A 72,089-nucleotide genomic window follows, 5' to 3' on the forward strand; every position below is an offset into this window, starting at 1 on the left:
TACACCCATGCCCTTCTTTCTTGGCAGAAACCCAAATTGGTCATGCCTGTATTTGAATGTTACAGCCGAGCAATTCATTTTATTTAGATACACAGAATTTCATATCTATAAGAGGCTTTAGAAATGATCTAATGTGTTTAACCTGTTCATTTTCCTCCTGAGAAAACTAAGGCTCAACAAGCAAAGGGTGGGGACGGGGAAAGCAGACTGAAGCCTACTAAGCCACCGCCCCGAGCAGGCCTGGGGCAGGCAGGGCTCCATACGTGACCCCCTTTGTTCCTCCCAGGGGCAAAACATCTGTGGCATAGATATATTAGCCAGGGTTTTGCAGAGAAACAGAACGTATAGGATAGATATACAAGATTTACTTTAAGAAATTGACTCACTCAATTATGGAGGCCTGGCCAGTCCACCATCTACAGGGTGGCCATTAGGCTGGAGACCCAGGAAAGCACTGATACTGAAGACCAAGCCCATCTGCTATCAGAATTCCTTCCTGCCTGGGGAGAGCTATTCAGGCCATCAACTGATTGAATGAGGCTCACCCACATTATAGAGAGCAATCTGCTCTACTCAACATCCACCAAGTTAAATGTTAATCTCATCCAAAAACAACCTCATAGAAACATCCAGAATAATGTTTGACCAAATCTGAGTTCCACTGACCATGTCAAGACATAAAATTAATCATCACAGTAGATAATATAATCTTAAAACTGAACCTCAGAAAGTATGAACGATCGAGGCAAGGCTGAGACTAGAACTCAGGAGTTTTAAGTCCCAGAAGATCCTCTTTCTACTAAATTATGTTTTGTTCTCAAAAGAAAATAACCTTTTTTGAGTACCTAATAGCCCGATATTTGCCAGGTTCTGTGTTATGTAACTTGTAAGTTCCCACCGCTGTATAGAAAAAGAAATGGAATCCTAGAAACGTTGAATAACAAGCCCAAAGCAGCGAACAAGTGCTGGAATTTGAATCTACATCTGTCTAATACTTCCTGCCATCCAGCATTTTTGTTGGTTTGTTTAGACAGAGTTTCGCTCTTGTTGCCCAGGCTGGAGTGCAATGGCACGATCTCTGCTCACCGCAACCTCCGCCTCCTGGGTTCAAGCGATTCTCCTGCCTCAGCCTCCTGAGTAGCTGGGATTAGAGGCACGTGCCACCATGCCTGGCTAATTTTTTGTATTTTTAGTAGAGACGGGGTTTCTCCATGTTGGTCAGGCTGGTCTCAAACTTTTGACCTCAGGTGATCCTGCTCACCTCAGCTTCCCAAAGTGCTGGGATTATAGGCGTGAGCTACCGTGTTGGGCTCCCGTCTGTCATTTTTTAATGATATATTTCCTGCTACTCTTTTTTTTTTTTTTTTTTTTGAGACAGAGTCTCACTCTGTTACCCAGGCTAGCATGCTGTGGCACAATCATGGCTCACCACACCACAGCTTCAACCTCCCAGGTTCAAAGGATCCTCCCATCTCAGCCTCCCAGGTATCGGGGACCGCAGGCATGAACCACCATGCCTGGCCTACCACTCGTCTTTCTCTAAGTTTGGCAGGATGTAACTTCTTTCCAGTTTTTTGTTTTTTTTTCCAATGTCCTAGAGTCTTCCTCAGCTAAGAACATTCCTTCAGTTCAAAGTGAGTTTCAAATAGCGGATGTCCATACAAGATGAGGAAACTGATTGTAAAGAAATATATACACTCTTCCACATCAATATGAGTATTGTCTCAAATAAAAAGCTACCCCAGGCAACAAAACACTCATTCCATTACTCAAAACTTTTCTGTGGCTCCTTTTTTGAAATTGCCTTCAGGGTCTGTATTCTTTGCTTTTCGGAAGTAGTTTTAATGTTAGCAAATGTTCGTTCTTTGATTTCATTTTTGGGAAACAGCCCAAAATCGTCCGGTGCCAAATGTGGTGAAGGAGACACATGATAGGCTAATACAGATTAGATTGAGTTTTAAAATGAGGTGTGACGATGAAAGAAGAAGTTATTTTCTTTATATGGCTTCAAAGATAAACCAGTCTCATTCTGAGCAATAATAACGAAGTTGGAATAATTGTTAAGTTGGAGAGGTTGCTTCTCAAGTGACTACACAGAACAGACATCTGTCTGGTTTATCCTATTACTTTATGTTCACTCCACATGTTAAAGTTGTTTTAAAAATAACATTTCTGGAAATGTTTTGGAAGGAGATCATCGTACTTACTCTCACTGGTTGGTTTTGGCCGGATGAAGACCTCCACAATGATGTCAGTGTTTATAATATCTTAGCAGTTGTAATTCAGAGAAAATGATTGAGGATTTTCCATTAGGTTTTTGAATCCCAATAATGCAAAGAGCTAATCAGACAAAGGGTTTTTCTTGGAAGTTAAGTATTCTCTACTTTTTCACTAAGCACAAACAAAGGGTGTGGGAGAACAGAGCTCTCCCCCAAAAAGAAATGAGAGAACTGCTTGTCTTTGAAAGTTTATAAAGGAGTGTCTTCCTGCTCCACAGCTGTCTTTCTTAATGTCCCCTCATAGAACCCCTTATAATCCATACATGGAAATCCCCTTGGATTCCACACATAATTAACACTTGGCAGAAACAGTGTGAGCCTGAGGCTCTCTTCAATTCCATTTAAGAAATTCAGATTTCCATGGGAGTGGTGAGGGGAGGGGAATTTAGGCCCCCCCACTCTCCCAATATTCCTGGTTGCATAAATTTATAAAAATGTCTTCAGCCAGTCCAAAGGTCTTTATTGAGCATCTGCTACATACAGGGCATTGTGTATGCATTGAGGGAGCCACAAAGTGATGTCAGACCAAGTTTCAACTCTTGTTCATTTCACTGAGGTCATTCCAGGTCCCAAATTTGTGAAAAGGGCAAGAAATGAGTGACACTTTACAAAAGAAGACATACATGAGGCCAACAAACATATGAAAAAATGCTCATCAGCACTGGTCATTAGAGAAATGCAAATCAAAACTACATTGAGATACCATCTCACGCCAGTTAGAATGGCGATCATTAAAAAATCTGGAGACAACAGATGCTGGAGAGGATGTGGAGAAATAGGAACACTTTTGCACTGTTGGTGGGAGTGTAAATTAGTTCAACCATTGTGGAAGACAGTGTGGTGATTCCTCAAGGACCTAGAAATAGAAATTGCATTTGATTCAGCAATCCCGTTACCGGGTATATATCTAAAGAATTATAAATCGTTCTACTATAAGGACACATGCACACAAATGTTCATTGCAGCACTGTTTACAATAGCAAAGACCTGGAACCAACCCAAATGCCCATCGATGATAGACTGGACAGGGAAAATGTGGCACATATACACCATGGAATACTATGCAGCCATCAAAAACGATGAGTTTGTGTCCTTTGTAGGGACATGGATGAACCTGGAAACCATCATTCTCAGCAAACTGACACAAGAGCAGAAAATCAAACACCGCATGTTCTCACTCATAGGCGAGTGTTGAACAATGAGAACACATGGACACAGGGAGGGGAGCATCACACACTGGGGTCTGTTGGAGGGAAATAGGGGAGGGACAGTGGGCAGTGGGGAGTTGGTGGGGGGATGGCATGGGGAGAAATGCCAGATATAGGTGATGGGGAGGAAGGCAGCAAATCACACTGCCATGTATGTACCTATGCAACAATCTTGCATGTTCTTCACATGTACCCCAAAACCTAAAATGCAATAAAAAAAAAAAAAAAAAAGAAATGAGTGACAAGTTGGAAGGGTCACAGAAGGCTTCACAGAGTGGTGACAGATTGAGAGATGAGCTGTCCTGAAGCATGGTTAAGATACAGAGGGGCTAAAGTTGGGGGAGAGTATCTTAGGCCAGAAGAATAACAAGACACCAGGGGTGGAAATGGGAAATATGTAGTCAAGATAAAGCCCGTGGAGCCTGAACCGGGAAGTCTTACAAGACAGGCTAAGGACAGAGCTTCGGGAAGCTGCAGAAGTCTGTCTGATATTCAGCATACGTTTAGGGAGTTGAATTCTTAGTTTTAAGCACTGTTTTGGCTGATGATTGAAATTTAAGAAGTCTGGTTTTTTAAATTGTATCTATTTAAGGTACATAGCACGATGGTTTGATATACTTACATAGTGAAATGGGCACTATAGTTAAGAAAATTAACAAATCGGCCAGGCTCTGTGGCTCACGCCTGTAATCCCAGCTCTTAGGGAGGCAGAGGCGGGAGGATAGCTTGAGCCCAGGAGTTCGAGACCTGCCTGGACAATATAGCAAGACCCCATTCTCCACAGAAAGGAAAAAAACAAAAAGACCAAAAAAAAAAAAAAAAGAAAAAAAAAAAGAAAATTAACAAATCCATTCTCTTGTGTCATTTCCCTTTTGTTGTTTTTGTTATTATAAAGGCACCAAAAATCTATGCCCTAGCAAATTTCCAGTACAGGATGAAATGTTATGACTATAGTCCTGTTGAGCCTTAGCCGTCTAGACTCACTCATATGTATCTGCAGCTTTGTACCCTTTGACCCTGCATCTCCCCATTTCCTGCCTCTAGTTTTGTTCCCTTTCCCTCCAGCCCACCCTGGTGACCACTATTTTAAGATTCCACATACAAGTGAGATGCAGTATTTTTCCTTCAGTTTCTGGCTTATTTCACTTAGCGTAATGTTCTCTAGGCTCATTCGTGTTGCCTTTTGATTGTTCAGTTTTCTCACTGAAGTAAAGACAAGGTCATCAGTTGAGAATATGGCTTGGGGAGTAAGTGCTGTGGCTGTTTAATCTGATTCAGAGTAGACAATACTTGTGTATGGTATAAAATCCAAATGGCGTGGAAGGACAAAGAGAGAAATCTCTTTTCTGCCCCTGGCAACCAGCTAGCTACACCCCCTTCCTAAGAAAACCAACACTCTGCTGTCAAGGAGGTCTCTTCAAGCAAAGTGCGTAGGATGCACAATTTAAGGAGGCAGGTCTCAGGTGCTAATTCTGCAGGCAGGTGCAGGCCTCCATAAATTCTGCACCACCTCCCACCTCCTTCAACTCTGTAGTCGTAGCACAGTAAAGGCGGTAGAGGCTCAAAAAAGGTTTTTCTGCTGTTGGTCCTGTCTGCCTCATAGGTATCTTTTGAAATGTACATGAGAGCTGGGCGCGTTGGCTCAAGCCTGTAACCCCAGCACTTTGGGAGGCCAAGGCAGGTGGATCATGAGGTCAAGAGATTGAGACCATCCTGGTCAACATGGTAAAACCCCATCTCTACTAAAAATACAAAACATTAGCTGGGCATGGTGACAAAACATTAGCTGGGCATGGTGGCTCGTGTTTGTAATCCCAGCTACTCAGGAGGCTGAGGCAGGAGAATTGCCTGAACCCAGGAGGCAGAGGTTGCAGTGAGCCGAGATCGCACCATTGCACTCCAGCCTGGGTGACAAGAGCGAAAACTCCGTCTCAAAAAAAAAAAAAAAAAAAGTACATGAGAAAAAAATAGATAAATGTGTTGGTGCAGTGCTATATAAATCACTATTGTAATTTTTAATTGTATTACTGTAACTAGCAAAGACAACGTGTATGTAGGCAAAAGATTTTACAGTTGTTTGAAGAATTTAACTGAATAATGTATATTGCCATGTTGAAAGTAACTCTTCAGGGTTACTTTTGAGTAAGTAAGAAGAATCTGAAGAATCATTGACGGATGTGGGCTTTCATCCTAGTTTGTCAGCTGAATTTCTACCCAGAATAGCAATTGAGACACTATTTAAACCTGCTCTTGTCTTAATCGTCACAGGATTTTACTTTTTCATGCATACCTGTCGTATCTTTATTCTGCTTCTTTGTAATATTAAAAAATATTTTGCAATATTTTTTAATATTACAAATTTTAAAATTGTACCCATCACTTGTTTCTGCCTTACGTCAACACCTGAACTTACCTTAGGTCAGTTCCTCTAGGGGAACCTGGAGTCTGGCCATTTCTGGCCATGTCGCCTTGTGAGCTGTGTGCAAGGAGCCCCAGAGTCCTGGAATCATATGGGCGTAGACTGCTCTCCTTAGGCCTAGCCCCATAGGAGAGAGCACAAAGCTAGCGAAATAGGCAGGTAGATCCGAGACCACGCCTACTCTGCTAAATAAATAGCCAAAAAAAAAAAAAAAAAAAAAAAAAAAAAAAACCCTCCAATAATAATAGCGATGATTTATTTGAACATTGTAGATTTACTACCTCTTTTTTGCCAGTGTTTCATGAAGTTTCCAGGGTAGAATACATGACTTAAATAATATATTTCCTCCTCATGTATCAAACTTCTTGCACTCAGCATTGTTAATTACATTGTGGAGGGGGAGGAGCATGAAGTGTGGTGATATATGATGATCCAAATATCACACTAAATAAACATCTGGAAATGAATTACTGATAACACAACTGTTATAGGTTAGTGAGTGTGTTTTAGGGTAAACCAGGGAATACATATCTGCATATAGCTTACCAAAAACTACCCTTAAAATCATAAACAAATGACCTCCTTGTACTTTTGTCCTGGTTATCAGTAACAGGCCCTTTTCATGTGAATCCAGCGTTGTCACTTACGAAGAACTGCTCTAAAGCTGAGCTTTTTTATATTGGCATTGTAATTTTAGACTGACTCCCGAGCTCCAAACCACTTAGAAACTTTTTACCAGCTGTGAAATAGATACCAGGGCAATACTCATTTAATTCCTCTGCACAGTAATCTGATGGCTGAATGTGCTTCCGGGATCCTTTCAGGACTAGCTGGGGAATGAAATCAATCATAGTGCATAAATTACAAGAAAAGTGCAGTTGGTGTCCATTACCTAAGCTCTGTGAATGTCAGTCTTCTAATTTCCTGTGAAATCAGTCATGTTACCAATCGTACTCTATTATTTTGAATAGGACTGTAACTGCAGTTGCTGGGCGTTGAATGAGGGCAGACAAATGTGAATAGTGAACGAGCCTCAGCCACTGACAGCGAGTTGCAGGTGTCAGTAACAGGGACATTACAACAGGGCTCTCAAAGCGCCGCCCCGGTGTCCACCAAAGCAGGTTTAATTCTTTGTTTTTCTGATGTGCGCCCCTGTGCCCTCCCTACGTTAATGAAGGACACAGCCAAGGCCAGGCGAGCGCCGGTGTTCCCGCCGCGTGCTCAGTTCCCACCTCGCCCCGAAGGCCGCGGCCCGAGTCGGCACCGGAGGCCCCGTCCGCGCTCTCCCGGCGCAGCGCGCTCCCCGCCCCCGCGGCCGCGGCCGCCTCCCCCTGACTCATAATTTCCAAGTATGATCAGCTGCCGGGAAAGCCGCAGCCACCGGGCGAAGCAGCAGGCCCGAGGCGCCGGCCGGAGCCCGTCCAGTAACCGCCACCGGGGAGGGCATCAAGGAATTCAGGACCGCAGCGACAACAATGACCCAAAAACCCGGAGTCCAGGGACACGTCCGGAATCAAAGCCCGGCCGCGCGTCGCTCCCCCGGCACACCTGCCGCTTCCCAGCGCCCGACACACCGGATGGGGCCGTGGGGTTTGATCGGTCGTCTGGCTCCCCGTTCACTTCCTAGTCTCTGAAAGTAATAAGATCGGCGCACGGCGTTTCACACCGAATCATATGACGGGCATCGAACTGGCTGGGAGCCAGAGGACGGCCAAGGTCGGGATCAACGTGGACTTGAGTCGCGGGGCATCAAATCCGGCGTGATTCGGCTCGGCCGCGCGTTGCAGGCTTCCTCCTGTTACGACACAGTCTCACCAACGGCACACACACTGCCCTATTCAGCCAGTCCTGAAACGGGAAACAATCCCGCCCTTCTACTCCCTGCGGTAAAGCCTTATCTCTGAGTCAAAGAAATGTTAACTCTCCGGATCCCCCTCTGCTCTTGTTTACTTTGCGTTCTTTTGTTTGTCAGTATCTTGCAAATTTGCAGGTAACTGCCGCTGCCTACGGCCATTCTCAAGTGCCCTATTTTCCCCAATTTCACTCTCAGAATACTTGGTGAATGAGGAAGACTCCCATGACAAAGGATACCTATTTTTAAGTCAATTGTCCACCTTCCAGACGAACCAAATAGCTAAATTCTAAATAGACTTAAATCTATTTTTAGATTTGAAGAGCTCAAGGAAAGTCAGGCCTTAAAAATTATATTTAGTCACTCGGTCAGCGCTCCAATTGCCTTCCAGGCGTTCTCAGAAGAGAAGTTTGCTAATTTAGCAGGATGAGATTTAAATGTAAAACACAGTAAATAAATAGATACTTGAAATGGAATGGAACAGACTCGAACGGGAAGAAAGCTGCCCACGTCAACTCTAATACAACTTGTCACTATGGGAACATTTGTTAGAACCAGAGATGAAGGCCAAGGAAACTGGCAGATCTCCCAGTACAGATTCCCCAGCCTAGGAGAAGGCCACAGCCATCCTACATGGGGCCCCGGTCTGTGTTCAATCACGAGTAAAGGCGCTGCTGTAAATTAGGCTGAAACATTGAGAATTATGACACTCATTTGACTGAGAATTAGAGGGAAACTCAGAGGAACGAACTCAACTCGCACATGTGGAATCTGGACCACCGTAAGATCCCGGGGGTGTGGAAGTCGCAGAACTCGTTAACAATGGACTGAAGTCAGGCCCGCCTAGTCCAGCACCCTGCCGTGTTCTACTACCAGTCCATCCGCATCTGCTTTACCTTACAGATGATAAGGTACTTCAGTGCTGACTAGTAATCTGTCGTCAACCTCTGTGACTGCAAGGGAGATTAGAAAGTTTGTATGATGGGAAATTCAATTGGGCATCATGTGATACTGAGAAAAGAAATGCGCTTATGATAGAATCCTTCCCGACACAAAGACTTCTGCAAAGGTATTGAAGAACGCCAGGTGTGTACACATGGTGATGTCATTCGCCAAGACCGTAGCTATGTTTATATATCCAGTCAGGTGCAAGGAAAAAACAAAACAAAACACTAAATTCCTCAAGAAAGATTTACGTACTGCATAGTCTTTCACTCAGAAATGGAATTATTTCTGGTTTCAATACAAAACTGACTATTTTTGTGAAATTATCGTTTCAGAAACATGCCTTATCAGGGAATGTTTTAAGATTTTCCAACATCAAAAAATGCTCTGGTGGAATCATCATGGGCATTTTGATGGAAAAAAAAAAAACTTTCATAAATTCAAAAGCGCTGTACTTACCATCAGGATCTATTATTGTTGTTGCCACTGGTATTACCTTCTTTTTCCAGAAGTATCCTATGACAGTTATTCAGAAATTTTGGGTGGAGTGAACTTGCCCAGGTCACAGCGATCATCACAGATTTAAAGGTAGCGCCCAGGTGGTCCGATCTATCTACAAAACAGTCTCCTAGAGACTAGTGGAAGTCAAACGCTATGGCCTTGAAGAAGTCGTTGTTTGGATTGTTGTTTTCTCAATGTAAGGAAGGGTGATTAGATTATGTAACCTTCTGCTTCATCCATGGGACTTGAAGTTTGAAAGTTTAATTCTATTATTTAGCATAAAGCTAGCTGTTGAGGCAAATCTCCAAACCTCAATGAATACAATAAAAGTTTATTTCTTGGCTAAGCGTGGTGGCGCACGCCTGTGATCCCAGCACTCTGGGAGGTCAAGACAGGCAGATCACGTGAGGTTGGAAGTTCGAGACCAACCTGGCCAACATAGTGAAACCCCATCTCTACTAAAAATACAAAATTAGTCAGGCAAAGTGGCACAAGCCTGCAGTCTTAGCTACTCGGGAGGCTGAGGCAGTGGAACCCAGAAGGCAGAGCTTGTGGTGAGCCGAGATCGTGCCACTACACTCCAGCCTGGGCAACAGAGCGAGACTCTGTCTCAAAAAAAAAAGTTTATTTCTCATTTCTATCACACCCCAGTGTAGATCAGCAACTCTGCTCCTACAGCCATTCAGTAACCCAGGGTCCTTCCATCTCACAGCTCTGCTCTCTTCTAGATCCGTGGGGTCCTCTGAGTTCAGAGGTTAGACCGGAAAAGAGAGTGAGAAAGGCACATGGGTTTTTTTTTTTCTTTTTTTTTTTTTAAGACGGGGTTTCACCATATTGGTCAGCCTGGTCTCGAACTCCTGACCTCAGGTGATCCGCCCACCTCAGCCTCCCAAAGTGCTGGGATTACAGGCACGAGCCACCGTGCCCGGATCCACATGAGGGTTTTACAGGCAAGACCTGTTCATATTCCAGTGGCCCAATTTCAGTCACGTGATCACAGCCAGCTGCAAAGGTCACTGGGAAATGCAATCTACCTGTGGCCTTAAAAGCAGCAGAGAGCAACATGGGCACTGGGAAGAATTCGAGCCTTTGCCTCAGGAAGCACGATCTTCATTGAACTCTTATCTAATTCTGTATTTCTCTGCTGCCCAGCAATCATTTTGTTTAATGGTTTTAAGGAATAGCATCCACAGATTTCTTGAAGTCGTCCGCAGTTCACTGATTTCCAAATAGTCCAATGGATACGTGGGCTCATCGTTTTTCTCCCACACTCAATATCCTGGAAATGTCTTTTCTGATTTGCATGAGATGTTGTGCCTTTGACTTGCACTGAAGAATATGAGACACAGCTGCGTGAAATTCACTGTGATCTCTGCTAAGAAGATGTTATCAAGGAAGAAACTTCTCTCACGTTTTAGTATGAGTATAAACTATGTTTCTCTTGAATTGGTTTGATTTAAATCTGATAAACATTCTGAATCTTATAATAGATCATATTTCTCCCTTTGCTGAGGCCAATAAGAAACTCTCAGCCAAATTTTTCATTTTCCAAACACGAAACAAGGGTTTTATAGTATTTATTTCTGTGTATCAGTTTTACCTATCTGCATTATTTTTCTATCAAAAACAAAACAATATTGCCTTCATCCTAATTGTATTGTTATTTTATATTTTTATATTTTGTATACAGAGAGAGAACCTCAAAAACCACTGAGGTATAAGATGGATAGAAGTAAATAATTGCATACTGGTTACTACAGGTGGGAGAGGGCAGGGAAGGGGTAGCAGGAAGTTGGTTAAGGAATACAGAAGTATAGTTAAATAGGAGGAGTAAGTTCTCGTGTTCTACATACAGCACTGGAGAGTCACTATAGTTAACATAAATTGATGGTATATTTTCAGACCAGCTGCAGCGGCTCCCGCCTATAATCCCAGCACCTTGGGAGGCCAAGGTGGGCAGATCACTTGAGGTCAGGAGTTCGAGACCAGTCTGTCCAACATGGCAAAAGCTTGTCTCTACTAAAAATATAAAATTTAACCTGGCATGATGGCACGCACCTGTAGTTCCAGCTACTTGGGAGACTGAGGCAGGAGAATAGCTTGAACCCGGGAAGCAGAGGTTGTCGTGAGCCAAAACTGCACCACTGCAACTCCAGCAGGAGTGAGACTCTGTCTCAAAAAAATATTAAAAATTAAAAATTTTTAAAAAGCCAGGCACGGTGGCTCACACCTGTAATCCCAGCACTTTGGGAGGCCGAGGCGGGTGGATCACGAGGTCAAGAGATCAAGACCATCCTGGTCAACATGGTGAAACCCCGTCTCTACTAAAAATACAAAAAATTAGCTGGGCATGGTGGCACGTGCCTGTAATCCCAGCTACTCGGGAGGCTGAGGCAGGAGAATTGCCTGAACCCAGGAGGCGGAGGTTGCGGTGAGCCGAGATCGCGCCATTGCACTCCAGCCTGGGTAACAAGAGCGAAACTCCGTCTCAAAATAATAATAATAATAATAATAATAAATAAATAAAAATAAAATAAAAATTTATGGCATATATTCAAATAGCTAGAAGATCGGATTTTTGATGTTCCCAACACAAAGAAATGATAAACGTTTGAGGTAATGGTTATGCTGACTACCCTGATTTGATCAGTACACATTGTATCAGTGTATCCAAATATCATGCGGTACCCCCCAAATATGTACAATCATTATGTGCCAGTTAAAAATAATGAAAGCAAAGCATAAAAATTAATTAACACAAAACAAATAAATAATCTCATGCACTGTGGAGTAGCACACATGAATTTGATCATATTTGGAGTTTGGAATCTGGGCCAAATGCCATCTCAGTTATGAGGGTTATTCAGAAAGACAAATGGGATAGATACTCCCCAGCTGTTGTGCCGCCTTACTGCACAGGAAACCCTGTGAGCAGCTGACCCTCCAAGCTGACCTCAGGCCAATGGTATTCGTGGTGGTATCGTCCCAGTATCTTAGAGGTGAAAAGTGCTGGGTACAGCATGTGAGACCAAACAGCTCTCTGAGTTAGGACCTTTGTGTGATGAGGAACTGCGAATACATAGGACCTGTGGAAATACTTTAAGAAGTAACCATGTGCTCACGTTGCAGATGTACTGTAGCTAACTAGCTGAGTGACCTTGAGCAAGATACTTAACCTCTCTGGGTCTCTCATGTCCTTATATGTAAAATAAAGACATTAGCCATTGAGCTAGATAATCTCTAAAACCTCTTCCGGCACAATAAATCTGTGATCAATTCTTTAAACAAATGAAAATATAATTTTGAAAGTTCCCCCAAGTCGTTTATTTGTTTGTTTGGTTTTGGTTTTTTTTGAGATGGAGTTTTGCTCTTGTTGCCCAGGCTGGAGTTCAATGGCATGATCTCAGCCCACTGCAACCTCTGCCTTCTGGGTTCAAGTGATTCTCCCGCCTCAGCCTCCTGAATAGCTGGGATTACAGGCACGAGCCATGACACCAGGCTAATTTTGTATTTTTAGTAGAGACGGGGTTTCTCCGTGTTGGTCAGGCTGGTCTCGAACTCCTGACCTCAGGTGATCCACTGGCCTTGACCTCCCAAAGTGCTGGGATTACAGGTGTGAGCCACCACTCCTGTTGCCCTGGCTGGAGTGCAATGGAGGAATCTTGGCTCACAAAACCTCCGCCTCCTGGGTTCAAGCAATTCTCTTGCGTCAGGAGTAGCTGGGATTACAGGCATGAGCCACCATGCCCAGCTAATTTTGTATTTTCAGTAGAGATGGGGTTTCTCCATGTTGGTCAGGCTGGTCTCGAACTCCCAACCTCAGGTGATCCACCCACCTCAGCCTCCCAAAGTGCTGGGATTACAGGTGTGAGCCACCGTGCCAAGCCTCCCCCAAGTCTTTTAGAAATAAATGACTATGTCTAGAGAAAAAGATCTAAATGGGCAAACTACAAATGAGTAAATCAGGCTAGGAGCAAACATATTCAGGAACCACTGTGATAAAACGTGGTTGCTTATCTTTCCTGTTTGAACAGGAGGTCACAGTTTTGCTATACAGAGTTGAAAGGTTGTAAAAACAGGATGTGTTCATTTGAGTTAGAATTCAGCTGGGGCACCTGGACACTTAATCCATCTCTGGGCTTCAGGAATCCCATACTACCCTAAGAACACTGTTGTAGAATTCACAGGCCATGCTGGACATGAAATTGGCTTGCTCCATTGGTGGTGGGGCATGGAGAGTTTCATGTCACCCCGGGCACATCCCCAGGAACGATACCAGTTTTCTTATTGCCCAAGCCAATATCTACCATGCAAAGCATGTTTCAACTGTAATTCAGGAGGACTATGAGCCTGCCACCCGAGTTTTCGCATGCAGTTCAGGAACTAGTGCTAAAAACGCATTTTATGGCGAAACAAGGGATTAGCTAATCTTTCAGGCTAACAGAGAGCCGGCTACAAATGTTTCCTGCGTGTATTGTGAAGCTGAGATAACCGAGAAGTTCCTTACTGCTCTCTGAATTTCCCTTCCCCCAGGACCTCCACGGGTCACACAAGCCATTATCTGAAGCAAGCTGACCAGAGCATGATGCTGTGACTTTTTTTGGTTCATACTTCCAAATTAAATCTGGTTAGAAAAAGAAATGACTAGAAAGTATTAAAATCTTGTAATGAATTCTGGAGGAGTTTATTTTTATCTGTTGGCCAGTCTTTAAAAAAAAAAAATTATTATTATTTTGAAATGGAGTCTCACTCTTGCCCAGGCTGGAGTGCAATGGTGCAATCTCTGCTCATGGCAACCTCCACCTCCCAGGTTCAAGTGATTCTCTTGCCTCAGCCTCCCGAGCAGCTGGGACCACAGGCGTGCATCACCACACCAGGCTAATTTTTGTATTTTTAGTAGAGACGGGGTTTTATCATGTTGGCCAGGCTGGTCTCGAACTCCTGACCTCAGGTGATCTGCCCGCCTCAGCCACCCAAAGTGCTGGGATTACAGGCATGAGCCACCGTGCCCGGCCAGTCTTATTTTTTATTAACAAATTCATTTTCTGGATATTCTGGAGACAAAAGCAAAACACCCAAGAGAGCGGGCTCTTAGGCAGGAAGAACTCAGACCCCTGTGGTTTGATACCAATGTACTAAGAGCACACAGGCTGCCACCCTTAAGTTTCACACATGCTGTCAAGACCAGGGGTCACTTTGATGACTAATACTTTGAATCTTAGTATGTGCATTTAATATCCTCTGGGGCCTTACTTAAAAGAGTAACTTTTTTCTTTTTTTTTTTTTAGGGTAAAGGCATGGGAATTTCCCAACCACACTGTTCCACTTCATAATTCATATCTTCTTCTTTCTCTTCTCATTTTATTTTCACTGCAGACCAGAGCAAAGGCAAATGTGTATTATTTGGTAGCTTCTGAGCAGCAAGGAAAAACTGACTAGCAACCCCCAAAGCAAGAAGTGAAGCCGTAACCACTAGAACTCTCACATTTACATGTTACTGAGTAGCGAATGTCTAGGCATAAAACATCTGCCCTCTTATAGCTGTGTTTTATTATTACGTGAACATGGCTACAAGATTTCTGATATCAAATAGTAGATGACTCAGTGTCTTCAAATGATTAACTGCTGGTTTTTTGCCTGACCTCTTTTTTCATTTCTTCAATAATAAATCTATTGTCATGCATTTAATTAGGGAAGACTGAAGCGCCCAAACGCCAGGCCTGAAAATCATTCACTCTCTTCAACAGCGTGAGGGGGTTTCTCATTAGTTTCCTAAGTGCCATGTCAATTTCAAAATGATACCAAACAAGAATATTTTAAATTTTATCACACTACCAGCTAAGAAATCTGTAAGCGCATTGTTAATTCACTTATATTCATCACACAGCAAAGCAAATGCAGCATTTCAAAACTGCCTCATTTGAGAATTCTTGAGCTTACATATCGCATTTGTTAACTCAGATTCCTCCCGGAGCGCATCTCTCACCAAGGTTCCTGTTAGATTCCATTCTGGTTCTTGTCTTTATGGAGGCCTGTCTGTCTGTAGCCAAGACATAGAGGGCTAGGCTGGTTGTAACACAAATCAGAAATTTCTGCCTTGCAGCTGGCTGGGGAAGTAGCACTCAACTGAGCATGGGAGCTCTGTGTAGACCCTCAAGGCTAACAGTTAAGAGGCAGGGTTTCAGGAAAAATGTTTAGAAGCTGCATACCACACAGCTGGAAATGAAGGGCAGAGCTGTTTTCGGGGGGAATTTGGATTATGTGTACATCCAATCAAAAACAATCAATGAATTTGTGTCCAGCAATAATAATCCCTCGGTTATAGATACATTTACAGTTTATGCAGCACTTCCCATGAATTCTCTCTCACTGAGCCTCACAACAGTTCTGAGCAAACAAGGCTGTTAATTGCAAGCCATTTTATTTTATTTATTTATTTTTTGAGAAGGAATCTAGCTCTGTCGCCCAGGCTGGAGTGCAGTGGCGTGATCTTGGCTCACTGAAACCTCTGCCTCCCAGGTTCAAGTGAGTCTCTTGCCTCAACCTCCCGCGTAGCTAGAATTGTAAGCACGTGCCCCCACGCCTGGCTAATTTTTGTATTTTTAGTAGGGATGGGGTTTCACCATGTTGTCCAGGCTGGTCTTGAACTCCTGACCGTAGGTGATCTGCCCGCCTTGGCCTCCCAAATTACTGGGATTACAGGCATGAGCCACCGCGCCCAGCTGCAATGTCATTTTCGAGATAAGAACACCAAGGCTGCAGGAGATGAAATAGTTGGCCCCCTTTTGAACTAGATGTGAGTGGCAAGCTGGGGCTCACATCCAGGTTTTCTGAGGGTCCTTTTTACTAAGCAGGCTGCCTCTGTCCTCACATCTGGGCACTTGCTTAAGGAATCCACCCCCTTAATCAGCTTTCCATTTGACAAAGTGAGAGTCCTATTAATCTAATATTGAACTTCTGTTGGTCCATCTCCATTGTACTGAAACGCAAACGACAATGCCCATCATTAAGAAACTTGTAACAAGGGGGACATTTATGTCTCTTTCCCCCTTCCGCTTTGTACTCTCTTTTCATTTTTTTTCCATTGCTTTTGTAATTCAGATCGTATTAGAAATTAGAGGAAGGTTGAAACCAGGTGTATGGTGACCCAAGGCGTGGAAGATGGAATTCATCCCTTTTTCTCTAGGTTTTCTGAGTGGAAGTTCTGACCGTAGGAACAGCTGTGTCACTGTATTCTATGCAGTGTCATTTTATTTTCCTGAAAACATTTGTCCTTGCTACAAGTAGATTAGAGGTTAGAATGCAGGATTGGCAGGCAGGATTTGCGGTTTCTATTATTAGACCTGCCACAATTTTATCGCACAAGGGTGAGTCCTAAGCTGTTTGGTTTATTGGAGAGAGAACTTGATTGGACTGGCCCTCCTGTGAATGAGTGATAGATACTGAGCACGACAGCTGAGCATCAGCCAAGAGGCTGAGTCCAGACTAACGTGAGCCCCCCATCACTGAATGCAAGCACAGCTACATTTAACGTATGCGAGTCACTCCTCTGCAGGAGGAACTGCAGAAGAGTCCCACTGGGCCTCTTTTCACAACTTTCTGCAGTGGGAACAGAAGCCGCTCTTTTAAAAGGGTTCAGCCAAAGGAAGGAGAAGGACCTTGTGCTGTTGGGTTTTTTTTTTTGTTTTTGAGGCAGAGTCTCACTCTGTCATCCAGGCTGGAGTGCAGTGGCGCGATCTCGGCTCACTGCAACCTCCACCTCCCGAGCTCAATTGAGTCTCCTGCATCAGCCTCCCAAGTAGTTGGGATTACAGACGTGTGCGACCATGCCCGGCCAATTTTTGTATTTTTAGTAGCGACGGGGTTTCACCATGTTGGCCAGGCTGGCTTCAGACTCCTGACCTCAAGTGATCTGCCCACCTCAGCCTCCCAAAGTGTTGGGATTACAGGCGTAATCCACCACGCTCGGCCAACTTTGGGTATTGTATTCTGAATATGCTTCAGGGTCTGTGCACAGACCTGCGGGTCTCCAATTAATGAGAATGAGAGAGAGAAATAGGGAGAGAAGCAGGTCAAAAGAACAGTACAGGCCGGGTGTGGTGGCTCACACCTGTAATCCAAGCACTTTGGAGGCCAAGGCGGGCAGATCACCTGAGGTCGGGAGTTCAAGACCTGCCTGACCAACATGGTGAAACCCCATCTTTAAAAAAAAAAAAGAACAGTACATTAGTTGAAGAAGTAAGAATGGAGTGCGGTAGGATGTTTTCAGATGATCGCTGGTACTTCCTTGACTTCAGATAACATGATTTAGACTGGGCCAAAGAATTTAGAAAGCAAAGGGGTGAAAAAAAATTATTGCTCACACTCTAACTCCAAAAAAGACTTATCCTAGGCTTCTGAGCTTAAAGGAATGAATTGAACCAAATATGCTCAAAAAACATTGGGTCAGCCCCGCACTGTTCCCAGATAACACAAATCCAAGACCTCTCCGTACTGTGCAGCATATCTGAGGACACCCATGCTCAGGTCTAATTCAATCTAGGACCTAACAGTACCTCAGCCAGGAGAGACAAATAACTTTGGCCTGGATTCTGAGTCTCAGCATCTACGGGTTTACTTTCCTGACCCCGAGCCATCTTTATTAGATAATTGTACACCTGCCTTCTTCTCCGTCAATGAAGCCCAATGTAACCCCATCTAGTCCGTCTCAGAATACACGCAATGAACTTGAGTTAATTCATTTCTTCCACCATTTATTCACTCAAGATATATGCAGGTATGCTTATTATGTGCCAAACACTGGTCTGTGCCTGTGGATACGGTGGCAACAGCAAAAGCCAATCATGATCTTTGCCTGATGGGAGACAGGGCCAAAAAAAATTTACACATATAGGGTATATAATTACCACCAAGAGAAGTGCTGGGAAGGAAGAGGCAGGCAGGCTGCCATGTGAGCATTGAAGCCCCAGGCAGGTGGTGGAGGATGTGACATCTGAAGATAAATACCCTGAATGCTAACCACCTGCTATCCCGGACTTCCGGGCGTGGCCCTGTTCCCTCCACTCCCGAGAAATTCCTCCAGGAACATCGTCTGGGCCACCTCCCTGGAAAATGCTGGCCCCTGTCTTCGTTACAGCATGCCTTAGCTCCTCAAACCGCAGTGACCTCACCTGGACTCGATGACGAAATTCTGACACTTAGACTTTAGAAACTGGCCCTACCACGAGAAAAACCTTTCATTCTGTTTTCAAGATAAATTTTAGAGCAAAACTCATCCGAAATCGACGGGAGCAGCCCAGATCTGTCTGAGAACAAGAGGAGCACCCAGAGGCAGCACAGGCTATGTCGTCTCTGCCCTTGGAGACGGGGCGTGGGGCGGGTAGAAAGCACTGCTCTTGGGGTCCGGATACCTGCGTCCTGGCTTGTCCGCTAAATTCGTCAGCTGTGTCCATCTCTAGGGGTCCCTGAGAAGGTTTGATTTGCTTAAGTTTGAGGCGAGTGTGTCCGTTGCACACATCTACTGGCCCTATTTAAAAGCCGAAAAGTTAACAATTTGTTTTTTAGGCTGAATCAAGGTGTCACTTCTCTGTCAAAATGACTCAGTGCCATGTCCACTTTGTGTAGGATCGGTGACAGCCCAGTACCCTGTCACTCTAAGCCAGGCATCTCCAAACTGCGGCCCCCTGAGGCCATTTCTCCGGCCCCCCACCGCACTTCAGGAAGGGGCACCTCTTTCACTGGTGGTCAGTGAGAGGAGCACAGCATGTGGCGGCCCTCCAGCGGTCTGAGGGACAGTGAACTGGCCCCCTGTGTAAAAAGTTTGGGGACGCCTGCTCTAAGCCGTCACTCTGGTTCTTGGGTAACAAGCTGGGGAACCCAGTAGGAAAGGATCAGTGCTAAATATAGAAGGACGTCGTTGTAGAAGGGAGAGTCTGAGATTTCGTGTTTAGCTGCGATTCCATTTTTTTCTGGATTTTTCTTGTTGGTATTAATGACATTCTATTCCACTGAAATGAATATTTAATGAACAATAGTAATGAGCCAGGCACTTGGCTAGGATCTGGGAATAAAACGATAAATAAGATTGTCCAAGCCTCAAAGAGCTTAGAACTGCCCAGAGAAAATACAATTAAGTATATAATTACAATAGGGTATATTCAATCTCAAAGGCAGAGTCCCTAAGGGGCCTCCATCCCAGATACGGGAAATAGAGAAGGGCTTATCTCAGAAGAAGGGATCTCAGTTAAGGCTGCTGTTACCTACTTACTTTTTCTTTTTAATGGCAGTTGAATGGCATGAGGTTGATGGTTCATAATTTATTTAAACATTCTTCAGTTGTGAAAAATTTAGACTTTTGTGCTCAGACTTTCTCGCTTTTTTTCTCACTGTTCCATTGTAAATAATACTGTCATTAGACAGCCCCAGCAGGTCATTTGTCACTGCAGTGGGCCTCATTGTTACCTGTCAAATGAGTTGGGCCGATATAGTTTAGGAGAACTCATTCATCTCTAAACCTCTGTGAAACGCAACCTTATGTAGATGGCTTCACTTTGCACGTTGTAAACAGGCAAAAATACGCATCTGTGGACCACTTCTCTCTGACACACAGCCTGGAATTTTTATATATTTCTTCCTTCCAGTAATCAGTATATATGGAGATGAATTAATTGTAGTTTTCATTTAAATAAAGCATAATTGTAATAGTAAACATTCACATGGTTTCATGAAAGAAAATCACATAATGCATTCTAAGATCAAATATAAATTATTTGGAATTAGCTGCCTTTTTAAAAGTAGCTGTGCCATCGTTCCTTGGGTAGAAATGGTTTGGTTATTACGTGTGGTTTGTATTATCTATGTTTTCTTCTCCACTGGGACATAGAGTAATTGAAAGTTGAGTGCAGACTTTACAATTATGTTTTTGAATTGATCAAATCATCTTAGAGTTGCTTTGTAAAGCTTAATTAATGCTTTTTAAATGCTTTAAGATCTTATTAAAGGTGTCGAAAGAAAGTTTTATTCTGAATTCTGAAATATTAGGCTTCCACATTATATCTACAAAGAATATGAAATCTCTTTTATGTCAAAATCTGCTAAAGCAGAGAAGGAAAGAATTGAGGAAGTGATATTCTCCAAAATAAAACATAAATGATGACATTTCCACTCTGCTCTTTTGTGCAATGCATTGCCTAGGAGAATCACTTCAAACTTCAAAGCTCTTGTAATTTACATCTTAGAATTTATAATGCCTAGATTCATTGTGAGCTACACTTACCAAAAGATGACCTTCAATATTCAATCAGAGAAGTTTCCTGTGCAATTTACTCTATGCCTGTAAGCACAAAGAAAAAAAAAAAGCATAAAATGCACTATTCCTAGCTTGGCACAGTGGCTCAGGCATATAATCTCAGCACTTTGGGAGGCCGAGGTGGGTGGATCACCTGAGGTCAGGAGTTCAAGACCAGCCTGGCCAGCATGGTGAAACCCCATCTTTACTAAAAAATACCAAAAAAAAAAAAAAAAAAAAATTAGCTGGGCGTGGTGGTGTGCACCTGTAGTCCCAGGGAGGCTGAGGAAAGAGAATTACCTGAACCCAGGAGGTGGAGGTTGCAGTGAGCCAAGATCACACCAATGCACTCTAGCCTGGGCAACAGAGTGAGGTTCAGTGGCTCAGGACTGTAATCTTCTCAGCACTTCGGGAGGCCAAGGTCGATGGATCACCTGAGGTCAGGGGTTCGAGACCAGCCTGGCCAATATGGTGAAACCTCATCTCTACTGAAAATACAAAAATTAGCTGGGTATGGTGGTGGGTGCCTGTAATCCCAGTTACTTGGGAGGCTGAGGCAGGAGAAATGCTTGAACCTGGGAGGAGAAAGTTACAGTGAGCTGAGATTGTGCCACTACACTCCAGCCTAGGTGACAGAGAAAGACTCCATCTCAAAAGAATGTAAAAAAATCATTTAGCTACCTCTTTGTGCTAGCCATTGTGCTAGGCACAGCCAGCATTTTCTGGAGTTCTCTACAAATGCAATCCATGCTCTTATATACACAGAGCCCAGCACAAGCCCAACAAACATATAATAGGAGTCTAATAAATTTTTGCTGTATAAACAAACAAAGAATTATCTAAAAAATCACATCAACAAACAGGTGAGGCTTTTGGAACATAGAATTAAAAACATACATGTTTGGGTTTAATTGGCATGGCTCAGAAGGTTGCACTCGATGCATGAAAACTGGGTGGGGAGAAGCTGCTGTTTAATTCTGTCCTTCTCAGTACCAGGCCCAGAGCTTATCAGTCACTTGGGAAAGTTAGCTTTTTTCAACTCCTGAATCTTTTTTTTTTTTTTTTTTTTGAGACGGAGTTTCGCTCTTGTTGCCCAGGCTGGAGTGCAATGGCGCGATCTCGGCTCACTGCAACCTCCACCTCCTGGGCTCAGGCAATTCTCCTGCCGCAGCCTCCTGAGTAGCTGGGATTACAGGCACGCGCCATCATGCCCAGCTAATTTTTTGTATTTTTAGTAGAGACGGGGTTTCACCATGTTGACCAGGATGGTCTCGATCTCTCAACCTCGTGATCCACCCGCCTCGGCCTCCCAGAGTGCTGGGATTACAGGCTTGAGCCACCGCGCCCGGCCTAATATGCTTCTTAAAATTTCCATGTTTTTGTAAATGACACCACAGTATGTATTCCATTATGGGTGAAATGATATCAGCTTCTCTTCAAAAATCAGAGCCATTTGGCTTGCTGTATTTCTGTTTTGTGAATTAGGTTACATGGCAGCAGTGTGCTGCCTCCTTCCTAAGCATAAGAACTGCAGGGACGTCAACAGGACGTCTGTTTTGTTTTTGTGTGCTGGCGGTGGTAAGGCTTTGTGCGGACCCGTTCACACACTCTCACCTGGCCTCCAGCAACCCAGCACACACATGTGTGAACCAGTTGGTGAGAGTTAGGGATTGCACCTGTGCTGAGGAGGTGACGTTCTCTCACTCAGTGTATCTGACTGTATGGAAATCAGGACCGTACCTTGGCTTCGTTCGCACTCTCTTCTAAACAGCCAAGCGCATCCGCCACTGGTGCGATAATAAACTGAAAACACGTTGAGTTGAGAGTGATACGAAGGTGCACAAATGCTCATTCTTTTCCCTTTCAGTCCTTGGTGATAGGATGCAAATTCTCAAGCTTTCTAATACCCAGAATCGAACTCCCATCACCGCTGCTGTCCTGCTTTTTTCTTCTGCACCCACAAATATACAAGAGGTATGACTTTCACTCCACAAACAAGAGTGTATGAAAAATGTTGCAATACTTCATTTTGGTTGAAGATCGACATACAGCCAGGCACGGTGGCTCACGCCTGTAATCCCAGCACTTTGGGACGCCAACGCCAGTGGATCACCTGAGGTCGGGAGTTCGAAACCAGCCTGACCAACGTGGTAAAACTCCATCTGTACTGAAAATACAAAAATAGGCCAGGCAGAGTGTCGGGTGCCTATAATCCCAGTTATTTGGGAGGCTGAAGTGGGAGAATACCTTGAACCAGGGAGGTGGAGGTTGCAGTGAGCCAACATCATGCCACTGAACTCAAGCTTGGGTGACAGAGTAAGGCCCTGTCTCAAATAAACAAATAAATAAAAATACATTTAATGATAAGTCCTCATCTTACTGGGCCTTCCAATGGTGTGCAAAAGCCTCCGGGAACTTACCCAGAGCACCCCATTGGACCAAGCCTCTTGTCCTCAGTTCATGGCAATCACCGCATGTGAACTCATGTCCAAGCTCCTGTGATCCCTTAAGGTCAGACAGCTCTGTCGGTTCCTGCCAAGCCCGGCACAGAAATCTTTGCCAGGGCTGAAGGATTCCAAGTCTAATATTCAGCCTCGCTAAGTACACCACACAGTCGTTCCTCTCCAAGCTCCTTCCAACACGCTTCAAGAGTGCTGGGCACGTGTCTTCACTTGAAGAACAAGCTGAAGACCGGCATTCTTTCTTAAAGAGTCTCTCCGGCCGGGCGTGGTGGCTCACGCCTGTAATCCAAGCACTTTGGAGGCCAAGGCGGGTGGATCACCTGAGGTTGGGAGTTCAAAGACCAGCCTGACCAACATGGTGAAACCCCGTCTTTATAGACAAACAAACAAACAAACGAAAAAGAGTCTCTCCATTCTCTGTCGTTGCTGCTTCTATCCCTCTTCCAAAGCATTCTTGGGTTAGGATTTGGAGTTTTCTTTCTTCCAAAGCAAATCTTGGGTTACGATTTGGAGAGGGAAAAGGAAGGGAGAAAAATAAAACAAGAAAATATAAATTAATATCTCAGTTATGTAAACATATACACACATTGTCACAATGTCGCCAACATCAATATATCCGTCAAGACAGCTGGTTTGGGTTTGAAACTCTATTGCTGATCAGCTGTGAGAACTTAGATGAGTTACTGAAACCCAGAAAGCCTCACTTTCCTCCTCTGCACAATGAGGCTGAGCATTAGCCCAACTATTTTATAAGCCTAGTTTGAGGTCTAAAGTAAACAGCAATAACCCTGTTTTCTCGCTCTGTCGCCAGGCTGGAGTGCAGTGGCACGATCTCGGCTCACTGCAACCTCTGCCTCCTGGGTTCAAGCGAATCTCCTGCCTCGGCCTCCCGAGTAGCTGGGACTACAGCTATGAACCACCACACTCAGCTATATTTTTGTATTTTATTAGAGACAGGGTTTCACCAAGTTGGCCAGGATGGTCTCAATCTCCTGACCTTGTGATCTGCCTGCCTCAGCCTCCCAAAGTGCTGGGATTACAGGCGTGAGCCACCGCGCCCTACCCTCGAAGAACATTATTTTAATTATTTTCTCATTGTTTCTCAGGCCAAAGCCCAGGCTTCTATATAATGGCCCTATATTCCAGCAACTAGTAATTTAAGCTTTTTTCTCTATACCAACTTTTTAAAAACTACCAGAAGACACCTTTATCATCTTGTCTCAAGGCTACGTCGAGTCTCATGTCATAATCTAGCATGCAGGCACGTTGATTTGACAAGAGATCAAACTGGTCCACGGCCTGGGGTATACCATGATGGCTGGATAGTAGTGTGTACATCAGGTGCCTCGTTAAGATACAAGCTTGTCAGAAGGGAGAAGTTATAACCCATGAAATCCAGAAGCCAGCTACCTGAGTGACGTTTCTACAGATCTAACATTCTGGATCCTATTAAGATATTCCCACAGGCTGGGCACGGTGGCTCAAGCCTGTAATCCCAGCACTTTGGGAGGCCAAGGCAGGTGGATCACGAGGTCAAGAGATTGAGACCATCCTGGTCAATATGGTGAAACCCCGTCTCTACTAAAAATACAAAAATTATCTGGGCATGGTGGTGCGTGCCTATAATCCCAGCTACTCAGGAGGCTGAGGCAGGAGAATTGCCTGAACCCAGGAGGCGGAGGTTGTGGTGAGCCGAGATCGCGCCATTGCACTCCAGCCTGGGTAACGAGAGCGAAACTCCGTCTCAAAAAAAAAAAAAAAAAAGATATTCCCACAAAGTGAAAGGGAAGTTGGTACTGTGCATCAACTATAAACAAGAAAGATTGGCAGTGTTTGATAAGCCTCTATATTGGAGGCAAGATACGGCACATTTGAGTGTACTGCTCTGACCGGTATGGAGTAGGATTAATACAACCAGAGAGCTGGTCCAGAATGTGGACTGTAGACGAACCCAGCGCCAGCGCGTGCAAGGCATGGGCCCTGTGGCCGGCGGATGGAGCGGCCCCTGACGTTTCTGTAGTGAACGGGGGTGCTGTGTGGAGCCCACGGCAAGCCTCAAGGTGATAACCACGTGTGTGTTCCCAGGGTTTGAAGTAAAGGCGTGCCCTCTTTTCCAGATAACCCTTTTCCTTTTAAGAAACTTCTGTCTTGTTATTGAACTTTCTTTTTTTGTTTTTGTTTTTGTTTGTTTTTTTTTTGAGACAGAGTCTTGCTCTGTCACTGGAGTGCCGTGGCATGACCTTGGCTCACTGCAACCTCCACCTCCCAGGTGCAAGCAATTGTCCTGCTTCAGCCTCCTGAGTAGCTGGGACTACAGGCGCATGTCACCACACCTGGCTAACTTTTGTATTTTTGCTAGAGACGGGGTTTCACTGCATTGGCCAGGCGGGTCTTGAACTCCTGGTCTCAAGAGGTCCGTCCCGCTAGGCCTTCCAAAGTGCTGGGACTACAGGCTTGAGCTACCACACCCGACCGCTATTGAGCTTTAAAAAGACTGAACACCTGGCCGTATCAGCCGAGCCGCCCACAATGGACTAGATGTTATTTGATTCATTAGGCCACACAATTAAGCATGCATGGCAATACTTCATCAGCAAGTGGAAACGGTACACATGAAACCAGACTCCAGCAGATCCGGGGGCAGCAACGCAGTCACGTGTACTGACGGCTGGCGCTCCCGTGGCACGTTCCTCTGCTGCATTACCATCTTTCTTTCACCCAATGGTAAGTTTTTATGGCAATCTCCCTTTGAACAGATGGATGAAGAAGAACCTGGTTTATAGATTTCTTTTTTTCCAATACACTGGCAAGCTAGAAATAGAGCATTATAGCCACGATCAGAAGTGTGCTAAAACAAACAAACACACTAACAAAGAGAAATCCTGGCCAGGCACAGTGGCCCACGCCTGTAATCTCAGCACTTCAGGAGGTGGAGGCAGGTGAATCACCAGAGGTCGGGAGTTCAAGACCAGGACCAACATGGCGAGATCCTGTCTCTATTAAAAATGCAAAAAAAAATACTAGCTGGCGTGGTGGTGCATGCCTGTAATCCCAGCTACATGGGAGGCTGAGGCAGGAGAATCGCTTGAACCCAAGAGGCAGAGGTTGCAGTGAGCCAAGATTGCTGCCACCGCGCCCCAACCTGGGCGACAGAGTGAGACTCCGTCTCAAAAAGAAAGACCGCAAGATCTGTCCTCACAGAAGAGATAGAATGGTCTCCCAGCAGCTTGGCTGAGAGAACATCTGTGGGGTGAGATCACTACCCTATGAGACGCAGCATATGCTCTTAAACCAGCGACCAATACGTGGTGCTCCTTTTCCCATAGCCAGAATCTATGATTCTGAAAATAAAGAGGAAAAAATGATAATAGTTGCTCTCACTGTTCCTCCTAATAACCCACTTACAGAATTTTTGCTTCCTATTCCCATAGCCTTGAGAGCTTAGTTCCTAAAGGAACTGATTCTAGCAGGGGAACAACAATTGTTCTATTGAATTGGAAGCTGAGATTCCCATCTGGCAATTTCGGTTCCTCGTTATCGCTGGACGAACAGACAAAGGAAGAGGTTACTCCACCGGCTGCGGGGATTGCTACTGTTTAGCTATGTTAGCTGCTGCACAGCGTGGCCGGGCCATACTAGATCTGGAGCTGAAGGGACTCTCCAAGGAGCCGCTGCAATTTTTAGGTCCAAGAAAGACAGGGCTTTAGGCCGGGCGTGGTGGCTCACGCCTGCAATCCCAGCACTTTGGGAGGCCGAGGTGTGTGGAACATTTAAGGTCAGGAGTTTGAGACCAGCCTGGCCAATATGGTGAAACCCCACCTCTACTAAAACTACCAAAGTTAGCTGGGCGTGGCAGCGCCTGTAATCCCAGCTACTCAGGAGGCTGAGGCAAAAGAATCTCTTGAACCCAGGTGGTGGAGGTTGCAGTGAGCCAATATCTCGCCACTGAACTTCATCCTGGATAACAAAGAGAGACTCCATCTCAAAAAAAAAAAAAAAAAAAAAAAACAAAAAAAAAACAGCGGGGAGCTAAAAAGAAACTCAGACCCTTCTTGGTGACCTCAGCAGATAAGGAATAGTAACCAACTCTGGAAGCAAGGGAAATGTGGAATAGGTACTAGAAAAAGGAATTTATAAATAGCCACGGTGGCTTTGTGACCAGTGCTAGAAATAAAGTAGCAGGTGTTAATCCTTTTGTCTTCATTTGTTTCTCTGCTTTTTTTCCTCCTTTCAATTATTTTATATAAACAGTGTTGGTGATAATTAACTTTACCATATATAAAGAGTATATACATACACTATATATATATATATATATATTTTTTTTTTTTTTTTTTTTTTGAGGCGGAGTTTTGCTCTTGTTCCCCAGGCTGGAGTGCAATGGCTCGATCTCAGCTCACCGCAACCTCCACCTCCTGGGTTCAGGCAATTCTCCTGCCTCAGCCTCCTCAGTAGCTGGGATTACAGGCACGCACCACCACGCCCAGCTAATTTTTGTATTTTTAGTAGAGACGGGGTTTCACCATGTTGACCAGGATGGTCTCGATCTCTTGACCTCATGATCCACCCGCCTCGGCCTCCCAAAGTGCTGGGATTACAGGCTTGAGGCACCGTGCCTGGCCTATATATTCTTTTATGAATAAAAACAAATAATTAGCATCACCCAGAGTTAAGTGTGAAGAGTGTTAAGAGATTTATAACTCCATTTTGGGGGGAGAAGTTGAAAGCCTGTTTTCAAAGGGAAGTTACAGCTTGTTACCAGAAGCACAAAGTTACTATTGCGCAGTCAAGAGGTTTTCACGTGGGAGCGGACGATGCTTGGTAGCTGAGGGGGGATCTGTGATGCTTACTCACCTCCTGTCTCAGCCCCAGACGCAGCTTCTGCACTGTGCTCTGTGATGTTGGGGTTAGAGCTATGAGATCCACATTTCTTTTCTTTTTTTTTTTCTTTCTTGAGATGGAATCTTGCTCTGTCGCCCAGGCTGGAGAGCAGTGGTGTGATCTCAGCTCACCACAACCTCTGCCTCCCAGGTTCAAGTGATACTCCTGCCTCAACCTCCCGAGTAGCTGGGACTATAGGCGCACACCGCCATGCCCGGCTAATTTTTGTATTTTTTGTAGAGATGGGGTTTCTCCATGTCGGCCGGACTAAGTCTCGAACTCCTGACCTCAGGTGGTCCGTTCGCCTTGACCTTCCAAAGTGCCAGGATTACAGGCGTGAGTCACCGCTCCCGACCGCAAGCCACCATTTCTGAGACTCTTTACCAACTTTCTCTAGTTAAATTCTGCCAGTGAGAGGCATTGAGGGAACTCCGGAAAGGAGAAGAAGGGAGAAGACGCACTTTCTTTCCCCTGGCCATCGTCAGCATCTCTCCAGCACAGAGACAGAAAGCCCCTCACATCTTTTGGCACCCCGAGGATGGCCAGGCCACATCCCCTCTGGGTCTGGACACCAGCGGCATCGTGGCCTCCTAGAAGCCCCCGCCGCTCCTGGCTTAGCCACGGGGCACCTCTACGGAGGAGCGACGGCGGGGCGGGTGCGGCCAGTGAGTGACCACAGCTGTGTCCCGGTCGCGGCGAAGCCGCAGCCTCCCCCCAGACCCCACTCGGAGGCAGCGGCTCCTCACAGCGGTAAGGATGGCGGCTGCTTATGATTTCAATAATCTCCGAGTTAGGGCACTGTCCCTTTTCTTCCTTCAGGTGAGTAATTCCTTGTATTAACCTGCCTCTGCTTAAAACACCTGGTACGGTTTCTTTTTTTCCTAACTGGATTCAACAGACACCCACATGCATTTTTTATGTTGATAATAAAAATTTTAAAACACACACAGCATCCAAATAAAAATATTTAATATGTATGAACATCTTTTTCTCTCTCTCTCTCTCTCTTTTTTTTTTTTTTTCCGCCAGGCACCAGGCCGCAGTGCAGGGGCACGATCTCAGCTGACTGCAGCCTCCACCTCCCAGGTTCAGGCAGTTCTCCTGCCTCAGCCTCCTGAGTAGCTGGGACTACAGGCGCGTGCCACTACGTTCAGCTAATTTTTGTATTTTTCGTAGAGATGGGGTTTCACTGTGTTGGCCAGGATGGTCTCGATCTCTTGACCTCATGATCCGTCTACCTCAGCCTCCCAAAGTGTTGGGATTACAGGCATGAGCCACTGCGCCCTGCTGGATTCATGCCTGTAATCCTGGCACTTTGGGAGGCCAAGGCGTGTGGATTACCTGAGGTCAGTGGTTCGAGACCAGTCTGACCAACACGGTAAAACCCTGTCTCAAAAAATAAATAAATAAAATAAATGAATCAATAAATAAATGTATGAACATCTTTTATTGGTTTGAGTTTAACAAAAGCAGACAAACCTCCTCTAGAATTCAGCCTCCTTCTGTTGCTGGACAATGTGAGACCTCAGTTTCCCTTGGGGTCACATCACCATACATTAGTCTTCCTAGTGGCATTTTGCCCAGTTTCTAGCCTTCCCACAAACACAGAAACAGGATATACAGCCCCTCCTAGGGTGCTGAGACCAAAGACTAAAAGCATAATTAGACGTTAATAGAGGGAAGTCAAAATGATGACTTTCAAAAACTGCAGCCTCAGCATGTACCCATTACACAGAATGCTGTCTGCTTCTCAGTTCGCGTGGCAGTGAACCTGCCTGTCTTTGGAGATGGGGTCACGTGGGCCAGTCTTGCGACTGACATGTGAACTTCCTAGTCCTGTCAAATGTCATGAGGAGAGAGGTGATTTAAGCAGACATGCATGCTAGTGCAACGTGGAAGAAAATTTTTAAAGCGTTGGCACCACAGCCGGGCGCTGTGGCTCACGCGTGTAATCCCAGCACTTTGGGAGGCCGAGGCGGGTGGATCACGAGGTCAAGAGATCGAGACCATCCTGGTCAACATGGTGAAACCCCGTATCTATTAAAAATACAAAAAAAAAAAAAAAAAAAATTAGCTGTGCATGGTGGTGCGTGCCTGTAATCCCAGCTACTCAGGAGGCTGAGGCAGGAGAATTGCCTGAACCCAGGAGGCGGAGGATGCGGTGAGCCGAGATCGCGCCATTGCACTCCAGCCTGGGTAACAAGAGCGAAACTCCGTCTCAAAACCAAAACAAAACAAAAATAAATAAATAAATAAATGAAGGAATAAAGTATTGGCTCCTAAGAGAAGCATTCTTCCCCAGGAATGTGAAAACCTGTACAGGCTTCTGAGAAGTCTATACAGCTGGGGCAGTTTCAAAATGAGACAATGAGCAGAAAAATCAGAGTGTCCCTCCTTTGCCTTCCATGTTATTTCTGTGGCCCCCACCCCCGAACTGAGGGAATCTTTGTAAGCTGAAATGAAAAAAGGCATCTACAATAAAATGAGAGCTCCCACTGCCACTAGTATTGAAATTCCTGCTGTGGCTAAAGAAGCAACAGCAAATAGTTAGAAATATGCTTCCCTGTGTCCTCTTCAGTTCATCGACAGGAGTGGAGATGCTTCCACTGCACTTGGGAGAATAGGGATTTCATGTATGCAGATGGGCTACAGGCATGTATAAGATAACGTGCTCTGTCCGACGTTAAGAGATGGAGCCCATCCTGGCCAACATGGTGAAACCCCATCTCTACTAAAAATACAAAAATTAGCTGGGCGTGGTGGCGCGTGCCTGTAGTCCCGGCTACTCGGGAGGCTGAGGCAGGAGAATTGCTTGAACCCGGGAGGCGGATGCAGTGAGCCAAGATTGTGCCACTGCACTCCAGCCTGGCGCCAGAGCGAGACTCTGTCTCGGGGAAGAAAAAAAGGTAACGTGCTCTTTCACACTGTTGCAAAGGGACCTCCCCACAACATATTCCCAAAGGCTTATAATTTCAAAAGAGGCTCTTGAATTTTAAAAAGGCCTCCTCTAGATGGTAATCAGCCAAGATCGCACCACTGTACTCTAGCCTGGGAGAGAGAGCGAGACTCCATCTCAAAAAAAAAAAAAAAAAAAAATAGAGACTTCCTGTAACTTGAGTCGTGTTACCAATCATACCAGCTTTAGTAATTGTCAGAAGGTACAGAAGGAAGAATGGAAAGAAGAAAGATAATCCAGCAATTTAAAAATATTTTGAAGTGCAAAAAAATAAAATATTTAGAAGTGCAGAAAAGGGAGACCATGACATCATTTTACGTGGGACATGCTATTTGCTATAAGAAAAGATATTTTGTCCATTGCCCCGCAGATGAGGTAGAAGATGGAAAATATGTTTTGCGTGTGAAAATAGCACAGGAATATTAAGAGAGTTGTGTTGTTTCCTTCTCCTAAGAAAAATCTTTCACAGTCTCTTCTGCCAGTCTTTCTAGATGTACTTTGTCAAGATTCTCTTCTTTCTGCCCCAAACCATCGAGGCAGAATAAATTGCTCCACTGAGAATGGAAATTTAAGACTTGAGAGGAGTAGAGGAAGCCCTGAAACCCAGAAGAAATGTCACCTCTCCCAGGAAGAGTTAGCTTCTCCTTCTTCTGTGCTTCCGCATTCACATCTGTTGTAATTATTTGGTTGGACTCTATCTCTTTACTGGCAGGCAGGACACACGTCTTCTTCAGCTTAGTATTTCCCCAGCATTAGCCAGGACCTAGCACAAGAGGGTTTAATAAATGTTTAGCAAGTAATGATTGAACACAGGAAGGCGTGCTTTGAAACCAGATCTTAAACTAACCTCAGTAATGAACCTGCCTGGATAGTCAGGATAATAAAACATTCTTAAAGCACATTACCCAAAGCATCAGGATTTTAGCAAAAGGATGAGGAATGATCTCGAATCTGGAGGCCCCAGGTCAAGAACAGAATGAAGGAAAGGGAAGATCGTGGGAAGGGTGTCCTATAGAGACCACGCTTCTGAAGGCCATCTCGCAGCTCCCTTTGAGCGTTAGGATGTCACCTGCCGAGATAACCCCACGTGCATGATTAAGCACACACTCTTAGATTTGCATAAAATTTAATGTCTTTCCTGTCAAGGAGTCAGCCTTCTGGCAATGGGAACGATTTCTTCAATTACCTAGTCGCAAAGAAAAAAACAAATCTCCAGACAGGAAGCAGTGAGGAAAAATGGTGAACGGTTGAGGTCCTGAAACAATCAATTCAAAATGATGAACTCTTCGTGATCGAGAAAGAAATGCACGTCTGTGTTTCCGGATAGGACGAGCGCTGGCGTAGACTGCAGATGAGGTGCTTGCAGTGATGCCCTCAGTCTTTGATACTAACCGGCTCTGGAAACCAAGAAACCAAGACCCCGGTGCCTAGCCGGAGAATGGGGTGCAGCCTGCGAACTCAGCGCTGCTCCAGATATGCTCCTTGTTCTCAGAATGGGCGTCTGATGGGATTCTGATCGGATTTTTGCCAGTTTCCCCCTAAGGAACCAGCGCTCTGTGCCTATCTCAAAAAGGTGATGAGGGCCTTCTGAGATGGCACCCAGGCTTCCTAACGTCAAAGGACCCCCCTCTTTGGAGTCCCTGCTCGTTAATCCTGTTGCCTTTACCTGTCAAAATAATCCACAGAAAGAAAGCAAGAGAATTAGCTTATTTACAGACTGTATTTTCTTTTTTTTTTTCTTGTATTTATTTTTTATTTTTTGTTGTTTTTTTTTAATATATTTTATTGCATTTTAGGTTTTGGGGTACATGTGAAGAACGTGCAAGATTGTTGCACAGGTACACACATGGCAGTGTGGTTTGCTGCCTTCCTCCCCCTCACCTGTATCTGGCATTTCTCCTCATGTTTTCCCTCCCAACTCCCCACCCCCCGCTGTCCCTCCTCTAGTTCCGCCCAACAAACCCCAGTGTGTGAGGCTCCCCTCCCTGTGTCCATGTGTTCTCATTGGTCAACACCTGCCTATGAGTGAGAACATGCAGTGTTTGATTTTCTGCTCTTGTGTCAGTTTGCTGAGAATGATGGTTTCCAGGTTCATCCATGTCCCTACGAAGGGCACAAACTCATCATTTTTCATGACTGCATAATATTCCATGGTGTATATGTGCCACATTTACCCTGTCTAGTCTATCATTGATGGTCATTTGGGTTGGTTCCAAGTCTTTGCTATTGTAAACAGTGCTGCAATGAACATTCGTGTGCATGTGTCCTTATAATATATGGACTGCATATTTTTTTAAAGCCTATATAAAATTGTGGCCAATCAAATCTAGTCTTACAGATTAAAATAATACACAGTTAGGAAATGTTATAATGGCTGGATCCGACTCTAACACCTGAAATCACTTATCAATACCGAGATCACTCAAAGTAGGACAACCAAATTTTATGTGCCTTGTCATGTGGTACAAAATCAAGGATACAGAACCATGTGTGCAGTAGTCTTGAAGTTTAATGTAATCGAGACTCTAGTTCTAACCGTCAGTTAATAAGAAATGCAGGGGAGAAGGGTGTGTTCACAACCACAGAGATGCAATCAACCAACTCTTGAATATAGAGGTGCATCCAATGACCCCATTTCTTCAACAAAGCATGAAAAAAACGAAAAGAGAGAGCCGTGAGACTACTTCAAACCAATAATTAAAAAAAAAAAAAAAAAAAAAAAAAAAAAACCGGCCGGGTACGGTGGCTCGTGCCTATAATCCCAGCAATTTGGGAGGCCGAGGCAGGTGGATCACAAGGTCAAGAGATCGAGACCATCCTGGTCAACATGGTGAAACCCCGTCTCTACCAAAAATACAAAAAGTAGCTGGGCGTGGTGGCGCGCGCCGGTAGTCCCAGCTACTCGGGAGGCTGAGGCAGGAGAATCGCTTGAACCCAGGAGGCTGAGGTTGCGGTGAGCCAAGATGGCTCCGCTGCACTCCAGCCTGGGCAACAAAAGCAAAACTCCATCTCAAAAAACAAACAAAAAAACTCAATATTTGAGCTAATTGGAGAAAATTGAACTTAAGTCATTAAGTGACCCTAAGAGATGATTATTGATTGGCACTCTTACTGCATGTGATAATGGCATTATGTGCTTGTGTTTAGTTCTGATTTTGGCCTGGGCGCACTGACTCACGCCTATAATCCCAGCACTTTGGGAAGCAGAAGCAGGTGGATCATCTGAGATTGGGGGTTCGAAACCAGCCTGGCCAACATGGCAAAAATCCTTTTCTACTAAAGTAGTGGTGGGTGCCTGTAATCCCAGGTATTCAGGGAGGCTGAGGCACGAGAACCGCTTGAACCTGAGGTTGCAGTGAGCTGAGATCACATCACTGCACTGCAGCCTGGGTGACAGAGGGAGACTCCATCTCAAAAAAAAAAAAAAAAAAGAAGTTCTGATTTTGGTCAGGAGTGGTGGCTCACACTTGTAATCCCAGCACTTTGTGGGGCCCAGGCAGGTGGATCACCTGAGGTCGGGACTTCGATACTAGCCTGGCCAACATGGTGAAACCTCATCTGTACTAAAAATACAAAAATTAGTTGGGCGGTTGAGGCAGGAGAATCTCTTGAACCCAGGAGGAGGAGTTTGCAGTGAGCCAAGACCGTGTCACTGCACGAGATCATGTCACTGCACTCCAGTCTGGGTGACAGAGGAAGGCTCTGTCTCAAAAATAAATAAATAAATAAATAGTTCTGATTTTATGGGTATAATGGTACATTTCTAGGATCTGCTTTAAAATAACCAAACAGGGAAAAGGAAAACGACAGATGAAACAAGAATAGTGATAATTACTGAATTTAGGTGTAGGTTACATAGGATTCATTATGTCATTCTCTAGAGTATGTTTGAAATTTCCGTAACTAAAACAAACTATAATTAACACCAGAACCGAATAAGGGGATTTCTGGAAAAGCAGAAATGATTTGACATTAAAAATATTTTACCATGACAAAAACTTAAAGGAAAAAAGCCATTTGATCAACTTAATAGATGTTGAAGAGGTCTTTTTAAAAGTCAATATATAGTCCTAATTTTAATAACCAAAAAAGGAAGAAACTACAGAGGATTTGCTAAATATATTAGGGTACCTACACCTGATAAATACCACACATTTGTTTAAAATGATGTTGTAGAAAAATGACTAGTAACATGGAAATGTGTTCATGAATTTACTAAGTGAAAAAAATGTTTACCCAAAAGAGAAACGTATGATTTCGTTGGATAGTAATATGTCCACAAAAATGTGAAGAGTGGTTAGATGTGGGTGTGGGTTTCAGTTTGCTTGTGACTTTCATTTTCTCTTTTGTACTTAGCTGTATTTTCCAAAGTGTCTGAGGAGGCCTGTGTTTTTAATCAAGGGAAAGCACACAATGTTACTCTAATTTTGAAATTTCAGACTCTCGTGGTCATTTCTGCAGTGATGAATACGCCGATGAACTCTCATCTTACCATTTTTTTTATTTTGTCCAGAAGTCTGTCCCCAAGAGACTTGTCAAATGCCTCGTTGGAATTAAAATCCATAGTGTTGGCCGGGCGCGGTGGCTCACGCCTGTAATCCCAGCACTTTGGGAGGCCGAGGCGGGTGGATCACGAGGTCGAGAGATCGAGACCTTCCTGGTCAACATGGTGAAACCCCGTCTCTACTAAAAATACAAAAAATTAGCTGGGCATGGTGGCGCGTGCCTGTAATCCCAGCTACTCAGGAGGCTGAGGCAGGAGAATTGCCTGAACCCAGGAGGCGGAGGTTGCGGTGAGCCGAGATCGCGCCATTGCACTCCAGCCTGGGTAACAAGAGCGAAACTCCATCTCAAAAAAATAAATAAATAAAATAAAATAAAATCCGTAGTGTTTTCAGTATTCCCAATGTCATGTCATAATTGTAATAAAAATCAGAGACCCTGTTGAACGATAGTGTTCATATTTGCTATGGTTTGAAAATCCCCTTCAAACCTCATGTTCAAATGTAATTGCCAGTGTAACCATGTTGAGAAGTGGGGCCTTTAAGAAATGATTAGGTCATAGGCTGGGCACGGTGGCTCGCGCCTGTAATCCAAGCACTTTGGGAGGCTGAGGCGGGCGGATCACCTGAGGTCAGGAATTCGAGACCAGCCTGACCAATATGGTGAAACCCTTTCTTTAAAAAAAAAAACTTTTTCAAAGTTTTATATATATAAAATTGTGTGTACCATGCACTGATATTTAGAAGTACTGAAAAGACACACACACACACAAAAAAAAAAATCCACTAGAAGAAATCAGCATCCTCCTAAGCTGCATGTTTTCCAAAAGGTAGTCATTGAGCCTGGCACTGTAGTTCCACTCGTAAGTAAGATCAAGCTTCTCTCTATAAGTGGATTTGGTTTATTTTTAGTCTGATTATTAAATTTCTATGGTAGATATAAACTTGCTTACAGAAGAGCATTTCCTCAGTTAAAGTTTTACAGTTCATCTTTAAAAATAAGCTTCAGAGGCCAGGCGCGGTGGCTCACGCCTGTAATCCCAACACTTTGGGAAGCCAAGGTGGGCAGATCACCTGAGGTCAGGAGTTTGAGACTAGCCTTGCCAACATGGTGAAACCCCATTTTTTTTTTTTTTTTTTTTTTTTTTTTTTTTTTTTTTTTGAGACGGAGTTTCGCTCTTGTTACCCAGGCTGGAGTGCAATGGCGCGATCTCGGCTCACCGCAACCTCCGCCTCCTGGGCTCAGGCAATTCTCCTGCCTCAGCCTCCTGAGTAGCTGGGATTACAGGCACGCGCCACCATGCCCAGCTAGTTTTTTGTATTTTTAGTAGAGACGGGGTTTCACCATGTTGACCAGGATGGTCTCGATCTTTCGACCTCGTGATCCACCTGCCTCGGCCTCCCAAAGTGCTGGGATTACAGGCTTGAGCCACCGCGCCCGGCCGAAACCCCATCTTTACTAAAAATACAAAGATTAGCCTGGTGTGGTGGCACATATCTGTAATCCCAGCTATTCAAGAGACTGAAGCAGGAGAATCGCTTGAAACCGGGACGCACAGGTTGCAGTGAGCCAAGATCACACCACTTCACTCCAGCCTGGGTAACAGAGCAAGACTACTCTGTCTCAAAAATAAGATTAAATAAAATAAATAAAAATAAAAATAAGCTCGAGAGGGCCGAGCATAGTGGCTCACGCCTGTAATCCCAGCACTTTGGGAGGCCAAGGCAGGCGGATCACCTGAAGTCAGGAGTTCAAGAACAGCCTGACCAACATGGTGAAACCCTGTCTCTACTTAAAAATACAAAAATTAGCCGAGTGTGGTGGTGCATGCCTGTAGTCCCAGCTACTCGGGAGCCTGAGGCAGGAGAATTGCTTGAACCGAGGAGGCAGAGATTGCAGTGAACCGAGATTGCGCCACTGCACTCCAGCCTGGCGTCTGGCGACAAAGTGAGATTCTGTCTAAAAAAAAAAAAAAAAGTATTGAATCTCTGCATAAATTGTTGAACTGTTATTTTAATGAATATGTCTTACCCTACATGTTCTCATCCTTTTGACACAACTTCCAAACCACAGATTGGAGAAACATATAAAACTGAAAGTGAGAATTTATAATACCGAAAGTTTCAAGTTGAGCAAAGTTTTGACTAATACCATAAGACTTACATTAATAATAGTATCATTTATCATTTAATTCCAGTGACTTCAAGAGCTACATGATACATCAAAGACTTTAACAAACTGCCATCTCTTTTCGTAGTCTTATAAAATGTTTGATGTATGTTACACTGGTGTGCAATCATGCAGTTATAGAAACTGGGAGAAAAGGCCAGGCACGGTGGCTCACCCCTATAATTCCAACACTGTGGGAGACCTGCTGAGGTCAGGAGTTCAAGACCAGCCTGGCTAATATGAATAAACCCCATCTCTACTAAAAAATACAAAAATTAGCCAGGTATGGTGGCTCATGCCTCCAATCTCAGCGGCTCAGGAGGCTGAGGCAGGAGAATCACTTGAACCCAGGAGGTGAAGATTGTAGTGGGCTGAGATCGCTCCACTGCACTCCAGCCTGGGCAACAGAGCAAGATTCTGTCTCAAAAAAAAAAAAAAAAAAAAAAAAAAAAAAAAAAGAAAGAAAGAAACTGGGGAAAAGCAGAACATTTAGCCCACTTTTCTTTTTATTGTAACAATTTTAAGGCAAAGTTATAGACGCTCATCTGTGTTATATGATAGGATATTATAAAGCATTAGTCTTTAGGGTTAACCTGATATTTTTGTGTTTTTGTTTCTTGCCAATGTAAAATTTCTTAGGGGAGATGAAAGTAGACACACACACACACACACACACACACACACACACACACACACAGAGTACAGCCCAGTGGTAACATCATTAAATTCTTTTACAGCAAAAGGATTGTTTCCATTACCAAGTCGTTCACATGTAATTTATTTGTGAAATTTGAGGTAAATGGTTCCCTTCAGGCTGGGCACAGTGGCTCATGCCTGTAATCCCAGCAATTCGGGAGGCCAAGGCAAGGGGATCACCTGAGGTCAGGAGTTTGAGACTAGCCTGGCCAACATGGCAAGACCCTGTCTCTAGTAAAAATACAAAAATTAGCCAGGCGTGGTGGCGGACACCTATAATCCCAGCTAGCTATGAGAATCACTTGAACACCAGGGCCAGAAGTTGCAGTGAGATAAGATCGCCCCATTTCACTCCACCCTGGGTGAAAGAGAAATTCCATCTAAAATTTAAAAAGAAAAGTTCAGGGCCGGACGCGGTGGCTCACGCCTGGAATCCCAGCACTTTGGGAGGCCAAGGCGGGTGGATCACGATGTCAAGAGATCAAGACCATCCTGGTCAACATGGTGAAACCCCGTCTCTACTAAAAATACAAAAAACTAGCTGGGCATGGCGGTGCGTGCCTGTAATCCCAGCTACTCAGGAGGCTGAGGCGGGGGAATTGCCTGAACCCAGGAGGCAGAGGTTGCGGTGAGCCGAGATCGCGCCATTGCACTCCAGCCTGGCGACAGAGCAAGACTAAATAAATAAATAAATAAATAAATAAATAAAATAGAAAAAATAAAACTGCTTTGGCTAAAATGGGTGAGGAAGAGCTTCGAGTCCCACTTAACTAGGCTTCCCTGAGTGATCCCTGAGCAAAGAGTGCTTCTCAGAGCACCTCCAGCCCAGAATGTCTCCTTTCTCAGATGGGAACTGAGGACAGGAAGATTGTCAACACGAGCTATTGATCGGTGACTAAACCCTAGGCGTCTTTATTCACAATTAACTTCACCATGCTATTGAGAATAGAAAAATGTCATAAGCATATGTAAAATACCAGTTGTTAAATCAGAATAAGAGTGAAGTAAAAAACTGAGAAAAGCACATTGTGTATATCTTTGTTTTTTGTTTGTTTGTTTGTTTGTTTTTTGAGACAGTTTTGCTCTGTTGCCAGGCGCCAGGCTGCAGTGCAGTGGTGTGATCTCAGCTCACTGCAACCTCCATTTCCTGGGTTCAAGCAATTCTCCTGCCTCAGCCTCCCGAGTAGCTGAGACCACAGGCACGCGCCACCACGCCCAACTAATTTTTGTATTTTTTAGTAGAGACAGGGTTTCACCATGGTCTCGATCTCTTGACCTCGTGATCTGCCTGCCTCGGCCTCCCAAAGTGCTGGGATTACAGGCTTGAGCCACCGCACCCGGCCGCACATTGTGTATATCTTGACAAACCTAACCACAAATCATTTATTTTTTGCCCAAGATTAAAGGAAATGTTGGGTATTTGATCTGATATTTCCAGTAAGATACATTAGCACTGGTATTCCTTAATATATATTGGCCATTTTTTGTTTGTGATAAATGAAAACAACCCAGGAAATAGGCTGAATTTAAAATAAAAATAATTTATTACTTTTAGTGAATAAAAACACCACACCCTGCTGATACTGCCAAATGGAAATATCTAATTCTTCTTAGGAGGCCTCTTTCACCCTTATTTTTTCTTTTTTTTTACTAATGGTGCAAACATGGTGTAATAAGTTCTCTGTAATGGCCTTTCATATCTTACATTGAAATCAAATGCTCAGTTTTCAATCTCTACCTCAGATTTGAAATGATTATGCTGATAAGTAGTAAATAGATCTAGAAGAGACACACTTCCAATTAATATGATACATTTATTTTAAAATAATATGAGTCCTGAAAACAAACACAGCCAAAACATGCCTTAGAACTTGGCTGTAAATCTCAGTCGCTGGTTCTCTGAACTGCAGCGGTAGGAACGTTTCCATGGTAAAAATTTACGTCTTGTTTAACACTGAGTTGAGAAGACCATTTCATTAACACAGGTATGACTTAGGATGGCAGCAGAGAGAAACCTGTGTACATTGAAACCATTCTCGGCCGGCCGTGGTGGCTCACGCCTGTAATCCAAACACTTTGGAGGCTGAGGCGGGCGGATCACCTGAGGTTGGGAGTTCAAGACCAGCCTGACCAACATGGTGAAACCCCATCTTTAAAAAAAAAAAGAAAAGAAACTGCCATTCTCTACATGTGAACACAATGTTAGGTTCTGTACCAGCACTCCATCTCAAGCTGATATTTACAAATGTTTGCTCCCCAACTTGGAATCTCACTGCTCCATTTCTGCAGCTGTAATTGAGTTTCAAAGTTATGCAGCAAGAATTATTTTATAAAAATTTTTATTACAGTAGGCTAAATGAATGCAAAGCAGAATAATCCATTTATAAACAAAAATTAAAATTATAGACACTATATGAATGGTTTCTTTTTAAAACTCTTCAATTAAGTACTGCTTCTACCCAGACCAAGAATATTTTGAAAGCGTGAATGAAGTGGAAGGCAAAATCAATGCCAATGAGCTTATTTTACTTTTTATTTTTTTTTAACGTTTCTTTTTTTCAAGATGGAGTCTTGCTTTGTCACCCAGGCTAGAGTACAGTGACGTGATCTTGGCTCACTGCAACCACCATCTCCCGAGTTCAAGCAATTATCCTGCCTCAACCTCCCCAGTAGCTAAGATTACAGGCATGCACCACCATATCCAGCTAGTTTTTTTATTTTTAGTGGAGACTGGGTTTCACCATGTTGGCCGGACTGGTCTCAAACTCCTGACCTTGTGATCCACCTGCCTTGGCCTTCCAAAGTGCTGGGATTACAGGTGTGAGCCACTGCTCCCGGCCTTACTTTACTTTTTAGCATGTATGAGGGTATGACGTCTAGATCCATGTGTCAATTGCTTTTTTAAAATATGCATATTGAAAATGGAAAGATTGCAAAATTCAATAATGCTACAGATTGAATAAATAAAAATTTAGTTTTAGGTTTCAAAATAAAACTCATAAACAATAAATTACTTTGGGATTTTTTTTTCTTTTTTGTTTCCCTAACCTCACCCTCCAAATTATTTTGTTTGAATGCTTTAGTTTTGAGTACTATTGTAAACAAAGTTCACTGCTGAATCTTATGGTCAAAGCTTTCATATTTCTTCTCTTTCAGGTCAGTAAAGAAAACATTTTTCATGTCTATGTTTTGAAAAGAATCATAATCAAAATTGAAAACAACAGTGCAAGTCTCTTGAAATCCAAAATGAATCATAAAAATATTAAAGTATGATTAATACTATTAACTCTTTTGCACTGCAAGAATTACTTGGGCACTTAGCCAATATTTATAATAACATGCAACTATATGAGAAACTTAGTCATCTGTTTTTAGGTGCATAAATGTCTAAACCTATTAATTCTCGATGAGAGATAAATATAGAATAAGCTAAAAACATTTTTCAAACTAACCACAATCCCTCTCTCTATTAGACTAGAGACAGGGGAAATGTAAATACTTGGGAAAACCTTGAGCTTAATCGGAAAGTTATGCCCCTCACCTTGCTAAACCCCTTCCTAAGAACTTCTCCTCTAACCATCTGTATGATGATCTTCTACAAATAAAGATTCAGTAATAATAATTACAATAAAATAATGGCAACACCTTGTATTGAATGTTACTTTGCTATTTACAAAGTCCTTTCATTTAATTATTTCATCTGACACAATAGCTCTATGAAATAGTCATGGTGGATAAAATCAACTCATTTCACAGCTGAGAATTCCTTTCACTTATTTGAAGGAAAATATATATATATTGAAGGGATATAGATATATATAGTAGCTGGAATTACAGGTGTATGCCACCACACCTGGCTAATTTTTGTATTTTTGGTAGAGACAGGGTTTCAACATGTTGGCCAGGCTGGTCTCAAACTCCTGACCTAGTGATCCACGTGCCTCCACCTCCAAAAGTGCTGGGATTACAGGTATGAGCCACTGCTCCCAGCCTGATTTTACTCCCATTACTAATGCTGTCCTTTCTTCTCTCCTCAGCAAACTGCAGGCCTCCCCATTCACAGACCCTCCTCCTTCTTCACAATGCACAGCCTTGCCATGGGCCTCATCTGAACCTATTGAAACTATTGAAGGGAGATACATATATATACATATATATATATATGTGTGTGTGAGTATATATGTGTGTATATATATATATATATAAAATGGGAGATATATATATATATATTTTTATATATATATATATATTTCCCTGTCTCTAGTCTGATAAAGAGAGGGATTGTGGTTACTCTGAAAAATGTTTTTAGCTTATTCTATATTTATCTCTCATTGAGAATAGGTTTAGACATTTATGCACCTAAAATAGTTTTAGCTATATATACTAGAGCTGGGGCTAGAATTTAAGATTATCTGATGCTCAGTCCAGTTCTCTTTCCCTGTACAATACAGTTTTCCTGAATTTTTTCTTTCTTTTTTTTTTTTTTTTTTTTGAAACGGAGTTTCACTCTTGTTACCCAGGCTGGAGTGCAATGGCGCATTCTCGGCTCACCGCAACCTCCGCCTCCTGGGTTCAGGCAATTCTCCTGTCTCAGGCTCCTGAGTAGCTGGGATTACAGGCACGTGCCACCACGTCCAGCTAATTTTTTTGTATTTTTAGTAGAGACGGGGTTTCACCATGTTGACCAGGATGGTCTCGATCTCTTGACCTCGTGATCCACCCGCCTCGGCCTCCCAAAGTGCTGGGATTACAGGCTTGAGCCACCCCACCCGGCGAATTTTTTTTTTTTTTTTTTTTTTTTTTTAGACAGAGTCTCGCTCTGTCACCAGGCTGGAGTGCAGTGGTGCAATCTCGGCTCACTGCAACCTCCGCCTCCTGGGTTCAGGTAATTCTCCTGCCTCAGCCTCCCGAGTAGCTGGGACCACAGGCACATGCCACCAAGTCCAGCTACTTTTTGTATTTTTAGTAGAGACGGGGTTTCACCATGTTGGCCAGGATGGTCTCAATCTCTTGACCTTGAAATCCACCGGCCTCAGCCTCCCGAAGTGCTGGGATGACAGGCGTGAGCCACCGCGACTGGCCTGAATTTTTTTAAAGTTGTTTTAACTTAAATACAAGTCAAATTCTTCATTTAGTTTCCTCTCATAAAATTCCAATTTCAGGGTTAAGAATTCTGAAAACGTGAAAGGAAATAAAATGTGAACAAAGCGTGGATTTACGAACATTCTTAGGCATGGATTCACCAAAGGCAACCCAAAAGGAAAAAGGGTATAACCTAATACCATCTTTCAAAAAGTAATGATTAAGGAAGACAACAGTCTCAGAGAAACAAGGGAGAGCTGGTTTAACTCCACTGTTAAGCCGAAGTTCACCTCCCCCAAAGTTGTATTAGCTTCTTAAACAGAAGAAGCCAGGCGCGGTGGCTGAAGCCTGTAATCCCAGCACTTTGGGAGGCTGAGGCGGGCAGATCACCTGAGTTCAGGAATTCGAGACCAGCCTGACCAATCTTTAAAAATAAAAATAAAATAAAATAAATAGAAGAAAAAGTACTGAGATTCAAAGCCTTGCCCAAGAGAAAATCACATTGAATACAGTGAGAATCAAGTCAAGAAGTCTTCCACCTCATAACAGAGTCAAGCCTGAACAGAACTGAGCAAGCAGAAAAACAACGAAAATAAATGCAATGGAAGCTCTGAAAACATACTATAGGAAAAGGAAGAAGGAAAGAAGAAAGGGGGAGGGAGGGAAGGAGAGAAAAGACCTTGAATAAAAATCGACTTGAAGATCAGAAGGAAATCATTAACATTTGTTTCATGCCATAACATACATTAATGAGACTATTAATTCAATAAAGTGTGAGCTCAAGGAAGACGCGATAAAACCACAGAATGAGATTAAAAGGAAGATGATACTGAAACTGTCATCTTAGGACTAATCAATAAACTAGAAGATGGCAAGGAAGAATAGATACCACCGAATATAAAATTATAGGGGCACAGTGGCTCATGCCTGTAATCCCAGCACTTTGGGAGGCCAAGGAGGGTGAATCACCTGAGGTCAGGAGTTCAGGACCAGCCTGGCCAACATCGTGAAACCCTCTCTCTACAAAAACTACAAAAATTAGCCGGTCGTGGTGGTGCACCTGTAGTCCCAGCTACTCGGGAGGCTAAATTGGGAGAATTGCTTGAACCTGGGAGGCAGAGGCTGCAGTGAGCCAAGATCACACCACTTTACTCCAGCCTGGGCAACAAAGCAAGTCGCCATCTCAAAAAAAAAAAAAAACAACAACAACAACAAAGAAAAAAACAAAGAAAAGAAACGTGACTCAAGAGCACAGATTCAGTAATGGGATCTTTCTAGTATAAAGATAATAACAGATAGTTTTAAACATAAAAGAACTGGGAATATCACCAAAGCGCCTTCTTGAAAAAATGTCCGACAATGAAATCTAAGCAAATAAGAGGTGAATCAAAGTAAAGATCAGATCAGAGAAGCTTTGGTACAAAGATGGGTGGAGAACAAAACTTCCATTTAAACCAAGAAGTTATACTAAAATAGTGGAAACTGTAATTACAGAAAGTAAACATTGTAAATCTGGATAAGTTGAAAATAATAATATAGCAGCCAAGGAAGACGGGCAAAAGAGGAGATAAAATACTGATAATGTTCACACTTTATTCTGCCTGAAATTGAGAGGAAAATACTTTTTAAAAAATTATTTTAGGTCGAGTGCGGCGGCTCACACCTGTAATCCAAGCACTTTAGAGGCCAAGGCAGGCAGATCACCTGAGGTCGGGAGTTGAAGACCAGCCTGACCAACATAGTGAAACCCTGTCTTTATAAAAAAAAAAAAAAATTAAAAAAATTATTTTATTTTCTTGGTGACAGAGTCTCACTCTGTCACCCAGGCTGGAGTGCAGTGGCATGATCTCAGGTCACTGCAACCTCTGCCTCCCGAGTTAAAGCAATTCTCCTGCCTTAGCCTCCTGAGTGGCTGGGTTTATAGGCATACACCACCACACATGGAGGATTTTTGTATTTTTAGTAGAGATGGGTTTTAACCATTTTGCCCAGGCTGGTCTCGAACTCCTGACTTCAGGTGGTCCACCCGCCTAGGCTTCCAAAAACTTAGATTAAGGCGTGAGCCAACGCGCGCATCCAGAAAATACTTTTAAATGTTCTTCATAACCTCTTTTATAACTTTAGAGGAATATTTTAGGAAATATTTCTTGGAGAGGAGAAACAATTTTTTTGAAGTTCAGCAATTCCTCCAGTTACGTTTCATTTTATTTTTCTTCTATTGAATTCAACAGTTTTTATTGAGAAATAATATTTATGCCATGAGGACATTTTTATACAATATCACTATTTGAGTGCATGCATAAAAAGAGGCAAGTCCCTTCAGTGTTAACTGTGGCAGTGACTAGGTGGTGGCATTCACTCTTACTTTTCATTTTTACTTTCCTAAATCGTTTGAATTATTTTTCCAAATAGTTAAGCAGTTAAAAAAAAAAATACTAGGCCAGGTACAGTGGCTCACACCTGTGATCCCAGCACTGAGGCTGAGGCAGATAGATCACTTGAGGTCAGGGGTTCAAGACCAGCCTGGCCAATGTGGTGAAACCCGGTCTCCACTAAAAACACAAAAATTAGCTGGACATGGTGGTACACACCTGTAATCCCAGCTACTTGGGAGGCTGAGGCAGGAGGATTGCTTGAACCTGGGAGGCAGAGGTTATAGTGAGCAGAGATCATGCCCCTGCATTCCACCCTGGGCCACAGAGTCAGACTCTATTTCAAAATAATAATAATAATAATTAATTAATTAATTAATTTAAAAAATACTAGAAGCTAAAATGCAAATTATCTAATATATACCTAACTGTTCTTTGTTTTTCTTTCTTTTTTTTTTTTTTTTTTTGAGACGGAGTTTCGCTCTTGTTACCCAGGCTGGAGTGCAATGGCGCATTCTCGGCTCACCGCAACCTCCGCCTCCTGGGCTCAGGCAATTCTCCTGCCTCAGCCTCCTGAGTAGCTGGGATTACAGGCACGCACCACCATGCCCAGCTAATTTTTTGTATTTTTAGTAGAGACGGGGTTTCACCTTGTTGACCAGGATGGTCTCGATCTCTCGACCTCGTGATCCACCCGCCTCGGCCTCCCAAAGTGCTGGGATTACAGGCTTGAGCCACCGCGCCCGGCCTTTTTGTTCTTTTTCTAAAATAAATTTTCAATTTCTAAAAATATCAAGTTACCCCCTACTTATCTTCTTGCTATTAAATATTTGAAGCAATGCTTACAAAAAAATGACTCTAAATTCTTTCTTTCTTTCTTTCTTTTTTTTTTTAAAGACAGGGTTTCACCATGTTGGTCAGGCTGGTCTTGAACTCCCGACCTCAGGTGATCCACCCGCCTTGGCCTCCAAAGTGCTTTGATTACAGGCGTGAGCCACAGCGCCCGGCCTCAAAATTCTTTCATGTACCGTTGCCTGTACTCTCTCTCTCAATGGAAGAGAGCTAGGGAATCTTGGGAAGAAAGAAAGGAAAAAATTGGCTGAACATGGTGACACATGCCTATAATCCCAGCACTTTGGGAGGACAAGGTGGGTGGATCACCTAAGGTCAGGAGTTCGAGACCAGCCTGACTAATACGGTGAAGCCCTGTATCTACTAAAAATACAAAAATTAGCTGGGCATGATGGCAGATGCCTGTAGTCCCAGCTACTCGGGAGGCTGAGACCGGAGAATCGCTTAAACCCAGGAGGCGGAGGCTGCAGTGAGCCGAGATCACACCACTGCACTCCAGCCTGGGTGACAAATAAAGATTCTGACTCAACCAAAAAGAAAAGGGAAAAAAATTAAGTCTTTTACTTTCTCCCACTTGAAACATACATGACTGCAGTCCATTATTGAGTCAGACCTTGTCTTCAATGAGGCAGAGTTCCTGTAAGTGTGGGCCATGATACTAGGTTTGAACACTAACTCTCGTTTCTAGGTTTGAATAGAAACGTCGGTTTAAATACTGACCCTTTGACATTTAGGCTTGAATGCTGATTCTCATTTTCTAGCTGTGTGATTTTGGCAAGTTCTTCTTTCTGATTCCTAGGGCATGTGACCACAGAACATGGTATAGGATAGGAAGAATCAAACAGACAACATCGGTAAGTAAGTTGGTACATCTTAGATCCTTGGTAAATGGTGGCACTTATGATTTTCAAAATAATTAATTATTTCATTAACTCAAAAGGAGGGACTTGGAAAGAGGACCAAATTGGAAAACATTCTGGAAACTTCTCCAAAGGCAACTTTCCCCACTTCCACGACATCTATTACTTTTTCATGTCTACGGCAGGAGTATGAGGGCCGTTTCCAGGGAAGCTGAGAATGGAGTTTCAGCAGTGAAAACTGGTAGTTAAGGCTCTTTCTTTGCTCCTTGGCACTGTGCAGACCCACACAAAGCCTGGCCCTTTCTGGACTCAAATAGAAGGAGGTCTGTGCTCGTGATTTCGTGGTATCAGCTTCGCAGCATCACGCTTCGGGATTAATTTTTATGAGCCCTTAGAGTATATCATTTAGCAAGCTGTAAGTGCAATCAGGCTGCCTGACTTCCCGGAAACCAGGTTCATGCAACAGTGCTGAGCGTTTCCAGGTGAATGAATGACCACCAGGAAAGCCTTTCCTAGCCCTTCGCTGAACCGTGACTCTCGAGGTGTCGCTGTGCATGTATCACCCGGTCGCAGAAATGCTCGCTAGTCCAGCTCACAGCACTATGCACGCGGCTCCTCCCCTCCATCTCAGGAGGGCATTTATAGGGCACACACATCTCAGGAGGGCATTTATAGGGCACACACAGCTGTCCACAGAAGAACGACTCCAGCGGCGCACGTCAGGCTTGGCGTTTGTGAGAGAAGAATGAACACAAGCTCTGCGGAGGTTAAAGATAAGAACTACTGCGTCCTGGCGACAGGTCCAAGTCCAATCTCTTACACTCACAGGGCCCGTCTTCGGAGTCAGCAGCATGGAGCTGACTGGCCCTTACCAGTCCGGGCATTCTCTCAGGCCCTGATTCTAATCCCAAGTTAGCCTAGACAGCATACTCGCCACCCCCAACTTCGGCATCAGGAGCTGACCGGTCAAATGTACATCGGGTCCATAACTGCTGGGGTGATTTTTTCCCATTCATTCTGGATCTTTATCTTCTATTATTTAGAGAGGACAGAAGAGCAAGGCATAACTGCACTTTACGCCGCTCTATCAGGCACCCTGCAAAAAAACGTGAACTCTCAGTTCGGTGTCAAAATCTGACGTGGGCCAGGCTGCAGGCCTAAGAACCAAAAATTGGGAAATACTGGAACCAACCCAAATGCCCATCAATGATAGACTGGATAAAGAAAATGTGGCACATATACACTGTGGAATACTATGCAGCCATAAAAAAGGATGGGTTCGTGTCTTTTGCAGGGACATGGATGAACCTGGAAACCATCATTCTCAGCAAATGGATACAGGAACAGAAAACCAATCACTGCATGTTCTCACTCATAGGTCGGTGCTGAACAAGGAGAACACATGGACACAGGGAGGGGAGCGTCACACACTGGGGTCTGTTGAGGAGTGGGTGGTATGGGAGGGACAGCCGGGGGTGGGGAGGTTGCGGAGGGATAACACTGGGAGAAACACCTGACGTAGGTGACGGCGGGGGTGGAGGCAGCAAACGATCGTGGCAGGGGTGCACCCCTGCAACAATCCTGCATGGTCTGCACATGTACCCCAGAAGTTTAAAGTACAATTTAAAAAAAAAATTAAGAAATACTTTCATGAGCATTTACTTACATTTCCTTCACTGCACACGTCTCCCCCAAGGACAGTCCCTGTTTGATTTCCCTTTAAGCTGTGCAATGTCTGGCACTAATAGAGCCTCAACAAATGTTCAGTGAGTAAAAGAATAAAGGAATTAACATGGAGATAATGAAAATAACTTTCCAGACGGACTCCTCATCTCAGTCTTCTCCTTCCAAGCTACTCTGTGTTGCACTGCCAGCTTCCCCCTTCAAATAGTTCACTCCCTTATTCGAAACTCCTCAGTAGCCGGGCGCGGTGGCTCACGCCTGTAATCCCGGCACTTTGGGAGGCCGAGGCGGGTGGATCACGAGGTCAAGAGATCGAGACCATCCTGGTCAACATGGTGAAACCCCGTCTCTACTAAAAATGCAAAACATTAGCTGGGCATGGTGGCGCGTGCCTGTAATCCCAGCTACTCAGGAGGCTGAGGCAGGAGAATTGCCTGAACCCAGGAGGCGGAGGTTGCGGTGAGCCGAGATCGCGCCATTGCACTCCAGCCTGGGCAACAAGAGGGAAACTCCGTCTCAAAAAAACAAAACAAAACAAAACAAAACTCCTCAGTAACATCTATTTGCCTAGACAGAAAAAGCCCAACTCACTAGCCTGGCAATCAAGGCCACATAAACCTTTACCAACGGGCCATCTATATATTTCCCTTCCTGTTTCCTGGGTACCTCTCAAACATGTCCATCCCCTCCTCATGTCCCCACACAACCTTGTAAGTCCCCACTGAGAAGAGAGAACCCCTTTTCGCTCTATTCCTACACAACTACATTTCACCTCACTGTGTTTGAAACCCTCTACAAAATGAGGTCCTCAGTAAATGATAAATCATCTCTGATATTTGGGAAATTAGTTTCTTCTCTTTCATTATATTCTTCAAGTGCAGGGCTACGAACACCAACAGCATCCATGATTTAAGAAGAGGTCTCAGCCAGGCTCGGTGGCTCACGCCTGTAATCCCAGCACTTTGGGAGGCCGAGGCAGGTGGATCATGAGGTCAGGAGTTCGAGACCAGCCTGGCCAAGAAGTTGAAACCCGGTCTCTACTAAAAATACAAAAATTAGCTGGGCGTGGTGGCGCGTGCCTGTAATCCCAGCTACTTAGGAGGCTGAGGCAAGAGAATTGCTTGAACCTTGGAAGTGGAGGTTGCAGTGAGCAGAGTTGCGCCACTGCACTCCAGCCTGGGTGACAGAGTGAGACTCCATCTCAAAAATAAAAAAAGAGGTCTGAGTGGGAAAAATCCATGTGACACTTGATGGTAGGAATAGCTTCTGTATCAGTCAGTGTTATCCAGAGAAACAGAACCACCCACAAGATGTGCAGAGACCAAGAGAGAGGAGAAGGAGGAGGTGGGAGTGAAAGGGTGAGAGAGAGAGAGAGACAGAGAGAGAGATGGAGAGAGAGAGAGAGACAGAGAGAGACAGAGAGAGAGAAGGCATTGGCTCATGAAATTATGAGGCTTGGTAAGTCCAAAATCTGTAGGGTAGGCTGATAGCGTGGAACCAGAGGAAGAGGCCGGAGGCAGTCTGCTGGCAGAATAACTTCCTGCTCCATCTTTGTTCCATTAAATTCTTCAACTGATTGTATGCGGCTCACCAAATTATGGAGGGTAATCTACTTTATTTAAAATCCACTGGTTTAAATGTTAATCTCAACCCAAAAAGAAAGCCTTCATAGAAACATCCAGAATAATGTTTGGCCGAATATCTGTGTACCCTGGCCCAGCCAAGTTGGCACACAACATTAATCATCACAGTTTCCAAACACCCACCAGAGGCTCCTCCCACCAACACCACTACCTTACCTGCCATGAAAGGGGAAGCTTCTCCTTAAAGTTCTCTGACTTTTTCACATCAAATTAAAAAGCTTCTGCACAGCAAGGGAAACCATGAACAAAATGAAGAGGGAACCCACAGAATGGTAGAAAGTATTTGCAAACTGTCCGTCTGACAAGGGATTATTAACCAAAACATATAAAGAGCTCTCTGGGCACGGTGGCTCACGTCTGTAATCCCAGCACTTTGGGAGACCAAGGTGAGCAGATCACAAGGTCAGGAGTTCAAGACTAGCATGACCAACATGGTGAAACCCCATCTCTACTAAAAATATAAAAATTAGCCGGGCGTGGTGGCATGGGCCTGTAATTCCAGCTACTCAAGAGGCTGAGGCAGGAGAATTGCTTTGAACCCAGGAGGCGGAGGTTGTGGTGAGCCGAGATTGCACCATTACACTTCAGCCTGGGCGACAGAGCTGAGACTCCATTTCAAAAAAATGAAACAAAAAAACACAAAATATAAAGAGCTCAAACAACTCGATAGGAAAAACCAAATAATCTGATTTAAAAATGGGCAAAAGAGGCCGAATGCAGTGGCTCATGCCTGTAATCCCAGCACTTTGGAAGCCCCAGGCAGGTGGATCATGAGGTCAGGAGTTCAAGATCAGTCTGGTCAACATGGTAAAATGCTGTCTCTACTAAAAGTACAAAAATTAGCCAGGCATAGTGGTGGGCACCTGTAATCCCAGCTACTCGGGAGACTGAGGTAGGTAGAGAATTGCTTGAACCGGGAGGGGGAGGTTGCGGTGAGCCAAGATTGCATCACTGCACTCCAGCCTGGGCAAGAAAGCAGGACTCCATCTCAAAAAAAAAAAAGGAGGGCGGGGGATGCTGTGGGGAAACAGAAGACCTGAGTAGACATTTCTCAAGCAAAGTCATAAAAATGACAGGCATATGAAAGGGAGCTCAACATGACTGATCATCAGAGAAATGCAAATAAAAGCTACAATGAGCTCTCATCCCAGTTAAAATGGCTTTTATCAAAAAGACAGGCAATAAATGCTGGTGAGGATGTGGAGAAAAGGAACCCTCATACACTGTTAGTGGAAACCTCATGAGTACGGCCACTACAGAGAATAGTTCAGATGTTCCTCAAAAACCTAAAAATAGAGCTATCCTATGATCCAGCAATCTTACTGCGGGGTGCATATCCAAAAGAAAGGAAATGGGTATCTTACTTTTTTTTATTTTTATTTTTTTAAGACGGGGTTTCACCATGTTGGTCAGGCTGGTCTTGAACCCCCGACCTCAGGTGATCCGCCCGCCTTGGCCTCCAAAGTGCTTGGATTACAGGCGTGAGCCACAATGCCTGGCTGGAAATGGATATCTTAAAGAGTTACCTGCACTCCCGTGTTTATTGCAGCGCTGCTCCCAATAGCTGAGACTTGGAAGGAACCTAAGTGTCCGTCAACAGACAAATGGATAAAGAAAACGTGGTACGTTTACGTAACAGAGGACTATTCAGCCGTAAAGAAGAATGAGATGCTGTCATTTGCAACAGCATGGATGAAACTGCAGGACATTATGAAAAATGAAATAGCCGGGCGCGGTGGCACGTGCCTGTAGTCCCAGCTACTCGGGAGGCTGAGGCTGGAGGGTCTCTTGAGCCCAGGAGTTCTGGGCTGCAGTGCACTATGCCGATCGGGTGTCCACACTGTCTGACATCACTATGGTGACCTCCCAGGGGCGGGGAACCACCAGGTTGCCTAAGGAGGGGTGAACCGGCCCTGGTCGGAAACGGAGCAGGTCAAAACTCCCGTGCTGATCAGTAGTGGGATCGCGCCTGTGAATAGCCACTGCACTCCAGCCTGGGCAACATAGCGAGACCCCCGTCTCTTTTTTAAAAAAAGAAAGAAAGAAAAGTGAAATAAGCCAGGCACAGAAAGACAAACCTCACATGTTCTCACTTACTTGTAGGAGCCAAACATTACAACCGAGCTCATGGAGCTAGAGAGTAGAAGGATGGTTAGCAGAGGCTGGGGACTGCACGGGAGTGGGGATGGCTAACAGCTACAAAAGTGTATTTAGACAGAATGAATAAGAGCCAGCATTTAACAGCACAAGGTGACTACAAGATGTTATCAGTAATTTATTGTACATTTAAAACTCACTAAAAAGGGCTGAACGTGGTGGCACACGCCTGTGCTCCCAGCAGTCTGGCGGGCCAGGGTGGATAGGTCACTTGAGCCCAGGAGTTCAAGACCAGCCAGGGCAGCATAGCCAGACCCTGTCTCTCTGAAAAAGAAAAACTTTTTCTAAGTAAAAATTATCAAGGAACTAAAGAGTATAATTGGATTGTTTGTAGGCCAGCTGTGGTGGTTCACACTTGTAATCCCAGGACTTTAGAAGGCCAAGGTGGGTGGATCACCTGAGGTCAGGAGTTCAAGTCCAGCCTGACCATCATGGTGAAATCCCATCTCTACTAAAAATACAAAATTCAGCCAGATGTGGTGGTGAGCGCCTGTAATTCCAGCTACTTGGAGGCTAAGGCAGGAGAATCGCTTGAACCTAGGAGGCGGAGGTTGCAGTGAGCCATTGCACTCCAGCCTGGGTGGCACAGCAAGACTCCATCTCAAAAAATAAATAAATAAACTTTTTTTTTTTTTTTGAGACGGAGTTTCGCTCTTGTTACCCAGGCTGGAGTGCAATGGCGCATTCTCGGCTCACCGCAACCTCCGCCTCCTGGGTTCAGGCAATTCTCCTGCCTCAGCCTCCTGAGTAGCTGGGATTACAGGCACGCGCCACCATGCCCAGCTAATTTTTTGTATTTTTAGTAGAGACGGGGTTTCACCATGTTGACCAGGATGGTCTCGATCTCTCGACCTCGTGATCCACCCCCCTCGGCCTCCCAAAGTGCTGGGATTACAGGCTTGAGCCATCGCGCCCGGCCCAAAACAAGTAAACTTCTTATTGACGGCAACTAAATGGTGTTTGCAGCATTTTTATCATACAGTAGATTCCATCCATTCACTATACTTTTCTAACTGAGTTGTCGTACTTGCAAGTACGTGTTTTTAATGTCGTCTGTCTTCTGTGCTGTTCCTGTAAGTTTGCTATTAAAATACATTAAACTATAAAAATAAATAAATTAATAATAATAATTGCATTGTTTGTAAAACAGAGAAAGGATAAATGTTTGATGTGATGATACCCATTTACCTGATATGATCATTATGAATTGTATACGTGTATCAAAATAGCTCATGTTCCTCATAAATATATACACCTACTATGTACCCCCCAAAATTTTAAAACATAAAATAAAATGAACCAAGGACTTTAACAGATGCATACTAAAGAAGATTTAGGCTCTTTCGCCTGCCACCACTGCCCGGGCCCAGGTGGTTCACTGAGCTGTGAAGACAGATTCCAGACACCAGGAACTCACACCTCCTATCTCAGACGCTGTGTCCCGCAAAGGCTCCATGGTTCTCGCCTACAGCGGCGGCCTTGACCCTCCTGCATCCTCTTGTGGCTGAAGGAACCAGGCTATGACATCATTGCCTACCTGGTCACCACCGGTGAGAAGGAAGACTTTGCCGGAGCCAGGAAGAACGTACTGAAGCTTCAGCCTGAAAAGATGTTCACTGAGGGTGTCAGCAGGGGGATTTGGAGGAGTTCATCTGGCTGGCCATCCAGTCCCGTGCGCTGTACGAGGACCACTACGTCCTGGGCACCTCTCTCCCCAAGCCCTGCATCACATTGCCTCAAACAAGTGGAAATTGCCCAGCGGGAGGGGACCAGGTAAGTATCCTCTGGCGCCACGGGAAAGGGCAGAGATCAGGTCCGGTTGGAGTTCACCTGCTACTTGCCGACCCCCCAGATAAAGGTCATTGCTCCGGGGAGGATGTCCTAGCTCTACAGTCGGTTCAAGATCCACAGTAATCTGATGGAATACACAAAACAACACCGGATTCCCTTCCCAGTCACTCCCAGGACCCCGTGGGGCACAGATGAGAACGTCATGCACATCAGCTCTGAGGCTGGAGTCCTGGAGAGTCCCAGGAACCAAGCGCCTCCGGGTCTCTACAGGAAGACCCAGCATCCGGCCAGAGCCCCCAACACCCCTGACATCCTTGAGATTGAGTTCAAAAAAGGGGTCCCCATGAAGGTGACCAACGTCAAGGATGGCACCACCCACCAGACCTCCTTGGAGCTCTTCCTATACCTGAACGAAGTCGCGGGCAAGGACGACGTGGGGTGTATTGACATGGTGGAGAGCCGCTTCACCGGAATGAAGTCCCAAGCTATCTGCCAGACCCCAGCAGGCAGCATCCTTTGCCATGCTCATTAGGCATCCAGGTGTTCACCATGGATCGGAAAGAGCGCAAAATCAAACAAGGCCTGGACTCGACAATGGCCGAGCTGGGGTACACCGGTTTCTGGCACGGCCGAGGGTGAATTTGTCCACCGCTGCGTCGCCAAGTCCCAGGAGCCGGTGGAAGGGAAAGTGAAGGTGTCGTCTTAAGGGCCAAGTGTACCTCCTCGGCCGGGAGTCCCCACTGCCGCTCTACAACGAGGAGCCGGTGAGCGCGAACGTGCAGGGCGACCAGGAGCCAGTCGACACCATCGATGCCACCGGTTTCATCCACATCAATTCCCTCAGGCTGAAGGAATATCACCAGAGCAAGGTCACTGCCAAATAGACCCTGTACAGTGAGGAGCTGGGGTCTCCTCACTTTGCAGATCCCCCAAATACAGGCACTAATTGTGACCGTCTGTCATCGTGACTTGTTCTCCCTGGCTGGTAGCGGAGTGGAGCTGCCAGGCTCCAGTTTGGTCTCTGGTCCCCCCAAAGCCTGCAAAAGTGGTCAGCGAAGGGAAGGGTGGAGGTAGCTGCAGTGAGGAGCTGTAAAATGACAATTTTTAAAAGATACATTTAATAAAGAAGAACATTTACAGGAAGATAAGCATATGACAGATGCTCCTCGTCATATGTCATCAGGGAAATACAAAGGAAAACAATGAGATACACACCTGTTAGAATGGCCAAAACCCGGCATGCTGCAAACACCGAATGCTGTCAAGGATGTGGAGCAAGAGGATGCTCATTCACTGTGGGTGGAAATGCAACATGGTCCGGCCACTTTGGAAGACAGTCTGCAGTTTCCGACAAAACTAAACACACTTTACCTTACAACCCAGCAGTCACGCTCTTGGGTAGCTACCCAAATGAACTGAAAACTTACGTCCACACAAGAACGTGGCTCACTGCAACCTCTGCCTCCCAGGTTCAAGGGGTTCTCCTGCCTCAGCCTCCCAAGTGACTGGGATTACAGGCATGCACCACCATGCCCCCGTATTTTTAGTAAAGACAGAGTTTCGCTATCTCAGCCAGGCTGCTGTAGAACTCCTGACCTCAGGTGATCCACCTGCTTTGACCTCCCAAAGTGCTGGGATTTCAGGCATGAGCCACCGTGCCCTGCCAAGATGTCTTTCAGTAGGTGAATGGATAAATAAACTCTGGTACATCTAAACAATGCAACATTATTTAGCTCCAAGCAGAAATGAGCTATCAAGCATGAAAAGACATGGAGGAGGCCAGGCACAGTGGCTCACGCCTGTAATCCCGGCACTTTGGGAAGCCGAGGCGGGCAGATCATGAGGCCGGGAGTTCAAGACCAGCCTGGCCAACATGGTGAAACTCCATCTCTACTAAAAATATAAAAATTAGATGGGCATGGTGGTGGGCATCTGTAATCCCAGCTACTCAGGAGGGTGAGGCAGGAGAATCGCTTGAGCCCAGAAGGCAGTGGTTACAGTGAGCTGAGATCGAGCCATTGCACTCCAACCAGGGCAATAGAACAAGACTCTGTCTCAAAAACAAAAAGTTCTTAACAAGAACAACAAAAAAAGTTCTTAAAAAGGGGGAGAGGATAGGCCAGGCACAGTGGCTCACTCCTGTAATCCTAGCACTTTGGGAGGCCAAGGTGGATGGATCACCTGAGGTCAGGAGTTCAAGATCAGCACTTTGGGAGGCTGAGGTGGGAGAATCACTTGAGCCCAGGAGGTCGAGGCTGCAGTGAGGGGTTATCACGCCACTGCACTCCAGCCTGGGTGAGAGAGTGAGACCCTGTCTCAAAAACCACAACAACAAGAAAATTGTATCACTTTTTTCTCAGAGTCATTCACCAAAACGAGCCACATGAATATTAAGCCCCTCCCATAAAATATGTACAGAAAGCAGAAGGTTTCAGAACATGCATGGGGTGAAAATTCCCCCTAGCACAACTGAAATATGCCCTTGCTTTCAAGAAAAATATTAAAAGAAGTAAAAAAAAAAAAAAAAAAAAAAAAAAAATCCTGGGCACAGCGGCTCAGGCCTGTAATCCCAGCACTTTGGGAGGCCGAGGTGGGCAGATCGCTTGAGGTCAGGGGTTCAATACCAGCCTGGCCAACATGGCAAAACCTTGTCTCTATTAAACAAAATACAAAAATTGCATAGAAAGAGGCAAGTCCCTTCAGTATTAACTGTGGCAGGGTCTAGGTGGTGGTATTTTAGGTGATTCACTCTTACTTTTCATTTTTACTTCCCTAGTTTGAATGATTTTTCAAAACAGTTGAGCAGTGTAACTCATCATCGTGGCCCATGCCTGTAGTCCCAGCAACTCAGGAAGCAGAGACAGGAGAATCGCTTGAACCCGGGAGGCAGAGGTTGCAGCGAGCCAAGACGGCTCTGCTGCACCCGTCTGGGTGACAGAGTGAGACTCTGTCTCAAAAAGAATAAATAAACAAAAAATAAGTGAAAGGATATGATCAGAGAAAATTCAAACAGTACAAGTCATCAGATTCCTAAAGAGGTGATTTCTGGTCCTACAGCTGCCTATCAATGTGTTTCTGTGGAGGTGCGGAGGCCTGGCTACACCCAACACCTACCTGGGAACCAAACAATTCCCACCAATGAATTCCTCCTGTTAATTCCTAGAACTGTCACTTTTCTTTCCCACACCTTTTTTTAGTCCCCCTCCCACCTGGAGGAAGAGTTGAGACATCTGCAGATAGAGCTTCCCGGGACACCCATGCCCTCATCCTTAAATCATTGTCAATTGTCTTATAAGGAAATAGTCCAGCCTACAATGTCTTTTCTTCCGCCAGGTCATGTGTGGTTTCCTTACAGATCTTTTTTTTTTTTTTTTTTTTTTTTTTTTTTAATATAAAGACGAGGTTTCACCATGTTGGTCATGCTGGTCTTGAACTCCCGACCTCAGGTGATACGCCCGCCTTGGCCTTCAAAGTGCTTGGATTACAGGCATGAGCCAACACGCCCGGCCTCCTTACAGGTCTTTTCTAACCAGTCTTACCCTTAAAATAGAAGCTCAAGAGCAAACCTCTGCCATTCTTGCTGTGAGATGGGGAGGATTTGGAGGTGATGAAATGCGGAATTTCCACTAATACGTAGCCGGGCGCGGTGGCTCGCGCCTGTAATCCCAGCACTTTGGGAGGCTGAGGCGGGTGGATCACCTGAGGTCAGGAGCTCGAGACCACCCTAACCAACGTGGTGAAACCCTGTCTCTACAAAACACGAAAAATTGGCCAGACGTGGTGATGCACGCCTGTAATCTCAGCTACTTGGGAGGCTGAGGCAGGAGAATCACTTGAACTCGGGAAATGTTGCAGTAATTGAGCCGCTGCACTCCAGCCTGGGCAACAGAGTGAGACCCCATCTCAAAAAAAAAAAAAAAATGTAATCATTCTCCTCATGTAGCTGAGCATAAATTCAGCCAGCATGGACTTGAGGATCTGCTGACAGGCCTCCGTAATATGTGCACAACATGCCCACCCAGAATGCGTAAATCTGGAGTGCATACCTACAGAATTACCTGCCTAACATGTCTTTTCTAAGAACTTATTTCCTCCCTACCCCCACTCTCACCACTCCCACTCAGGGACATTTTCTCATAGGAGTCACCCTACCTACACCTTAGGGCCCTGGTCCCTGGTCATTGTTCATTCATCCACAGGCCAGCACTGGACTTAAGCTGGGCCACCGTCCTTCTTCGTGGCTCATAGCCTAGGGATGACAGGCAAGCTGGACTAATCTCTCTTCACTGGCTCCACATTTATTAATAGATATGAACTCACATGCTCCTGGCAAGCATGGCCTCCGTTAAGAGGAGAAAGCCACTCTGAAATGAGACTGAAGCCAACATTCAGAGGGGAACATGAGAAGAATTCTGACAGCCTTCTAGTGTCTGGCTGTCAGCTGCCTCTCTGCTCTTCCTGTGTCTTGATTATTCAATTCCTAGAATTCTATTTAAAAAGAAAAAAAAAATCAAAAGAAAATACTGGAATCAGCTGGGTGTGGTGGCTCATGCCTATAATCCCAGCACTTTGGGAGGCCGAGGTGGGTGGATTACTTGAGGTTGGGAGTTTGAGGCCAGCCTGACCAACATGGAGAAACCCCGTCTCTCTTAAAAATACAAAACTGGCCAGGCGTGGTGGCTCATGCTTGTAATCCCAGCACTTTGGGAGGCCAAGGCGGGTGGATTACCTGAGGTCAGCAGTTCAAGACCAACCTGGCCAACATGATGAAACCCTGTCTCTATAAAAAAAAAAAAAAGAAAAAGAAAAAGGAAAAAAATACAAAATTAGCCAGGCCTGGTGGCACACACCTGTAATCCCAGCTACTCAAGAGGCTGAGGCAGGAGAATCGCTTGAACTCAGGAGGCAGAGGCTGCAGTGAGCTGAGGTCACCACTGCACTCCAGCCTGGGCAACAAGAGTGAAACTCTGTCTCAACAAAAGAAAAAGAAAGAAAAGAAAATACTAGAATTCTTGCAATCAGTTGGGCCTCTAGCGTGAGGTAGTTTATGTTGGGTTTCTAACATCTATAACAAAAAGTTCCTGAAAATTATAGAATGCGGTGCTTTTCTTTTCTTTTTATATAAAGACGGGATTTAACCATGTTGGTCAGGCTGATCTTGAACTCCCAAACGCAGGTGATCCGCCACCTTGGCCTCCAAAGTGCTTGGATTACAGGCATGAGCCACCACGCCCGGTCAAATGCGTACAATGCTCAGATTGTGTACTAATGGAGACATCACCTGATTGTTGGGAGAAGAAAGCGAGATAATGAACGGAGGAATGCTTTGTCATCTGCAAGACATGATTCACGGATGTGACTCTTCTGAAGCTCCTACATTCAACTGACTGAAAATAAAAACTGCTGCTTAAAGACCGGAGGCTTTGCCATGCTTTATAATCTTCTTACTTTTTCATAATTTTTGTAATACCGCTTTTTTTGAAATCTTGAGAATTACCTAATACGGTCTCCTTTAGATTAATAGAACCTTGAATACAAAAACAGTACATGTTACAAAGGCACAGTAATACCATTTGTAGAGTGGCTTCACGTGGTACTTTCCCACCCCTAGCACCTGGACCCTTAGGGATTTGTGAAGTGGGCAATACATTCAGCACTATTTTACCATTGAAAAATCTCTCACGACAATTGTACGTGCACCATATACCTATTTATACAAGTCAGCCATAGCATCGTATTTCTTTGCTCTGGGCTAAAATTAGATCCGTTCAGTCTGCCAGTGGACTGGCTCACATTGCCCAAGTCCTAGCTGGCTGTTGGTGACACCTCTGGCATTGCTCTGGTGACACTTGTGGGTCAGACTGTTATCAGGTGGCAATATCTAAACAATGTCCAAAGCAGAACAGCCCAGCAGGGGGGCACAGGGGCGGACGGCTGAAATCAAGGAAACTGTGCCAGTGAACACTGCCTATACATTGCTCTGTTTACGGACATATAACTGCGAATGAGGTAAATATGGTTCTGTTTGCTAAGAAAAGGTGTTCAGGGATGGGCACGGTGGCTCATGCCTGTCATTCCAGCACTTTGGGAGGCCGAGGCGGGTGGATCACGAGGTCAAGAGATCGAGACCATCCTGGTCAACATGGTGAAACCTCGTCTCTACTAAAAATACAAAAAATTAGCTGGGCGTGGTGGCGCGTGCCTGTAATCCCAGCTACTCAGGAGGCTGAGGCAGGAGACTTGCCTGAACCCAGGAGGCGGAGGTTGCAGTGAGCTGAGATCGCGCCATTGCACTCCAGCCTGGGTAACAAGAGTGAAACTCCGTCTCCAAAAAAAAAAAATAATGAAGAGGTGTTCAAAACATGAGACAAAAGGAGAGAGCAGGCCAGGTGTGGTGGCTCACACCTGTAATCCCAGCACTCGGGAAGCTGAGGTGGGTGGATTAATTGAGGTCAAGAGTTCGAGACCAGCCTAGTCTCTACTAAAAATTCAAAAACTAGCCGGCGTGGTGGCACATGCCTGTAATCCCAGCTACTGGGGAGCCTGAGGCAGGAGAATCGCTTGAACCCAGGAGGTGGAGGTTGCAGTGAGCCACATTCATACCACTGCACTCCAGCCTGGGCAACAGAGCAAGACTCTGTCTCAAAAAAAAAAAAAAAAAAAATGCTAGGGTGGGATGGGCGAACAACTAAAAGGCCCTTGAGTGAGGAATGGTAACTTCTGGTCTATAATATTATCTAGGATGGCGTCTCCCTTGGTGTGTTCCCCAGAATACTGATTCTGGGGTATTATAAGCATTATAGGCCGGGCGTGGTGGCTCACGCCTGTAATCCAAGCACTTTGGAGGCCAAGGCAGGCGGATCACCTGAGGTCGGGAGTTCAAGACCAGCCTGACCAACATGGTGAAACCCCGTCTTTAAAAAAATAATAAATAAATTTAAACATATATATATATATATATATATATAAAATTTAAAAAAGAAAAAAATAAGAGTTATAAAGAGAAGCGTTACGTGTTTTTTAAAGGGGTCCATTATACTTGGGCAACACAGTCAAACCAATTTGTTTGTTTACTTGTATGATTTCTCAGAACCTTTAACACCTTGTACTTTGTGAATCTCCAAGAGTGTCTCCCAGACTTATCTGACCACAGAGCCCTTCTTGTTAGAGGCATTTAATAAGACTAATATTCCATGAAATAGACTTTGGGAAAAGCTGGTCTAAAAAACGCTCATGGAGTGCTTCCTATTTTTATGACCTGGCCCACACAGACACTGATAAACAGAGCTGGCTCTGTCAGTTGGCAGAATCACTTCACCTACCGCCTACAGAACTCTTCCACCTCCCATCAAACCGCCTTCATTTCTGTCATTAAAGTGCCATGTCGGCCTGGCGCGGTGGCTCACGCCTGTAATCCCAGCACTTTGGGAGGTCGAGGCGGGTGGATCACCTGAGGTCAGGAGTTTGGGTCAAGACTGGCCAACATGGTGAAACCCCATCTCTACTAAAAATACAAACATTAGCCGAGTGTGGTGGTATGCCTGTAATCCCAGCTACTCGGGAGGCTGAGGTGGGAGAATTGCTTGAACCTGGGAGGCAGAGGCTGCAGTGAGCCCAGATTGCACCACTGCACTCCAGCCTGGGCAATAGAGGGAGACCTCATCTTAAAAATAAAATAAAATATAAAGTGCCATGTCGTTTTTTTTTGCTAATACTTTTGCTAATCTAGTGCCCAGTATAGATGCTCCTCAGAAAATGAGCAAATTAGGCCAAATTTCCGCAATCATTTCCAGGGGGAAAAAGTATCTCTAATAGCAGATCAGGGTGAATTAATAACGCTGAGTGAATTAAGTCTTCAGCAGCTAGATGCTCAGCATTTCCAAGCCTCCAGCTGGATTTAGCATTTGTGTGAATCCAACATCCCATACCATAATATATCCATTTGCTTTAATATACTGGTTTTTGTTTGTTTTTTGAGATGGAGTCTCACTCTGTCACCCAGGCTGGAGTGCGGTGAGATCTCTGCTGACTGCAACCTCCACCTCCAGGCTCAAGGGATTCTGCTGCCTCAGCCTCCTGAGCATCTGGGATTACAGGCGCCCACTGCCACACCCAGCTAATTTTTATATTTTCAGTAGAGACGGGGTTTTACCAAGTTGGCCAGGCTGGTCTCAAACTCCTGACCTCAGGTGATCCGTCCGCCTCGGCCTCCCAAAGTGCTGGGATTCCAGGCGTGAGCCACCGCGCCCGGCCTGTTTTCTCTTCTACTCTCTGCCAATCTGTGTAAGAGTGACTGTTGTCTAGAGGTGGGGATGGGTGGATGGGGGTCACCAGGATCAAAGATTTGCCATCTCTTTGTGAAGAAGAAAACAATTTCAGTTTATTTAATTTCATGCCATAAGATCTAAATGGGGCCGGGCACAGTGGCTCATGTCTGTAATCCCAGCACTTTGGGAGACCGAGGCAGGGGGATCACTTGAGGCCAGGAGTTCAAGACCAGCCTGGCCAATGTGGTGAAACCCCATTTCTTTCTTTTTTTTTTTTTGAGATGGAGTTTCGCTCTTGTTCCCCAGGCTGGAGTGCAATGGCGCGATCTCGGCTCACCGCAACCTCCGCCTCCTGGGTTCAGGCAATTCTCCTGCCTCAGCTTCCCGAGTAGCTGGGATTACAGGCACACGCCACCATGCCCAGCTGATTTTTTGTATTTTTAGTACAGACGGGGTTTCACCATGTTGACCAGGATGGTCTCGATCTCTTGACCTCGTGATCCATCCGCCTCGGCCTCCCAAAATGCTGGGATTACAGGCTTGAGCCACCACACCCGGCCAACCCCATTTCTTAAAAAAAAAAAAAAAAAAAAAAAAAGGATAGTAACACAATGGTGAAGGGCTAGGGGAATTACATTCAGCCACCTTTTCTTCCACTCTTTAATTAACGGTATTGATGCCAGTGTTGGAAGTGGCTTTCAATATCATGAAGTTCTGGTGGTTTTCAAGCTTTTGAAATTGAGGAACACTGTCAAATCAACTTATTTCTTTTGTTTTGTTTTTTGGAGATGAAGTCACACTCTGTCGCCCAGGCTGGAGTGCAACCACATGATCTTTGCTCACTGCAACCTCCACCTTCCAGTTTCAAGCAATTCTCCTGCCTCAGCCAGCTGAGTAGCTGGGACTACAGGCGCCCACCACCATGCCTGGTTAATTTTTGTATTTTTAGTAGAGACAGGGTTTCAGCATATTGTCCAGGCTGGTCTCAAACTCCTAACCTTGTGATCCCACCTCAGCCTCCCAAAGTGCTGGGAGTGCAGGTGTGAACCACTGTGCCAGGCCTAAAATCAAGTTACTTGTAACAAAGAAAAATAATGTCTGTGGTTTTTGTTTTTTGTTTTTTGTTTTTTTAAATAAGACGAAGTTTCACCATGTTGGTCAGGCTGGTGTTGAACTCCCAACCTCAGGCGATCCGCCCACCTTGGCCTCCAAAGTGCTTGGATTACAGGAGTGAGCCACCACCCCCTGCCTGTCTGTATTTTTTAAGTGTATAGATGTAACCATTATATTAAATATTCAGGATCTAAGAAACACAGCAGAAAAAAGTCTTGATCTGTGTCTCCCTCCTGCCCCTGCATGCCCATTCTCTGAGGCTGTTTCTCTTCCTTTGGATGCAACTTAGTGCCAGCTTTTTCTGATCCCTTTCTTAGATCTAAAAAGGAAGATGGACGGCCAGGCATGGTGGCTTACACCTGTAATCCCAGCACTTTGGGAGGTCGGAGCGGGTGCATCACCTGAGATGAGGAGTTCGAGACCAGCCTGACCAACATGGAGAAACCCCGCCTCTGCTAAAAATACAAAATTAGCCAGATGTGCTGGCACACGCCTGTAATTCCAGCTACTTGGGAGGCTGAGACAGGAGAATCACTTAAACTTGGGAGGCGGAGGTTGTGGTGAGCCAAGATGGCACAATTGCACTCCATCTGAGCAAGAAGAGCGGAACTCCGTCTCAAAAAAAAAAAAAAAAAAGGAGAGAAAAAGACAGTCCTTCGCCCCGTATTCCCTCAGTTTCAGTTCCGTTATTAATCCGACGCATCCAGTGGAATGAAATCTCTCACTTCCTTTCAGAAGTTATGCTTCTCTGCTCCCCAGTTAGCACTGCCTCAGGTTAAGCTCCAGCAATGAGAAAGGGAAAGGGGCTTTGGGCTGTTTTTTACTCTTTTCCTTTTTTTTTTTTTTTTTTTTTTTTTTTTGGATAACAGGGCCTTCCTCCATCACCCAGGCCAGAGTGCGGCAGTGAGACTTTGGCTCACTGCAACCTCTGCCTCCCAGGTTCAAGCCAATCTTCTACCTCAGCCTCCTACAGGCTACGACACCACACCCAGCTAAGTTTTGCATTTTATGGAGAGATGAGGTTTCGCCATGTTGCCTAGGCTGGTCTCAAACTCCTGGGCTCAAGTAATCTGCCCACCTTGGTCCCCCAAAGTGCTGGGATTACAGGTGTGATCCACTGCACCTGCCTAGAGAGGGCCTTTGTTACATGCCAGAAACTCTCTCTTCCTGGTTTACAAACTGATGTCCCCAGTAAAGCTCTCCTTTCGACCGTTTAGCCATTAGGATGGTGTTTCGGAAGATAACTCTTCCTCTCGTGGGTTCTTAGGAGACTCTCACATCTATGACTTTCATTTGCTGTTTTTCTGACTTTCGTAAGTGGATGTCTTCAGGATGAGTGACTTGAGTCTTCCATCCGTCTCTACCTTGATCTTTCTCAAACTCCTCACTTTTTTTTTTTTTTTTTTTTTTTTTTTGAGACGGAGTTTCGCTCTTGTTACCCAGGCTGGAGTGCAATGGCGCAATCTCAGCTCACCGCAACCTCCGCCTCCTGGGTTCAAGCAATTCTCCTGCCTCAGCCTCCCGAGTAGCTGGGATTACAGGTGCATGCCACCATGCCCAGCTAATTTTTTTGTATTTTTGGAAGAGACAGGGTGTAAGGTTTATTGCCGAGTTTAAAATGAGGAAATTGAGACCAGCATAAGAAAATTAAATGCCAATTTATATAACTCCCAGGCGAGGTTCCATGGTCCTGGGGAAAGGGGCCAGGGAAGTCGCACCAACTTTCTGGGGTGTGAGGTTTTTATGGCTAGGAGGAACAAGCAACAGCTGGGTGCTCTGACTGACTCCAGGGGAGCGGGATTGAGACAGGGTGGGCCACTATTGGTTGTTGGGTTGTTGGGCAGGTTTTCCGGTGGGAGAGCCGGCCAGGAGCCTTGCGTCAGCTGGAGCCTTCCAGGGGAGCCCCGCGGCAGAGCCTGGTGCCGGGAGCCGACATGGGTGTGTCCAACCTCCCAGCGAGGCAACGGGCCTTACACAGGGTTTCACCATGTTGGCCAGGATAGTCTCGATCTCTTGACCTTGTGATCCACCTGCCTCAGCTTCCCAAAGCGCTGGGATTACAGGTGTGAGCCACCGCGCCCGGCCCAAGCTGGTCTTGAACTCCTGACCTCAGGTGATCCACCCGCCTCAGCCTCCCAAAGTGCTGGGATTACAGGCGTGAGCCACTGCACCCAGCTCCTCTGGCCTTTCTCTACTGGGGTCTCCTTGCTCTCCTAGGTAGCTCTCTGAGGTAGAATCTAAGGCAACCCCCCGTGCTAGCTCTTTCTCTTTCTTACGAAGGGAGTACAGTTACTTCCTCAATAACAGTGCTCCAGGCCACGTGCACAGCCTCCTGCTCCAGCCTTCTCAAGATAAACTCAGTCCAATCCTGGTGCACTAGTTCCCCTCACACCGCAAGGGACACAAATCAAGCACTCTGAGTGGTCAGGGGAAGCCCTTTCCACGGGTCATAGGGTAAGAGAAAGCACCCCCTTTTCCCTCCTTTGAGGGTAAAGGGTACTCACAGCACACTGACAACTCTCTGTAACGATCTAGCAATCTTCCCATTTCCAACCACTCCTGACCTCTTCAACTCCAGTCTTGTTTCATTCCAAAATGGGTGGCGGATTGCAAAACTAGTTTTCAGGCTGGGCATGGTGGCTCACGCCTGTAATGCCAGCACTTCGGGAGGCCAGGCGGGCAGATCACCATGAGGTCAGGAGTTCGAGACCAGCCTGGCCCATATGATGAATCCCTGTCTCTACTAAAAACACAAAAATTAGCTACCTGTGCGTGGTGGTACACACACGTAACCCAAACCACTCAGGAGACTGAGGCACGCGAATCACTTGAATTCGGGAGGCAGAGGTTGCTGTGAACAGAGAGCGTGCCTCTGTGCTCCAGGCTGAGCAACAGAGCGAGACTTTGTCTAAAAAAAACAAAAACTCGTTTTCAACATCTTTTTATTGGTTCTGTCTAATAGGTTTCTCCTACAATATGTTTTGAGTTCACATTTGTAACATTCGAACTAAGATAATGTTCAGATGAACTCTAAACATATAGGAATTTGAAAATAAGAGTGAAAAATAATTATCGCCAGGCATGGTGGCTCACGCCTATAATCCCAGCATTTTGGGAGGCTGAGACAGGAAGATCACTTAAGACCAGGAGTTTGAAACCAGCCGCGCAACAAAACATAACCCTGTTTCTACAAAAAAGCTATTTAAAATTAGCTGGACGTGGTGGTGCAAGCCTGTAGTCCCAGATACTCTGGAGGCGGAGGCAGGAGGACCCCTTGAGCCCAGGAATTTGAGATTACAGTGAGCTGATCTCATCACTGTCCCTTAGCCTGAGGGACAGAGACTGTATCTCAAAAAAAAAAAAAAAGATTGCTGTGATCAAAGGTCAGCCTCCACCTCCATGAAATCAGCCAGGCATTTGCAGAATCTTTGAAATACCTGCATAGAGTCATCCCTTCTTGTTCAGGCTCTTGCTATTTGAGATGAGTGACCTGGGGCCTGGATGAGTGAAGAGATTTACAGAGGACTGCATAGTGACAGACAGCAACATCATGACCAAAATGGGTCATTTAGAGAAACTACTTTTTAAACTTCTATGCCTTAGGTGAATGCTAGAGTTGTCATTATTATTATGGCATTGGCGGTGGAGATAACCATGGTTTGTTCAGGATAACCTTGGTCTTAGAATTACTATGAGATTTAGTCGAAGATCACTAATTTGTAATGGTGTTTAGTCACAAGGAATACATAATCTAGGCGGGGTGCGGTGGCTCACACCTGTAATCCTAGCAGGCCAAAGCGGGCAAATCACCTGAGGTCAGGAGTTTGAGACCAGCCTGGTCAACATGGTAAAACCACGTCTCTACTAAACTTACAAAAATTAGCCAGATGTGGTAGTGGGCACCTGTAATGCCAGCTACTCGGAAGGCTGAGGCAGGAGAGTGGATTGAACCCAGCAGACAGAGGTTGCAGTGAGTCGAGATCACACCACTGCACTCCAGCCTGAACATCAGAGCAAAACTCCATCTCACAAAACAAAACAAAAAATACATAATCTAAGTTCCAAAAGTTAGTTTTCCACGTAACTTTTATGCAATTGTAAGTCTATACAACCTCAAGTATTAAAAAAAGAATTTTAGGCCGGGCGCGGTGGCTCATGCCTGTAATCCCAGCACTTTGGGAGGCTGAGGTGGGTGGATCACAAGGTCAGGAGTTTGAGACCAGTCTGGCCAATAAGGTGAAACCTCTTCTCTCCTAAAAATACAAAAAAATTAGCCGGATGTGGTGGTGAGTACCTGTAATCCCAGCTACTCGGGAGGCTGAGGCAGGAGAATTACTTGAACCCGGAGGGGGAGGTTGCAGTGAGCCGAGATCGCACCATTGCACTCCAGCCTGGACAACAGAGCAAGACTTCATCTCAATAAATAAATAAATAAGAATTTTTTTCAATTTTATTTTAAGATAGGGTTTCACCATGATGGCCAAGCTGGTCTCGAACTCCTGACCTCAGGTGATCCACCCACCTCGGCCTCCCAAAGTGCTAGGATTACAGGCGGGAGCCATCACGCCCGGCCAATACCGTAAATAAGAATTTTAAAGAGAGTAGAAAGCGTGTTCCACGAATATTATGATGTTAAAGAACAGTAAAGGAAATACACATTTTGTGTGTATTCAAGAGCTGAGTAAGACTGCTAGGTAAATAAACAGAAGATTACAAGATATCATGAAACAAGGCACGGATGTCACCATGGGCCTGGGCAAAACAGTATCCAAAGCAGGAAGACATCTGCCTGCCACCAGGCTGTGGAAGAGGACACAGTCTTTCTGTGAGGAATCTCCGTAACAGGCCACGAGGCACCCACTTCAAAGTCACATAGTGCCTGAGTCTTTCTGACATGCAGAGGGAAAACACACACCAGGTGGCTCCCCCAACAGGAGTCCCTGGAACTAGTCAATGTCAAAGGCACGGAGAAAGTCAGGGCTTGTCGAGGAGCCTTCTTCCCTGGGCAGGAAACCACGCCCTCTATCCCTGCTTGATCGCTTTGGATTGCAAAATATATGCAATGCTCTTGTCTGACCCAAGAGCCCTTCAGAAAGAGGGAAGGGTGGGAGGGAGGAGGAGCACTCAACGGGGGAAGAACTTTAATCTTCTTTGCTACCATTTTCTGAGAGAAGTGAGAGAGATCAAAGGCGAGGCTTCCACTTAGACTGGAAAGCTGTAGGTACCGTCCACTTCAGCCTTCTGCAGGGGAGTAAGTGGCCAGTCTTAAATTTGTTTTTACACACCTTCAGTAAAAGCAAGAGGAGCAAGTTTGGAATTAACCATGAGCAGTGACCTAAATGATCCGCCTGTGAGAGACGCATGCCTTGTGCAGCATGGTGCAATGTTACACAGGTAACCAAAGGGTGTGGTTAACGCTACAACTGGCCGCCCCGGTCCCTTTATCTCTGCTGCTTAAAGCTATTTCATCTTGCAGAGCTTCTCAACATCGTCATACGTGCATATGCTAAATCATCTGTGTTGGCTACTACAATTTTAAAAGAACATGCTCAAAGGAGGCGCACCGTCTTTATTTTATTTTTTATTTAAAAAGCCTTTTCCTGGCTGGGCGCAGTGGCTCACGCTTCTAATCCCAGCACTTTGGGAGGCTGAGGTGGGTGGATCAGTTGAGGTCAGGAGGTCGAGACCAGCCTGGCCAACATGGTGAAACCCCGTCTCTACCAAAAATACAAAAATTAGCTGGGCGTGGTGGCGCATGCCTGTAGTCCCAGCTACTCGGAGGCTGAGGCAGGAGAATCGCTTGAACTGGGGAGGTGAAGGTTGCAGTGAGCTGAGATCGCGTCACTGCACTCTAGCCTGCGTAATAGAGCGAGACTCCCTCTCAAAAAAAAAAAAAAAAAAAAAAAAAGTCTTTTCCTTCAGTACTATATTAGAGAGGTTCTGAGGACCATCTCTCTACTAGTCTCCTAGTCTAGCTAGTCATCCACAAGTCTAGTCATTTTACTCTGAAAGGCTAAACTGGGCTCAGCTGAGGTACTGTGAAGTTCATTCAGCGCATTTGGGAGAGTCCCGAGCACCCAGGCAGGAAATGAGTGCAATTGAATGGGAATGGGGAGAGCAGCGAACATTCTGGAAAGTGGCCTTGAGATCAAATCTGTGCTGAGTCAGCATCAATCTGCCAAGCCGGGAGCAAACTCGGATATCCTCTGGATTTTTCAGACTTCACTGAGCCATTATTGTCTCCCTGTGACTATGAGCCTCTCCACTGGAGACCTGTGCTCCCCAGGAAAGGAACCGAGCTCCAGGAACATAGTACTGGCTACTGGCTCAATAGACACCGAACTGCTTGATCATCAAATTTTTTTTTTTTTTTTTTTTTTTTTTTTTTTGAGACGGAGTTTCGCTCTTGTTACCCAGGCTGGAGTGCAATGGCGCGATCTCGGCTCACTGCAACCTCCGCCCCCTGGGTTCAGGCAATTCTCCTGCCTCAGCCTCCTGAGTAGCTGGGATTACAGGCACGTGCCACCATGCCCAGCTAATTTTTTGTATTTTTAGTAGAGACGGCATTTCACCATGTTGACCAGGATGGTCTCGATCTCCTGACCTCGTGATCCACCTGCCTCGGCCTCCCAAAGTGCTGGGATTACAGGCGTGAGCCACCGCTCCTGGCCTGATCATCAAATTCTAAATATATTTTTCATCTAACCATTTTCCCTTAATTTACTTCTTATTTCCCCAGGGACTAGTGCTATATGGGCAGGAATGAGTGAATGAATGAATAAATGAATAAATGGATGTGTTAATAAACATGTTATCTATTGTCTGATTATACCTAAAAGCATTTGTATACTTTGTGAGTGTAACAGTGTTTTCTTCCTAATGTTATTTGCCTGAATATGGTGCCATTATTCATTATGACAAATGTATCTTTACATTTTTAAGACTGTGCTCTTTACAAAATGCTTTCACATACATTATCCTATTTAATCCGCACGGCAGTGCTACAAAGTAGATATTATTGTCTCACAGTTAAGATAAGATAGGTGATTCGTCCAAAGTACACAGGAACAGAGCTGTACTTGAACGCACCTTTTGCCACATATGTAGATAGCAGCCCTTTCCCCTAGATTGAAAGGTGAGTAGGCAGGCAAAGGTTATATTCATCTGTAAACAGATGCTTGTTTCTAAAGATACAGTATAGCCCACACTGCCTAAATAGGGGGAGTGGCATCGCTAAACCCCTGGCAGGATCTCCCACCAGGCACCTGGCTTGTCACCGGGTACACCTGCTTTTGAATGCACAGCTGGTCTTACACCCAGTCACTCAACAGAACTTACATCTGACTCTAGCTACTTGATATGAAGACAACCAGTGCAAAGGAAGAAAATTCAGGCAATTAACCAGTTATTATTCTGTCTACACAATGACAAACAACCTTTGTGGTTGATTTTTTGACTTTAAGTTGCCATATTCACGGAAACGCCACAATTATTTCTTCTCCACTTGAATGTCAGCCCACAACAAGGAAGCCAGCAGGCTTGAACAGCAGGAGTCGATATTTAAAAGCTAGGTCTCAAAATGTAGCCAGTGTCCTAAGGCTCCTGGTGCTCTTTTCTGTGCTAATGATCTCTGTTGTTGGCACTGCTGCTGAAGACACACTTAGTATCCTAGAGCTGTAAGGACCTTAGAAATCATTTAGTGCCGTCGTTTTCAAAATTTTTTTTTAAATCGTTCTGAATATTTTAAGTAAATGAAATCTGACATAGAAGCCCAATCAGCAAAGCAAATCCAAGCAGATTGCTTTGGCTGAAGAGGAGATTGTGATAAGCCTGAGGGAGCCTGCTATAGTTTGGATGTTTGTCCCCTCCAGTAATCATGTTGACTTTTTTTTTTTTTTTTTTTTTTTTGAGACGGAGTCTCGCTTTGTCACCCAGGCTGGAGTGCAGTGGCATGATCAAGTCCCACTGCAACCTTCACCTCCTGGGTTCAAGCAATTCTCCTGCCTCGACCTCCTGAGTAGCTGGGATTGCAGGTGCCCGCCACACCTGGCTAATTCTTGTATTTTTAGTAGAGATGGGATTTCACCATGTTGGTCAGGCTGGTCTCAAAC

At 44.9% G+C, this 72,089-nt stretch overlaps 1 pseudogene; it reads left to right on the forward strand.

The window, feature by feature from the left end:
* The first annotated feature begins 25,529 nt into the window (after positions 1-25,529).
* Positions 25,530-55,482, forward strand: LOC120368308 (argininosuccinate synthase pseudogene; annotated as a pseudogene).
* The last annotated feature ends 16,607 nt before the right edge of the window (positions 55,483-72,089 follow it).

Source organism: Saimiri boliviensis, chromosome 9 (assembly GCF_048565385.1).
Source record: "Saimiri boliviensis isolate mSaiBol1 chromosome 9, mSaiBol1.pri, whole genome shotgun sequence".
In the NCBI taxonomy this organism is placed as follows: Eukaryota; Metazoa; Chordata; class Mammalia; order Primates; family Cebidae; genus Saimiri; species Saimiri boliviensis.